The 72089-nt window shown below is 40.7% G+C and overlaps 1 protein-coding gene across 1 annotated transcript; it reads left to right on the top strand.

Annotated features, from left to right (window-relative positions):
• The first annotated feature begins 1421 nt into the window (after window positions 1–1421).
• Window positions 1422–52654, top strand: ccdc102a (coiled-coil domain containing 102A). Its single transcript, XM_061068052.1, has 10 exons — window positions 1422–1543; window positions 23648–24106; window positions 27079–27462; window positions 31530–31786; window positions 34442–34550; window positions 38037–38153; window positions 39785–39994; window positions 45517–45687; window positions 45998–46101; window positions 50100–52654. The coding sequence occupies exons 2-10, from the start codon at window positions 23744–23746 to the stop codon at window positions 50227–50229; spliced, it is 1845 nt and encodes a 614-aa protein (XP_060924035.1). The 5' UTR covers window positions 1422–1543; window positions 23648–23743; the 3' UTR covers window positions 50230–52654.
• The last annotated feature ends 19435 nt before the right edge of the window (window positions 52655–72089 follow it).

Consider the following 72089-nt stretch of genomic DNA (forward strand, 5'->3'; position numbering starts at 1 on the left):
TTTACTTGTGCAACTTCTGAAGATTAGGACAACCCTCATTAAAATTCAACCAGGCCAGTATGTGTAGGGAATATGCTCTTAGTCAGTCATTCTTGAATAATTTATTAATTGTGTATCTAATTTTTTTGGCAACACTGGCGTCCTTTTAAGGATGTACTGTGGCTTTCACCCAATGTGTGCTGGGATTGGCTCCAGCTCCCTATGTGACCCTCAAAGATAAGCGGAGAAGATAATGGATTAATTGATGTTTAAAGCAATGAGGTAATGTGGGACAGCATGCTTTGGGTAATCTGGGACAATCATTTCAGTTCTTTAAATGGGGAAATCTGCACGTAGGGACTTCCTGCAGTGAAAAAACAGACTAAAAAGATGTAGCAAATGATCTGCAGTTGACAGGCGGGAGTTAATGGTAAATAGAGTATGTCCCTGTCTGCTTAGACTGATTGTCTGGTCGGATAAGCAGCAGATAATCAGTTAGCTCTCTAGGACAATGATGATCCAAAAAGCACAGAAGAGTCTGTCCTGTGATCTGTGGAGAGGACGATGGGCTGATCAATAATGATGAGTTTCTCACCTGCAAGGAGTGGATCCAATAGTATGGTGAATTACCAAATGAATAATCTGTTATTGTTGCTTGCTGTTGATTGCATTTTAATAGATAAGAATGTTTCTTTATTTAAATAGGCTTCTTTATGAAAAATAATTTGACTTTAACATGTTAAAATTAATTAATGACAGTTCTATGAATAATATATCTTGTTCATTTTCTTAGTCATTTTTGGTATTATGATAATACAATTTTCATGGTAATATTGAGCTTTGCCTGCACAAAGCAAGGTCCTTCTTTAAATAATACAAGTGTCTCAGATTAGCAAGTTACCTGTCCCAGATTATCAAATTCACATAATACTGAAGAGTTAAGAAGTTGTTTTATGTTAAGTCTGTTTAAGTTGTAAGATCTATTGAATCTGTTTGTTTGAAAAATAGGGATAATAATTTCAGTAGGAGTGCCATTTTATGTTAAATCCGGCTAAAGTAATAAGATAATGTATTAAAGATTGTTCACTAGTAGAAAATTATTTAACTTTAACTTTAATTTACTTCTGTAAATAAAAAAAGAGTATCTGCTAAAGGAGTTTATTGGCTATTTTCTATGTATGATTATATATTTTATTATATATCACGTTACATTCACTCTCGTCCTCTCCCGTAGTAATTTCATCAGGGCGGTCCTTGCTCAACCAGCCAATTATCGCAGAGCTGTGAGTTGGGAGCTGAACCTGATTGGTTTAAAGCAGTACACTGTTGCCGTACAGATAGACTATTGGTCAGACGGCTTGCGCTGACGCTGGAGTCCCGCCTGTTTTCTCCCGTCGGTGAGGACGTCGTCTCCATCCAGAGCAGAGGGGGAACCAGCAGAAAACCAGAAGCCTGGTGGACTGTTGGGAGGAAGAAAAGAGGGGAATCCCTAGCTGCTTCCCCGGGATTAAAACTCATGTTCCAGCGGGAGATCACAGCAGTCATTGCCGGTACTTCACTTACGGTACGTCGTCCCCTACTTGTGTTCCAGTGGCTGATAGTTTGACTGAGCCCTCTGCTCCTAGACTCACTGGTGTCAGATGACACGAAAGCACCATGCTCCCCTCTTTCCCATACGTGCAACATTCATATATATATTTGAGTGATAGTTCACAAATACTAGACCTTTATTGTAGCGATTGCTGTCATAATGTTGTTGTGGTGCTGGAAGGAAGAAGCCTTTTCTTGCTTTTTGAAGACACTGAAGTTTACACATTTTTGCTCCTTTCTTTGTTGAATGATTTAAGTCATTCTTAAAGATTTAAATGGACCTGCAATGTAAGGAACATGATCAGGGAGTTCCAGGGAGTGGCCTGTAGTAGTTGTTAAAGTGGGGGAGCCCAGTGGATCCTGAAAGGGCACAGTTAGCTTGTAACAGCTGCCTTATTCTGAAGAAGAGACAATCTGAAAATCCATTGCCTGAAGGTAGTTGTAGATCAATCATTAGCTAGTTGCATAAATCCTCATGGCTAAGAGTGTAAGAATGTTGACAGCAACGAATGAGGGATTTCCCCGGAGCTGATGGAATTAATTACACTAATAATCCATAAAACAGAATGTCTAAACTGTGGAATGTGAAATGTAACCTGACCACAGGCTCCCAGCTCCTTTACAAAAACAGAGCAAACCACCTTCAATGATTGGAAATATGCTGAGATGCCAGCTTCTCAGTTGTGGTGGTCCTGGATCAGTTCTCAGTGAAGGGGGGTAGGACAGGGTTTGCCCTGCATGTTGTGCCTGTCATGGACATTCAAGATCAATCTCTGAAACAGCGAAGCTGCAATTCCACCACAAGCACTTTCCCCAGGAACTAGGAACCTTTGCAGGAACCAAGATTTTTTTTGCAAAAATCAAAAGACCAAACTAAAGGAAACAAATATCTCAGGATGAAAAAGCAGTGCGATACTCGTAGGAGAAACTAATGCACCATCCCTCACTGAACGTTCCAGAGATTTCTGTGTTGTTGTGAATGTGTCCGAGCGAAGAATCTCCCGCTGCGTTCTTCATATATATATGAAAGGCAAGTCCAGACACAAGCAATCCTGCGAGCCACTTTGCTTTCACTTGTTCTCTTCTTACGTTGTTTAATGCTGTCTCAACTTCCTGCAATTGGATCAAAAGTCCAAACTATGCAAAACAGTGTTTTCACACTGTATATGATCCAAATGATGGTTTGTTTGATCTCGACCAAGACCACCTCTTTTGGTTGGACAAAGTTTTGGTGTGTTGAGCTGGACCATGGTCAAATGCAAATTAGGTGAGAAAGTCCCCTAAAAGTTCAAGGCAATCTTGGACTTATGATCAATGTGATGAAATATTTTGAGTAAATCTATCCTGGTGAGTTAACACAGTTTAAAATGATCTCTGCTCTTTTTTGGTGTCAACGAAACTGCTAGATTTAATTAAAGTGCAAGTTCCTTCCCATTGACGGGCCACCAATTTCTGACTTTCAAAAAGTTCTTACATCATCTCCAAACCACAAAGGAATTAAAGTATTGGAAAATATGCATCAAGAAGAACAACAGAAACAGAATGTATCTTTAGACTTGTTTTAAATCTGAATATTAAATGTAAAGATGTGAGATGGATCATGAGGCTGTGGGGGTTTTCCTCACAGTAAATCCTGCTGCACTGTTCTGAGGTTTCACGCAGCAGACAGCACCATCTGTTCTGCTTCCTGTAGCTACCTGCTGTGTTTGTGTGACTAAGAGGACAGTCTGCACTACTCTGTCTTCGATTTCATCCTCCATCGTTAGCTCTCTCACGATTGTCCTCCACTTCATTTAGTCCCATCTCCCTTATTTATCTGTCTCTCTTGTAAGCACACATACACTAACGCACACGCGCGAGTCAGACTGTTGTGTGAGTTGTGGTTGTCATGGAAACAGTTTCGGAAGGCAAAATACACATACTCCCTCTTCAGACACCATGTCTGATCTATATCTCTTTCTTTACTGTTATAGACTGGTCCCCTGCAGGATAGACCGTTTAACGTGGGCTCAACAATAATACTTTTTATGAACTATAATACTATTTCCTTCTTCTGTCAAACAATGTTGTGATATAGAAGAAGAAGTTTGACCTGTTCTCTGATGTGTGTTGTTCTTGGAATTAAAATACCATTATACTAATAGAAATTACATTGTGGCTTTTGCACAAGGATACATTCATTTTAATAAGGCTGCAACTTATAACAATTTTCACTGTGCTGACTTAAATATCTCAACAACTATTGGATGGATTTCCAGGAATCTTGGTTCAGATTTTCATTGATGATCTTTAGTGGAAGTGCTAGTGCTACAAAAAGGTAGTTGGCATCGACAAAAAGCTGTCGTACCTGCTGCAAAATGTACTTTAGGCAGCAAAGTAAATAGCTAATACTGAAGTAGATTGTGATTACAAAGCAGTAATATTCGGTTGTAGCACGTCAAAGTGGATCTACTTTAATATTCATATACAGTTGGGTAGTTCAGGCCACTGGTTTACAAACTAAGGGCCATTCCAAAAGGTCATGAGATAAATCTGAGGTAATACCAAATCTGTTAAATTCAGGGTCTGTCCTGTCTGATGTACTGTAGTCTATCTCTGCTAAGAGATCTGCTCTGTACCTGTATTATTCCTACAACTCAAGACTCCGTATGCTGGGCACCTGCGCTACCAGCTGTCTGCTTTTAGCTTTAACTGGTCGAACTGTGCTCGACTTGCTGGTGTAGGATACACGTTGTGTTTATATCTTCAAGGTTGCATAAAAAAACACTTACATGCTCCTTTTTTATGTAATGTTTGTATTAGACATCTTCCACCACAAACTAAAAACATACCTCTTCCGACAATACCTTGAATATAATTTTGAAACTAAAAATGTAGTAGCACGTAAATGGCACTTAATTATAGCACTTTGTAGTTTTGCTTTTTTTTTGAAGAAATTTTACTTTCTTAATTCTTGTTGTTCTGGGTTTGTACCCTCATGGTAGAATGCACTTATTGTAAGTCTTTTTTGATAAAAACATCAGCTAAATTAAATGTCATTTAAATGTGATAATGCTTATTTTTCTTAAAATAGCTTTATGTGTGGGACAAAATGTCATTACTGACTGAGAGATGTTTCCACCATGAAAACTACGCAGTGCTAATTTTCGTTTCTGGTCTATGTGTGGCCTTTGTATATCCAACAGACCTTTTGTTTGTCTGTCTTCCTGTGTGGAATATCAACATCCTCTTATGCTTCACCCCACCCAGTGAAATAAAAGTAGCCAAATCTCTCTACTACCTCTGTCTGCTGCAACAACCTCTTTTTCTCATTACTTATCTCTGTCCCTTCAAACTGCATCTTTTATGTCTGTGGAATACAGTCTGTGTGTTTCTCTTACTGTGAAGCAGATTAGCCTCCTCAGGACTGGAGCACCATGGAAAGAATGCTGTCTTATTTGTTCTGGTGTGGTTTGTATGTAGCTGAGAGCTTGTATGCCATGTTGATGGTGTACCCTCAGTCACTGTGCCTGGTTAAACACATTCCAATCCTCTCAAATTGTTTAGATTACTTTCTGCATCTCTTTTCTCTCAAGCTCTTTTCCAACCCTCCAATTTCTCAATCTGTCTCGTCTCCTTGGTTGGTCTGTGCCCTCTCTGCCTATCTCTGTCTGTTTTCTCTCCAGCTCAGTGACTGTCAGGCTTTTGACAGTCTTGGGATTCAAGTTTATGTCAGCATAGGTTCTGTAACTGACTGTTACTTGCAGTCCATCCTGGCCTAAACTAATTCACTCTGTTAGCTTCACCATTAACTCTAAAGGATGCATCCATTATATGTCATCACATCGAACTACCGACCTTCAGGAGGGAGAACGACCGCTCTACCCCTCAGCCACAGTCAGGGTTCAAGTCATTTACATACACAAACCTTCAGTTCTGAGCCAGAGTTATTATTTTAGTTATTATAATTACTAATTATATTATTAAAACACTTGTACGTTTGAAGTTCTTCCGCACTAGCTAAGTCCCCATCCGCCTGCAGATATCGCTATCATCAGCGTATGTTAGGGACATATTCTCAGTTGTGTACTTAAGGGTCACTGGGTGTTTTTCGGCTTTTTAATCACAAGATACCCCCTGCTAAGGCAGGCCCACCACAGGCTGATCAGACCTGGGTGTTTCTAACATTTTGACCTGGGTCTTACCTCTTGACCCGGAGCCATTGGCCATGGCCATTAGATGAATAATGGCGCACCACCAGAGTTCCAGTCCACTCTGATCCTATCCAGCATGCCAAAGAGGTGCTGTAAACTTATGGGCCCCAGTGACATAAGCACCCCGGAAGGACTTGGTCAGTGTTACAGTGATGTCTCTCGATTAAATTTGTCCTTTTTTTGCCTATCCAAATTAGGGATTTTCACCATTAACCAATTGAATATAAACTACCAATACGAATGTTGACTGTTTAATACTATCAACTAAATAAATAATAACTTCTGAACAGGTGTTTCCTCCCTGGGGTCTCCCAGTGAACATACTCTCATCAGAATAACCCTACAACATGTGGAGATTTGGCACTTTCTGAATAAAAAACAGTAGACTAGCTTTCCACTATGCTGACAACTGAGGTAGACCTGGCCTGGATATTAGAGTTGATTAATGTAATTGCCCAATGCCCACTGAAGATGCACACAGTTTATTCTCATGAGCACTGGAGTAACTGCATGCCTGTATTCCAGTACATAGTTTCTCAAATCAAGACTGGAGAATACTTTGTCCTACACTAAGGAGCTGGGCTTTAGATCCTTGAGCCTTTTAGCTGTAAGATGATTCACCCTAACACAGACGTTTATTGCCCAGTGTAAATGTAGATGAAACCCAGAGGTTTTACTGGCTGCATCAAAAAACAAAAACAACAACAAAAGACGCAGAATAGAGAACTGTATTGTAAGTGTAGGCAGTGTCTTATTCTTGAAGGGTGTGGGTTTCCATTTCTGAGTGGAAGTTTGTGTGTGTCTGTCTATGTTGAGATGTGTTTGTTTAGTACTTGATAATTATGGCTTGAAGCAGAGTTTGAGTTAGGGCAAGCAGAGGAATGTCTTTAGTCTGCTCCTGTCACTGAGACTTAACCATGGGCTTTATAAATACTAGATCGTGTGGATGTGTTTAATGATGTATTTTTTTTGGTATGAGTTTGTTCCGTTTGGTTGATTGAGTGACTGACTTTGCACACACACAAACACACACACACACTGCTGTCTTGTTTGGGTGGAACCACCAGATGATGTCAGTGGTTGCCTCTGGTGGCCTCAAGGTGATCTGTCTTCCAGATGTGGTGTATGGAAGCAGCAGATGGCTGTGGTGGGCGGAGTCAGTGGAACGCTCTGATTCCTCTCACTGACAGTTGTGGGTCATAGTCATCCTGTTTTAGGCCTAGTTTTGGTCTTAACTGAAAGGGACAGATTTTTATATCCCAAGGGCTTTTGTTAATGTTGAGTTATATGTATTTGTTTTTTGATATTTCGTGTTGTTAGTATTTAGTGTTTCAAAAAATCCATGTCACAGTTTAAGTGGATAATAGGTGATTTCAAATGTTTTGTTGAACCATCCCTATAAATGTATTATAACAGTACTATGTTGAACTATTTACTAAGTAAAATGGGCTTGGGTCTACACTCTATTATACAAGTTTGGCGCAACATCGTGATAGCAGAAGATGTAAGAGCGTTATATTATCATATGAGGTGGCAACCTGAACTCTAATGCAGGCAACCAGCACTAGTGGATCACGTCCCAAAACCACATCAGTGTCACTCCATCGTTTATCGCTGCCATGCCATATACGACAAGTCTAGAAAGAGATGGGAAACTATTACTGTGACCAACTCCATCTACTGATAGAATGTATGATTATATCCAATAGGATCCAAACCTCCAGAACAGCTCCTGTAGCAATTGTTTTGTCAACAACATAAAGCAAAGAGGGGCCCAGTGATTTTCTCCAAATTAAACATTATTTAGTTGTATCTGATCCCATCTGAACTCTCCTTATCCAGGTACGTAGTGGTATTTGGACGGGGCGGTGTGGTCTAGGGCAGACATGGGCAAAGTATGGCCTGCGGGCCGTATACGGCCCGTTGGGCTTTTTAATCCGGCCCGCCGAACTTGTCCAAATAATAAAAAAAAAAAAAAAATTAATTTTTTTTTTTTTTAAACTAACAATTTTGTAGCATTAAATGGCACGTACTTATAGAACTTTGTAGTTTTGCTCTATTTTTGAAGAAATCGTACTTTCTTGATTCTTGTTGTTCCGGGTTTGAACCCGCGGGGTTGAATGCACTTATTGTAAGTCGCTTTGGATAAAAGCGTCAGCTAAATTAAATTTGCCCGGGAGTGTGGTGTATAGGGCTCGAAAGGGCACATGATCTCCCTTCACTTTTTCCCTTTGCCCTGTGAGCCCTTCTGTAAAATGAGAGGATCAAGGAAACGAAAAGTGGACAATGAGTGCCGAGTGTTTAACACGTGTCGGCAACAAAATACTTTTTCACTGAAGTCCAATCGAAGGCTGTATGCCTGATATGCCGAGAAACTATCGCAGTTTTCATGGAGTACAACATCAGCCATCACTTTGCTATGAAACATGCTAACTACGCTAGCAAGCAGTCAATGCAAGAACGGGCGGCTGCAGCTCAGAGGTTGGCGACTAATTTACAGACTCAGCAACATTTTTTTTCACAGACAAACTGGGATTAAAGAGTCATCTACCAAGGCATGTTTTTTGGGGGGCATTCGAAATAGCAAAGGCTAGCAAGCCTTTCTCTGAAGGCAGGTTTTTGTTAAATGGCCTTGCAAATAAGTGCTTTGCTACTTGGTTAAGGCCAAATTAGGGCTGGGCGATTTTTCGATCCCGATTCGGGATCGCGATAAAATTTTGATCGATTTCGATTATCTCCTCGTGACATGTATTCGATCTCACGTGGCAAAAGTAAGCGCAACAACAGTGTCTGAGTCTGCCGGCTGCAGTCTGCAGGCAGGACACGACACGCCCACTTCCCATCGTGAGAGCTGCTGCAGTTGCGAGAGAGAGAACAAGAGAGAACGAAGTTGGAAAAAGGAGAAAAAATGAGTGAAACTGAAGTCGGGGACAGCGAAAATAATGCCGAATGTGAGAGCGACATCACTACATCACCCGGAACCGAAGACATTGTCGAAAAAAAGCGTAACGCGACGTCAGTTGTGTGGACGTGGTTTGGATACGGCTAAAAGGACGAGGAGCAGACGAAGCCGGCGGTCGGTACCAGCCAGGACGGGAAACACCACAAACCTTTTCAATCACCTGAGACGGCACCATCCCAGTGATTACACAGAGAGTTTGACTCTGCGGGCTCAAGTTTGCACGACACCAAACAAAGAGACAGGCAAGACCACTACGTCTCCTGTTAGCATCGCTAACGTTAGCATCGCTATGTTAGCAAAACAACAGTCCATCCAGTCGTGTTTTGCAGCCATTGCCCCATATGAAAATAATCGAAGCGGGGAAAAAATATAACGAGCGCTATTACTTATTGTTTAGCTACAGATATGATGCCCCTGAGCACAGTGGAGAGGGACGGCTTCAGGAAACTGATCAAAAACTACATATCGTGTTAAGAATCGAGATCGATCAATATGGAAAAACATATCGTGATAACATTTTTTCCCATATCGCCCAGCCCTAGGCCAAATCCTTTCATGTAATGATTTTTCCATGTCATTTATATTAGTTCAGAAAAACACTCCATCCATCTGTTCCTGGCCCGGCCCCTCTGTCAAATTTTAGAACCCATTGATGCCCGCGAGTCAAAAAGTTTGCCCACCCCTGGTCTAGGGGGTAGAGTGAGTGTTCTCCAACAAGAAGGTTGCCAGTTCAATCCCCACTCTTACCCATCTGCATGCTGAGGTGTCCTTGGCAAGATACTGAACCCCTAAATGGCCGATCATAAATGTTGAGTGTACTTAAAATGTTAGTCGCTTTGGACAAAAGCGTCAGCTAAATGGCATGTAATGTAATGTAATGTAAATAGTCGCCGGCAGATGTGGTTGGCTTTAGCGCTGAATTATGTCTATAACAAAGATTACCTACCTATATGGAGAATGCGGTTTACACTGCAACAGAATGAACAGATACGTCAAAGCTTTATTGCTGTCTGTGGAAGTTATTGCTGTCGACCAGCAGTTTTCTCACTCGAGGTAGCTCAGCTCTGGTCCTGTCTCTCTTCATGTGTCTCTCCTCTGAGCTCTGTTGCTGCCTTTTGAATTCAGGGAAAGTGAATTGGCTTACTAATCAGCTGAGCCACCTCTACATACCCCCATCACCGAACTCAGGCCAGGTCAGGCGACTTTGAGACCGGACCAGGCGGCGTGGAGAAGGGACCAGGCGGTTTGGCGGTCACAAAGCTGAATTCATACCTGTGCAACATCATCTTCCACATTGGTGCTGTTCATAACTCACATTAGTTTCAAGGCAAAAAGTTGAAAAAAGCCTTTTAAAGTGCATTTTCTTTCAGAGCTCAAGCTGGCACAGAATGCTGAGGTCTTTGGGATTGTATTGAGTATAGAAATTTGAAAGCCATATAACTTTTAAGCACATTTACAAAAAACTATACCAAACCTAATGAATGAGTATTTTGGAAACCATGCTTAGGTGAACATTTTTTATGGGGAAGTTTTAATGCTTTTCTTTATTTTCTTTCAATGTTTACTGTTTACAATGTCAAATGTCCTCATTAAATACAGTATAATCAGGTAAATATATGTAAAACCAATAAAACTAAAAATGAGACAAAAGTACTGTCTTCTGTTCATTTAAGGTCAGATCATTTTTCTACTCTACCACTGATGTCAACTCATCACAGGCTTGTGTGCAGCCAATCAGAAGAAAGTGGACTCATCATACATTTGTCTGTGCTATGAAAACCAACAGACTGACACATTGAACATCATTAAGGTTGATATAAAAGCTGTGAGACTCATTCAAGTCAGGAGTTGCAATCTGTAAATGAAACACTAAGATAAGAGATGGTAAAACAGTCTGAAGCTGAGCGGAGCTTCACATCCGGTCACTGGTAATATCACGCTAACACAAATATAAAGTGAGTGTTGTTCAATGGAAATCACAGACTTGCTAGTAATCCTTTCAAGGTGATTAGGCAATGACTATGGAAGATGGGAAGTTTTATTATGAGGATGTAAGCTCCTCTATCTTTCATTTCTTTCTATACATTGCTTCACTTTCCATTTCTCTCTTGGAATTTCATCATCTCCTTCACCTCAGAAACTTTTGTATAGAAAAAGAAGATGCTCTACATCCTCCACCTCTTTACCTAATAGTCTGCATTATGCAAATCTCTCTCTGCACTTCTCAGAGTAAGAGAAGCTTTGAAGCTACTGTGCCCTGCAGAAATTAACTATTTTTAGTTGGCCTACTCATCAGCTGAGGCAAGTCTTAGTCCCAGTGTTCATCAAAAACCATTATCAAAGTCTTGGAGAACAGCTAGAGAGTCAAATGTTCGTCTAACCTCTATCAATTATTGGTACTGTTTTTTTATGTAAACTGTGGATATTTAAAATTTCCTCTGTCAAATCAGGATTTTTCCTGGCCTAAAATTAGGCGGGGGGGTACAATGCCCATGGCAGACACCCAGGGAGCCATGCACAGCTCCACTATGTTAGCTTAGATGTTTGACCATAAAAGATGTGTGTTTTACAGTTTTGAGTAATTTATTACTCCTCTCTGTGTCTATATCATTCGTGCTGCACATTGCCAGCCAAATCGAGCCAAACCGAATGCGCCCCCCCACTCCTCCGGCTCTCCATACTTTGTTTAAGTTAACAAATTCAGCTGTTTTTACGCACTCTGAGTTTACATATGTGTCCAATCACACTGTTTGTGTGTGTTTTAGTGTGTCCGGCGGTTTGCGTGTCAGAAAGAGAGAAGTGAGCAGCAGAGTCAGTGTGTGTATTTGTGTGTGCCGTTACCTTTCCCTAAAATTCTGGGACTATCATAGATAAGCTATATGCAATTATTTTATAGCAATCAACTGCTTATAGTGATGAATTTAGCCTTGGTCAAACTCCACTATAAGGTGTCCACTGTTGAGTTATGTCAGGAGTGTAATGTCCACCTCTTTGTTTAAAGTTAAAAATAGTTCCAATAACAAACAGTAATGAATATTGACAGTTTCAGGGACTGCTTCATATTGATGTGGTTGTAAAGTGTCAAATTGAGTATTTGTGTTATAAGAGATTTTAAAGTATCAAGAAATGATTAGTTTTTCCCAATACAGCCTAAAAAAATTTGCAATATTATTTTTGAAAGCTATATTAATTAACCTTAAACATCAGGATCTGATTTTATTTGCTCCATCTGTTCCTAAAGCCTCATAAACCAAAGGGCAGCAAGAGTAGTAAAAGTGGCTTTATGTCTTAGAACCTCACTCACTCACATATATTAAAATAATTTCGACTCTATCCTTGAAGTCAAACACTCTGTCATTTAATATAGTAGATTCGCTTTGTTGTATTACTAAGTTGACCCTGTGTGAAACTGTTAGCTAGTTGCATGGTCTGTGTGTTCAGCGCAGGTTTATTTGAGCTTGTGCACATAGGGCGTATGCTGTGTGGAGCCACGGGAGAGAGTGTGTATTACAGGGGTAGAGGCAGAGAGAGATGAAGGAAGAGTCATCGTTCAGGAATGTACTGTATGAATTGCTATGTGGAGCCGCCTGCTTCAATAACACCTTGGCCCACCATGTTCATATACATGGTATATCAAGTGTAAAGTTCAATTCATCAGTTCATAAGACTAAAATGATCAATCCTTTCCCATTATCGACACCATGGATTGAAACTGTTCTGATCAGTTGTTCATCAGTTCATCTACAGTCATTAAATGGTTCAAACCTTGCCTTTGATTGAGCCTATGGCTGCAAAGAGAAACATCTCTCAGAAGAATCCTAAAAATTACTTGACTTGCTTACTAGCAGACTTTACTCTTTCTTATAGTAGGAGGTATGGAATGGGTCAATAGCATCCCGTGATTGATGGCTGTAATAAAACTTTTGTCCAGGACTCCATACTCTTCATTGTGTTGCTGCTTTGTATGGTTTCTATTGCTGGGCTGCCCTGCTGCCAGGGGTAATAATGAGCAGGAGAGAGCAATCAAAAAATAAAAGAAGACGGTCACCATCTGTGAGCTACGTTATTTTGTTTGCCTGCTTTTTCAAAGGGAAAAGCCTGTTGCTACGTATATGAATTTCCGATTTGAAAGCAAACATTTAGTCTTGTGAGCTTCTATTCTGTGTTTAGGCTCACGGTTTCAAGCTGCCTACAGCTGAAAAGCTGTGTGTGATTATTATTCCTGCCGTACTTATTTGCGATGTATGTGGACTGACAATGGAGTTACATTTACACTTGTGTTGAATGTGGTCACAATATGTCCCTGACCACCTCTGGAGGTGATTTAACCAATCAGATCATTATCTGTCCTCAATGTGTCTTTGGTGCATTGTAATGTAGGAGTAAATGTACCTGTTGCTAACCACAATCAAGACCACAATCCGTGTTCAGCAATCCATTTCTCCCTAGCTGCATGTGGCCCCTTTGTAGTGGCTGCCTGGCTTTGTAAAAAATATGTAGCCTTTAGAGTACTTTGAATTAAAAATAAATCACTCACAAACCCAAAGAAGAAACCTCACAGGGGTCAACATAAGTTAATAGTGCATGGACAGACTGGTTTGCTTTCATCGCCACCTTGTCTGGGTTTACCAGATTGATCTACTGCTGGGAAAAGTTGACAAACAACAAAAAATGTCATGTTGAAAGACATTTGAAAAACATCCCACTCCATTTGTTAACATTGTTGTTTAAAAAATAACCTTTTGACTTTACTTATTGAGATGATAAATAGGGACGGGAATCGGCAGGGACCTCCCGATACGATACTATCACGATACTTAGGTGGCGATACGATATGTATTGCGATTCTGTGGGTATTGCGATTTTGTAAGTATTGCGATTCGATATTACGATTTCCTGGGATTTCTTTTGGTTATTTTTTTTTTTAAGTACTGGACCATGGAAAAATGTTGAATCATACCTTCAAATACAACACAGTCAAATTCACTTAGAGCTTTACAAGTTTTATTTCAAATATTAACATTAACTTAATGACTGCTGGGCAACCAATAGAGAAAATAAATAAAAATGTGCCCTATTATTGTATAGCCCCTGTCAACTGCACACAAACTGACAGATTAAGAAATGTAAGCTACCTAGGCTACTTTTAAACAATAAATAAAAGGTAAATTAAATAGAATGAATAAAAGTTTACTTAAAATATAAAATTTGAAATAATCAAAAAGAAGGCTACTGTTGTTTGCATGTAGGCGATACAAAGCTAGTGTTTGGGTATGTTTAGATTCTTGTGCAAAAACAAGAGCTGGTCAACATGCTCTGGGGTGATGTTCCTCCCCCCATATATCCCCCCCCGTATAAACCAATAAATATGTTTTAAAAAAAATATATTTTTAAATCGATTTGGGAGGCAGCATGGCGATTTAAAATCGTCATTCACAAGAATCGCGATTTGTAACTGTATCGATTTTTTCCCCCATCCCTAATGATAAACCTTGCATCACAATAGTTGAGGCCTTGGGACATTTAGGTGTAGTCCTTTGTGGGTTAAGTTTGTTATTAGTAAGTATGTTATTTTTCACCACATTGTTGTAGCTCTAAAATCTCAGATCTTTTGCTTTGATATTATTAAGGAAATTATGCCTGAATAGTTATCTCACTGAATAGACTGTGTACAAGCCTGGACATATTGAGTTATTCCTGTGGAAACCTTTTTAGTCTGGGTGGGGGGAGAAAAAAAAATCTCCAGCTCTGCTTTTATGTTTGGAAATCTCCCACTGGCTCTGTTTCAAGAACTCTAAGTAAGAAAAGGAAGAGGTTTGAAGTAGAAGTTTGGAACTAAAACTGATATGATTAGGCTTACATTAGAGCTGGAGGCTTGCTCTGTCGGCCATTTTTAAAATAATGGGAAGGCTTTGTTTCATCAAAAGAAATATCAGTTAAATAATACTGTTTGTGAAAATGGCAATTCAGCTCTGTACTTTCTAATCTACTCTTATGTACTTGTGAGTTGATTGAATGAGTGAGGACTTACTGACCAGACCACATCTTTATGAGTCACTTATTTCGGTCATTTTGTGGACTGCCTGGAACCCATGTCACTCACATAATTGTACTTTTCATACAGTGTTTCTAACTGAATTAGTTTCTGTTTGTAATAGGAGACAGACATTGTTTTATTAGGGGTATAAGCCTGTGGTTGGCAGGGTGCCAAGCATGCAAAGCAGTGTGGCCAATTGGAAAAACTTGCACACCAAGTCCAGTTCATGAATGTCTTTTTTGTAGGCCATCTCACATATGCTATGCATATTTCTTCAGTGCTTCATGTTAGTGTTGACAGTCTCAGATTAATCCATCATGCTTGGTCCAAAATTCAGTGGGAAAAGACATGTAGTTGTGACAGACTGGACATCTGTTGAAAGGCCAACTTTAACTACAGAATGTTGGGAAAATGAAGATGCCAGATAAGTGTATCTGTGTGGAGTTAAAGCTGCTCAATAGTGGATTTCTCATGTTTAGAACAACTGCCACCTCAGGTACACACTTGATGTTCTTGAACAGATGTCAAGTTAAATGTGATTTTTTTTTTAGTGTCTTTTTTCTTCAGATATGGCACAAATGTTCAAATGAACACAAACATGACCTGGTTAGATTTTGGTGATCGAATGTCATTGTCACACTTGTCTGTCTCCTTCTCATGAACGCGATCTCTCAGGAACGCCTCTCAGGGAATTTCTTCACATTTGGCAAAAACATTCACTTGGATATGGATTTAGATGGATCTCCTCACTAGAGAAAACTTCAATGGATTGCCAAGATAAGTTCAATTTATCCTGTGGGGAACATGAATAATTAGTAAATTATTATTGTTAATGTTATTGATGTTGATATATTTCTTTCAAAAGCTGTTTTCAGACATGACCTGCAAAGGAACTCCGGAGAATTGGTTCCGGACATTCTCTGCAGTTTGTCTTTCACACATGAACAACACAGAAGGGGGTTCTCTCTTAAGACTCGTTCTCAACAGCAAACAAATCTTCTCAGGATTGAGATGAGGGATGGTGCAACAGGCAGAGGCAGGATGTAACGTTTAAGTGCATGTCTGAAAAGCAGCTATTATCACAAATATCAACATCATGCACACAAACTGAGGTGGAGGCCATGTTGAGCTTCAGGGTCAACCAAAGTGAAAACAGTTTGTACAACTTACTCATTTTACCTGCTGAAGTTGTTGAGATATTCCAGCCCATGCAGGGAGTGAAACAACAAACCTTCTCCTGTCACTACATTACTTACACTCCTGCACTCATCCCGCTGTCCCTATAGATCAGTGGTTCTCAAAGTGGGGGGCGCGAACACTCTCCAGGGGGGGCGCGATGTCACAGATGGAGAGGAAAAGAAAAAAAAAGTTATTTTTTTTATTCATTGCTTTATAAACAGTCTTTTTAAAGACTCACTACTTACTTAGTAAAACCTTACTGCACGTGCAGTAGGCCTATTCTTAGGAGTAATAAGGAGTCATTTGCTCCACAGTCTTTTTAGAAAGCTCGTAGCCCCAAGAGCTAGCCTTCTAGCTAGCTAACTTCTTCCAACTGCAGCTAGCCCTTTTCTCCTTATCACCTACCTTTACATCTTCAATCATCCACCGTGTTGCAACAAATAAAACACCAGCACTTGAATACTATTCTGTGCTATCCCTGTCTACATTGTGTACTGTTTGTTTTGTTAGGGACCATTGCCTAGCACAACCTTATTCATTATTTGTAAGTCACTCACAGCCACACAAGTCGCTCACAGCCACACAAACAAACACACTCACAAGACCACGACGTTGCAATTAAAACTTTATTAACTTCACACACACTGTACTATGGACAAGTTTCTGATTCATAAAAGTCAGGCAACCGATGCGCCAGTTGCAAAGAAGCCAAAGCTTCGCAAAGAAGACGAGAGCTATTTGCAGTTTGGTTTCACCGTCACTGGCACGACTGAGCAACGTCCTCAGTGTGTTTTGTGTGCCGAGGTGCTGGCAAATGACAGCATGAAGCAGTGCAAATTTAAAAGCACCTCGACACCAAACACTCTGACTTGAAAGAGAAGCCTGTGGACTTCTTTAAACGTAAACGTGATGGCCTCCAGCAACAACAAACCACCATCTCCAAGCACAGCACTGTCTCCAAGCAGTGTCTGGAGGCATCGTATGTAGTTGCTAATACAATTGCTGAGCTTGGCAAACCCCATACAATTGCCGAAACACTGATTTTGCCGGCCGCGCAAGACATGTAGAATAATGATAGGAGAGAGTGCAGCTGCTAAACTCAACGCAATGCCTATGTCAAATGACACTCTGTCATGCCGAATATCAGAAATGCCTTGTGATAAAATAGTAATAATAATTGTCTGTATGGGCCTAACAATAACAATAGCCTTACCTTGACATGTAAGTCCTATCAATAACAATATGCTATCTATCTATCTATCTATCTATCTATCTATCTATCTATCTATCTATCTATCTATCTATCTATCTATCTATCTATCTATCTATCTATCTATCTATCTATCTATCTATCTATCTATCTATCTATCTATCTATCTATCTATCTATCTATCTATCGATATATAGTGGTGTAGTTGAGGGCGGGGGGGTGGGGGGCCCCAACTACCCCTAACCAGCTTTGGGGGGGCCCAGCTTGCAAAAGTTTGAGAACCCCTGCTATAGAGAGATGAATTCTCCTCTTCTTGTATCATCTGCACTGATACAACTCAACCACCTTCAGACCTAGTCACCTGAGGGAGCAAGGGGGGGAAGGATTTGATTCATGTTTTGGACATGCTCCACATGGAATTCATGTTGCTGCAGTATAATAAAACCTTTCATCTGCATGAAATAAGCTGGAATACAGAGCCATGTTTACAATGACACAGCCATTTAGGTAGGGTCATGGCAGTACATACCAAGCTTCTAGTAAATAGAGAAATGATGGACAGGGAAAGGTTGACATATTTCACATATTTCTCTGTTTACTCGAGGGGAGTTTGTCACAACACAAGACACGATATAGACTGACAATTGACGGAAGTCTGCAAGTCAGCTAGAGTCTGATTCCCTACCAGAGATAATTTGTTCTCATTTAGAGAAAAGAGTCACTCACCTCACCACACACACACAATTTGGCTAGCACTGGGGGAAATCCTTTGTAGCAGCATGCTGTTTCCCCCTTCATGGTCCCAGTGACATAAATCAGTGCTGTGAGCACACTAACAGTCTGTCGTTTATGGTGCATGTGTGTGTTTTGTGTTGGCCATGACCACTCTGCTCAGACATGACTGCTGCTCATTCCAGCAACAGACGACAAAGAAGCCATTTCGATTTCAAGTGAAATGAAACTGTGATGTGTGTGATTGTTGTTGGCCACAATGCCTTTTTCCAATACAGGGTCAACTATGATCTGATGATTTGTTTGTAATGTAGAATAGTGAGTTGAAGTTGAACATTAAATCAATGTTTGGACTGTATAACATATGGTCAAAGAGTTTATTACCCCACAGCCTGATCCACTGGTTGGCTGTGCATTTATTAGGCCCATGTGAGGGTGGGGTTCAAATGGAGGTTGGGCAAATAAAGGGGAGAAATAGCAAAGCGTGAGACAGAGGAACAGTGACAGAGTTAAAGTATAGTTCATGAAAAATTCTGTTTTGATGAACAGCAAAAGCTGTGTTTTGTAATTCATCTCAAGCTGTGATAACTGAAGTCACAGAGGCATCAAGGTAAGAATGATTGAAAATAACTTCAAAATTAGACTTGAGTCTCCATTCAGCTCTCATATGGAAAGAGTTTAACCCCTAGTCTGATAGATTTTAATTTTAGTTGTCTTTAACAGCAGCTACGAAAATAAGTTGTATTGTAAATGTGTTGCATTTAAATGTCCCGGGTAGAGATGTCACGAGAACCGATACCTACCATACCTTTCGATACTAACATAACAAAACTATGCCGATGCCCAAGTTTTTGAAGTACCGTAGGCACCGTCAGCTTCGATGCCAGCAGCTGTTAGCAACTTAGCATTAGCATGGTGCTGCGCCAGTCGACGTTTACATTCTGAAAACCAAGACGGCAACTGCGACTGCAGCGTTCGCCCCACCTCGACTTGTTTATTAAAAAGGCACAAAGAGTCGTGTATGGAAGTATTTTGCGTTTGACGCCGGGTTTACACCGGACACGGAAGCAACGCCGCCGCTCCGCGCTAATCCTTAGCGCGCCGGCACATGGTTGTTTACACCGGAAGCTGAAGCGGCGCATGGGAGTGGATGGGAGCCAGCTGTTATTTAAGGCTTGGTGCTGCGCTTACGAGTCGCTTTGGCGTCGCTTCAGCGTCCGGTGTAAACCCGGCGTGAGGCAGATGTATCATTTAATGCATAACGTGTATCACAACAAAGCGTCACTCACATGCGACCGCAACTACCGTATAACCCTCAGTATATGCGCAGCGCAAGCACATTGAATTACCGTATATGACATTAACAACATCCAAATAATGCACTTTTTTTTACCGTGGTATCGAAATTGGCATCGAGAATCGTGTTATTTTACTAGTATTGGCACCGACTACTGAATTTTTAGTATCGTGACACCCCTAGTCCCGGGTTACAGTACGGAGTTACACAACGGAGTTTCAGTCCCGAGTAACGTCTACACTACTCAGTACCGAGCACAGCGACACGGCACATCAGGAGAAATATAGCATAACTGCTGGTCTCCAACAGTAACGTTCTCAGAAGGAATCTTCACAGACACATATTCTTTCTAGCATTCCTCCACGCTGCAGTGTTTCTTCTGTGTTGTTTGTTGTGGTTAGCCTGTGATAGTTAACAAGCTGTTAGCTCAGCAACACGTCTGCTTGGTGTCGCGTTCGGTGTGGAGGGGTGTAGGTGGTGGTGGGGAGCGGGCATGGTGGGTTTGGAGGCTGGACTTATACCGGCTGGGTGGGACTGGGAGATGTGTGAGAAACCAAATGACTCATACAGGGGAGGAACTACAAAACAAAATGTTTCGATAACCTATTTCTTAGAATGGACTGAGTGAAAAAGTCAGCGGAGTGACTGATTCCATACTTTGAGGGTCCCTAGTGACCCCCTTCAAGTCATTATGGAGAGTAATAGCCCAGACAATGTATTTTACACGATATGGGTCCTTTAATTTTTCAGTTATTTCTGTCACAAAGTCGGGGTGTGTCTGTCTCTATATAATGGCAGTGTTTCGTACTGAAACCTCCTTTGGCTGAACTCTGGAATGCATTTTTGCACAGAGCAAGGACTGTGGATATTGTTCCCCATCTCCTGAATTAGAGAGGCTTTAGGAAAGGAGCTCTGCAGGGTCAGCAACCAATAACTCTTTCAACTCACTTATGGTCACGTGAATACCATTATCATTTTGGAGGGGTCTGTGATTTAGATTTAAACTTATAATTATACCATATAGTTTGAGTATACACACACAAGACCATTAAAAGGATGACTCCCAAATTGCTAAATCCTCTGCTGTATAACCTACATATACATATATATTTTGTGACCAGCATTCAGATATTTACAATTGAAAAATACATGTTCACTCCTCTCTGTCATGTCACTGTTTTTATATTTTACCAGATACATTCCTAATTTTGCAAAACACATAATATCTTTGGCATTTGGATCTTAAAAGAAAAGCTATGATAATGGTAGAATAATAGTAGTAAATGAAAAAATTTAAGCAAAGCACATTTACTTGGATTTCTTAGTTGTTTTCCTTTTTTCCAAAACTATGTTGCATTTGGGGATGCATATAGGAAGAATAAAGATGTCTTGCTTGGAATTAGTGGGTCATTACCAAAACTGAGTAGATGTTAATCAGTGCTTACTGAGACACAGTTGGATAAAAAGTTGAAGTTGTTAATTTGCAAAAACTAAACAAATATGCTTATGATACAATATGGCTGAGAGTTTCAATATACTGTAGTTAATGGTGGTGTTACAGTACACAAACAAATTAACCACTTAAACTACACCGTTATTGTATGGTTTTCATTATTATATACTGTATATATGTATATTTCTTGCTTCTTTTTTTTTTAAATTGACTTGTCCACATTGTTTGCAGAGTGTTGTAATGCCCTGCTGGGAGCAACAATGTTTCCCACTGTGGAGAACACTCACTCTAGGGACAGAGGTTTATGAAGGGCAGATCTGACTCTTTAGCTGAAATGTGGACAAGAGTGATATTTGTAATGGGGCTTGATTACTTTCAGTGTGTGTTTGAACCCTGCGTTCTCAACAACAGAACAGTTGTATGTCCGCTGCTGTAAAAACACTGATGTTCGTTATTGCTTTGACGTGTAGTAGTTTAAATGAATTATCCACAAGTCATGTGTACATAATGTACACAAGAGACACATTCTTGTTTTTTTATTGTGATTGGGAGATATTTTTAGGAAAGGAACAGATCTCTCAAAATACATATTGTTTGCCTGGGCATAAAAACAGGCTATTCACACTATAGCCAGTATGACGTCAAGTTCAACTCCTTAATGTCTGCTTATCAGCTCTGTCCTGGAAGCACAATACAGACTCATAATTACCAATAACTGGACTGTTATGGCACATTGGACTATGGTATATAATTGGAAACATTAAAGTTATTGATACTACTTTACAGTGTACATCAAGTTCTGTTTAGTTGTGCTGCAAGTTTTTTATTTTATTTAGAATGTTACCTTAATGTACATCATGTTAGTTTGTGTGGAGGAACATTGGCAAAAAGTTCTTAATTGTGCCCTCTCCTGAGCCGCCAAAATGCCAAACCTTTATTTCCTCTCTTTCCTTCTGGTTCCCTGTGAGTTCCCGCAGTTCCAGAGCTCCCCTGCCTCCTCTGGAGGGGAGGGAGGAAGCCACAGGAGGAGGGGAACAGGAAGAACAAAAGCTTTTCTTGGCCCAGAGAGTCTGAGGCCAAACTTCACCACAGCCAGAAATGGGATATCTTTCTAGAAATCCTCAACCAGAAGCTGGTAGTGTATGTGGACTTATAAACAAAGTCCACTAAAAGAGCATGCAAACAGACACAGGTTATTTGGCAAGTGATTTTGAGTATTGGGAAAATAAAAATAAATATGTGAAAGAAAAGTGAAAAACAACATTGGTGGGTTATTATAAGATAAAAGGAAAATAACGGATATAAAATCAGTACAATTTCTAATAAATACATCTAACCACATGAAAAATACATTTATGATATTAAATCTTTAGTGCCTCAGTGTTTTGCTGTGTATGAACGTTTTAATGGCAGGTATTGAAAGAGAAAAGGGAGATGAGCTCAGAATAGTTCATCAGTGTCTGGTATCGTTCATTTTAAGCCTCCAGATAAATTAAATTAATTCACTGTATTCATCTTAGGAAAATCACAATGTATTACAAGGGGAGACACCAAGTTTATTTTTTGTGAATTAAGATGCATGATTCTTAAAGATGCATTAATAGATTTGTGGCAGCTTGGGGGCAGCGCAACAACCTGATAATGCATTGATTAGAAGGTCGTCTACTTACACTTCCAGGAGACACAAAGTAACATTGGTATTCAGAGTCCAATAATCAATTCCCTTTTAATTTAATTTTATCCTCCTATGAAAAATATCTGGCTCTTAAGCTGCTCAGGGCTCCACTGTGTTCAGCAGCTAGTTGTCAAGACAAATCATAATATCCCAAAGCATGAAGTCAGGTTCATTCTGCATGATATTCCAAACTTCAAATGATTGGATTTACTACTTTATTTATTATTTATAACCCAGAGAAGCTTTATTGTACATGGAGCTGCTTAGAATTCAGCAATAGAAGTAGTTTGAGCCACCTGTGAAGCAGCTGTCCAGCCTGTCTATCAGGGTTGGAGAGCAGACCAGGGGCCTCATTTATAACCATTGAGTACACACAGGGCCTGAAAGACACGTATGCCATTTCTCACGCAAACGTTGGGATTTATAAAAACAAACGTGACACATTCTCCCAAGAATGTGCCCACTTCCCCCCTAACTCTGACCCATGCGTACGGACATTTTGGAGACGGGAAAAGTACGCTGCAGATGTGAGGTTGTGAATTGAAGCAGATTATTGATCCACTTCATCATTAACTTTATAATGAGCTGCGTTATTTGTGTTCACGTAACATAACTGTTCCATAAGAACCTTCAATTGAAAAAGATATTATGCAACTTACAGCAAATAATGCCCATTAATTGTCTATTAACTATTAATTGTCTTATTGACAATTAATAGTTTTTGATAATATCTTCTAACACTGTGCGTGTATCATCCAGGACGAGTGTGTGTAAAATCGCTGCAGTGAATGTGATTGTGTACTTTATTATTAACATCACTGCTGTCCCATAAAAAATCGCTCTTCACCCCCACCTCACTAACAAACACTTCCATGTCAGTGTCAGAAAGTTCCACTTCCTCCTCTCATCGCTTGATGTCGTGACTTATGGTGGAAACCCATTGATCAGCAGGATCATTTAATATTCATGAGGTGCTTTGCATTGACAGTTGGACCGGGGTTTGAGGCAGATCCAAGTACAAACGTTTCCAGGTGGACTGTGATTTATAAACTGAACATTGCCTGTAGGTGTGCGTACACTTTTAGCATAAATCCTATGCAGTGCATTATAAATGATGCCCCAGGACTGTCTCTGCTCAAAAGCAGCTCACTGTGTCTGTCAGTGGTTTTCCTGGGTGTCTTTCTGTGTTTTAAAAGTAGTCTATATTTCTTCGGATCATGTTTGAATTGTTTTATGCTCGAACTTGGCTTATCTCCAAGGCACATGAGGGTTACATTTGTACATGCATGTGTTACTATTTTGTTCTGATTGCATTTCTTCCTGATGTTGTTTTTCCCTAGGTTGACTGAAGAGGATGAGGATGTTCTGCTGAATCCACCCAACTCTCACAACCCTTCCTTCTCCTCACTGCCCTCATTCTAACCACTGCCTTCATCATGAACCACACTCCCAGCCCCCACCTCTCAGATGGTGGTAGGTCAGCTGGAGGCGGGCTGCTATGTAGCCTGGGTCTGGGATCTGACAGGGGGATCTGCTCCCCGGACAGCCTAACCCATACCCCCAGCCCCACAGGGGAAACCCCTAGCTCCAGTCCCCCACTGCTGCTGTCACCCGGGTTCGGAGGCCTTGGGCTGGGATCCCTCTGCGCAATGGGTGAAGGAGCTGGGGCCGACTGGGAGAGCAGGGAGGAGCTGCGGCTCAGGGAGTTGGAGGAGGCTCGGGCCCGTGCGGCACAGATGGAGAAGACCATGAGATGGTGGTCGGACTGCACTGCCAACTGGAGAGAGAAGTGGAGCAAGGTGGGCTGCTGGTTACTGAACAAAAGTTGTGCATGTATTTATCAAGGGATATATACGTTTAAGTCACAGCTTTTATCTTAATCGTTTTTGTGATTCATTTGATAAAATAGATGGAATACAATTAACTTAATAACGTTATGATTCCATTCATTGGTAAACCCACCGCTCCAGCTTATTAGTCAGTAAATTCTTACATACAATACTCTTATTGACAACTCTTCAACCATCATGCTGTTCCTGAGTCCTCCTTAGTAACTAAATATTTTGTTCACTGTATTAAAAATATTACCATTCATATCCATTTCATTTGCATTAGTACAAATATGTTTTACAGTGTAAAAACATTCTCCAGTGATTATAATTAACATGATTGTTTTGAAGGCACATCACAGGAAAATATATAATGGACATATCTGCAATCTCAAAATGTTAGTTGTGGAACATATCTGCTCATTTTCTTCAGAGTTTAAATATGTCATTTCATTTCTTTCAATTTACATTTGTGGGACCTGAAGTATGATGAACATATATATGGTTATGTTCAGTTAGTCTTTCTCCACATTCATTTAAGTTCCCTTTGACTTCTGACAACTGAAACATAATCACTAAATCTTTGAGTCCAAGTGAGAACTGATCAATAGATGAAGAAATGTCCTGAAACCGTATTGAGATATCACATACAATAATAGGCCAACAACATGTTTTTTGAGCTTACCATGACCTTTGACCACCAAAATCGAATCAATTAATCAGCAAGTCCAAGTGAATCGTAACAGATGTAATGAAATTCTTTACGGGTAGACAAATATATCACATTAACAAGGTCGAGGTCAACCTGTAAAAATCTGTGCCATACCTCTAGAGGACACCAAGAGTAATGTCAAGGGAGGTTTTGATGTAAACAAAAACACATGACCTCTAAATTACAAAGTAAAGTCATGCCTCTGCCACCTGCACCATCCCTCACATGAAAGCTCTGAAATTCGTGTTCTTGTGAATGAGTCTGAACTTCTTTGTTCATGTGTGAAGGACAAACGTCGGAACCAATTAGGCGGACATCCTCTCGAGGTCATGTCTGGAAATGGCTGTAGTGTACTGTGCCCCGCTGCCGGAAATACTTACAAGAGCATAAAATGTGAAAATAGTCCTGTTGTGCAATAGGAGTAGACTTGACGTTGGCTAATTATTAATAACCATGAAATATGATTATTAAAATAATAAAAGATTATTTATTAAAAATAATTAAAAATGATAAGGCTATCGTTACTTATCGTAGAGGGGCACCACCCTGGTTACAGGGACCAACGAGTCAAACTATAAATATCAGTCTCATATGATACTTGTTAAATTAATAATCCTAATAGTTAATATTAATGATTATTTAATAAACAATGAAGGGTTTTCAAGTTCAAGCACAGGCTATCATAATCCAGCTGTATTCACACACATATGCACAAATAATCACAGCCTACAGATGCTTTAATTACAAAAGCATTTATTAAAAAGGGGAAATACCGTTAATGTTATTTAATGATTCATCATTTTAACAAACTCCAATATTTCAAAGATAAACACAGCAGCAGCTCTTATCACAATTCAGAAAATACATGTAAAACCTGCAGTCTACCTATGTATTTCTGTCTGTGTGTGTGTGTGTGTCAATGTGTCTCTCTGTGTGTGTGTGTGTGTGTGTGTGAGAGAGAGAGAGAAGAGGGGAAGTGACACATCCAAGATGGCGGCCGACAATGATTCAAGGAATCATTAGGCCTAAAAACTCTCAAAATGGTGGTTTGACTACAAACAAGATGGCGGAGCCGCTTTGGAAGTTAGAGCCAAAATGGGAGGAGAGAGAGAGAGGAGGCGTGGCAATAATAGACTCTCAAAATGGTGGTTTAACTTAACGTTATCCAAAATGGAGACTATGTAAATGACCATGTGGCGGTCGCCACATGAATTACACAAAGGAAATTTCAGCGCGAATGTGCCGGGGGCCAGTGAATCACGTGGTCTCTCTCGAGCGGAGCTCCGGGGCTCAGCCGCTGGACCGGAAAAGAGAGCGAATTCCTCGTGCTCCTTGACGGCATGAAACTTCGTCTTTCTTCTGTAACAGCGGAGATCGTGATGCTTTACAGGAACGGAGTGGATTTTCTCATACTCCTCAGCGGGATGAACGTTGCGCTTCTGCAGGGGACGGCCGTGGAACCGTTAGTATATTTTTGGAAAAAGAAAGTCTGTGGAAAGTGTCGGAGTCCGTCCCGCGGTTGCACTTCCTGTTTCGGTCTTTCAAGTTAAAACAGCCAAAAGTCCTATCAAAATAAAACTTCGACTGAGATAAAAGAAAGAAATAAAATGAATTCACATAAACTGAATTAAACAAACGTCTAATCGCCTCATTAGTTACTGAGTCGTGTGGTCGGCCTCGGAAGGTCTGATACAACTTGAGCAGTGGAGTTAAAAGAGAAAGATTTCTGTGAGTTCAGCCCTTTTGTACCACCTGAGAGGTCCAGCCTCTTCAGGAAGTGGTAATGGGCTTCAGTTGGCTCTCAGCCAATGAGAATGTCAGGGTTCCGACCTTAGTGGGCCGGGATTCGACCTCAGTGGGCGTTTCAGGATCCCCGTGGGGGTTCCTGAAGGACACCCGAGATGCCCCCCCCTGCTGGGCGAGGCTCCACGTTGTCTGAGTAAGGTGTGATTTCAGAGTGAAGACTGGTTGAACTGGTTTCAGCTTGGCCTGGCAGGCCTCAAGTATTTACAACCCATTGTTTGATGGTCAGCACTCAGGACTTCACCCCCAACAGTCCATACCAAATGCAGTTTCTCCGGTTCCAGCAATATTTTGTGATATATAATAATGTTCAGCTGAGAATGGAGAACCTTACATAACAATAAACTACATATTTATATCTTCACGGAAAGCAGCAGAGTCTGGGACTGATCATTGCATCCTGTATCAATTGCTGTTTGTTTCGCAGGTTCGTGCAGAGCGTAACCGAGCACGTGACGAGGTTCGTCAGCTGAGACAGCGGCTGGACACACTCACCAAAGAGTTGACAAGTGTTCGGCGGGAGAGGCAGGAACTGGCCTCTGAGAATGAAGGGTTACGGCAGCAGACACTGCATCTCCGTGGCGACCACACGGCTCCTCCTCCAACCGCCACCTCGCCCTCTTGCTCCCCTGCACACCCCTGTGGTGCTTCCTCATCTCCATCCATTCCTCCCTCCTCCCCTGCTTCCTCTTCCTCTCAGGTTCACGGTGACAGCAAGCTGGACAGGATGGGGGACGCCCCCTCAGGGTATCCAGAGCCAGAACCAGTAAGGGACGTGGACTTGGACAGAGATAAACTTGGTCCGCAACAGGTGAGTCTGCAATGTACATTTAGATGATCATTTATCATTTAATTTGATCAACTAGTATCAGTGTGAGGATTTTTTTTGTCCGCACAGACAACAGAAACATAAGTAAATTAAAAGATATGAAGCAGACTGATTGTAATGGGATGGACGATGTATTTACCTTACCTCTGGGTAGATCTCTTGCAACTGTGAATATCCAGACATGCTAAACTAAGATGGTGAACATGCTTAATAACATTCACAATGATAATAAAATTCACACTGTCACCAGGGGTATGTTAACATGCTGACCTTAGCATTTAAGCAGAGCTGCTATTGGCTGTAGACTTCAAGCTTTGTTAAGATTGATAATTTGTGTAATTCACCATGCAGTGCATTTCTTTAGACAATTACCAAAACTAAATTTAAAAAGATTAAAATTGTTGTCAAATTAATAAATTGAAAAGCCTGCAGCTCGAGATCCTGTTTCAGTATCAGTGAGCTCATGTCCTCTTCTGTTACATGGACACTGGACAGTAGTAATGGCTGCAGTGTTTGTACAGCTTTTCAGAAAACATTGTTGCGGACGGATGTGAAAAGGTAACAAAGCAGCTCTTAGACTATGTTAGAAATAATTTACAGCAATAGGATTTGCAGTGCTGAAGATGCCTGATTTGTTGGGTACTGCAGCGATTTATTTCAGATGGTTAGCCTCTGCTAAAGTAGTGCAAATTTCTCAGCAGCACAAATTGAGTCTCCATCCTTGTATTTGTTGTTATAGTTCTGCTCTATTTATATATGAGGTCATCATTGTTGTATAGTCTCTTGCACTGCCGCTACCTGGTGGACTGGGGTAAAACAGCTTGTTGTAGACATTATTAGTTCACACATCAGCAGGCTAAACTCCCCATTGTGGGTGGGTAGCTGGTTACATGATGTTGATAATAAAAAACCTTGAGCCGTGCATCACTAATGGGGAGCGTGACCTGAGTCTCAGTGAATGAAGGCCAGCCATGTTACTGTGTCTTCCCATGTGAGGTCACTCATGAAGAATATGTATGAGTTGGGGGCTGTCCTATTTAAGAGACAATATGGCTACCCAGGTACACACACACACACATACACACACTCATCATGCTGGAATATCCCTGAGGCCTCAGTGATACTGCAGTACTTCTTCTCTGTCAGCCCCCTATGTGCAGGCCATCCTAAACCTAAAGCAGATATGATTCTTCACAAACAATGACCTGCTGCTTTGCTAAGCTATATTGGTTCGGACATACAAGATGATTAGAAGAATTCGCTCTTGTATGGGTTGTTAGCAGTTAGCGAAATACCAAATGGCAATTGGGGGATCCCACCTAACTAGTGCTTCAGTGTTATAAAAATAGATCAATGAGTAAATGAAAAGACTAAAATAATAACATTCAACATTTTGATTTTGATTATTTTGACGCTCTACACATGAATGTACTAAGGCTTCTCCTTACAGGAGCAGGTAACATAACATAACAGTGCAAACCAAATCAAACAGGCTTTGGTAAATTCCGTCCATCAGGTGTGTCCACCTACCAAAGCTCATCAAATATATATATTTAATGAGCACTAGTTGGACCCTTTGTTCTTTGGCTGTTGCATATTGTCTCTCACACATAGAAAAAACACTACATGCATGTGTACATGAGCTCTGACCTCATAATGAAGGTGTCTGTGTAAAAATGGCAGAGAATAAAGATTCCCATCATTGCCTGTCAGACTTGACCTTCAGCTACCTCGGGCAGTGTTACCATGGTAACACATGCACAAACATACCAATGCACTGGCTGAGTTATACACATTTAGGCTGTGGTGCTCCAAATGAACCATGATTATATGTGTTAGTGGCAGCAGAGGTGGTCTTAGAGCAGAAGCTGACTGTTGCTGACACACAGTACAGCCATGTTTCCTGTCTCCCTCAATTGTTCTTGTTCCCACACATACTGAGTACTTCCACATGTGGCATATTGTGATTTGTTACCAGCATCTGTTACACACTGGGTCCCTCTGTTGGGGGTTACCTGTAACGACAGCAGAAGCATTACATGTCGGATATAAGTTTGTCAGTAATGCAAATGAAAAGCTTGTAAAGTTGTAATAAAGGTTGTCAAATTGGTCATATATATGTCCTAAACGTTTTCTGCTAAGAAACTGAAAAAACAATAACTTTGTAGTCTGACCTCAGTATATTACTCAAACACACCATGATATTTCTCTGGCTGTCCACTGATCCATGACCTTTGACCACTTCCAGCTTGATGTCTGTGTGGTTTTGGTGTGGTGTTCACGGGCAGCTGATATTGGGTCATTGCTGTTTAATTTAATTTATTGGTTCTGGAATATCTGAAGTTCACCACACAACAAATCCTAATAACTTTGATGATCCTCTGACATTTCCCCCCGTGCCACCAGCCCATCAAAATATATAGGGAGGACTTTATCCCTGCTTATGTTTTGTAAGAAGCTATAAAGGTGTATGAGATAACAATGGTAAATGTTTCCTAAAGGAGATGATGAACAGCAGTGAGAAGTTTACTTCATACACCACAAATGCTTCAAAAGCTTATATGAAACTTTGGAATGGTAATGCAAATAAATGATCAGTTATACCAGCTTTTAAAACAGAATTAATGACAAATAACCAGTTTATAAGCTAATATATCACTGTTTCCCTTTATTCTCTGTTTGGCTTAAAGTATGTTTTGGGTTTCTTAAAATCTTGGCTCTCATTCGTTTTGATGGCATACGTATTCACAAAAACCTTGTGTATTCACAAATCTCTTGTAACAATTCTCCAGCCCTGAGTGGCTGGCAGTAGTGACGTCTGTTTCAGGGTCCCGCACCTTAAATGCGCCTGACGCAGCGTCACATGTCATTCACACACATTACTTCTCACTTCACGAACAAGCTAGACTGATCCTCCGCGTCGATGCTAACTAGCTACTGTCCAGAGACCGGAGCGGACCACCTCCATAGGTAAAGTTTTATTAAAACTAGCTTGCGCATTAACCTCCTAGCAGGCTAACTGCACCGGGAGCCTGGGTTCAACACACTGCCTGCCACCGGAGCTAGCTAACAGAGTTATCATTCCAGATAATTCGCCTGTCCTTAGAACACCAAACTAAATGGACCAAGTTGCCAAGCTTCCCTCCACTGTCCACTGACAGCCAAAGCATCATCCCCTAGGTCTCTCTATGACTTTAAGTGGAGAGTGTTTGAGGATTTGTGTGCTTAGGCACAGGAAATCCCTTTTTCACTGTCCATTTGGTACAATCTTGTCCTTCCTGCAGTACTTGATTGATGAAAGGTTTTGATTGGCAACTATTTCCACTTGCCATGTTGGATTTGATGGAAAACCGGCGGGCCAACACCCCCTGGTTTGTCGTTTTATGAAAGGTGCACAGAGATTGCTGTCCATCTCCAAGCCTATGTCACCCTATTGGGATCTAGCAGTGGTGCTGGGAGCCCTCACTAGTCATCCCTTTGAACCATTGGATCACGTACACATGAGAACGTTATCCCTGAAGGTGGCCCTGTTATTGGCTTTGGCTACAGCCAAATATGTGAGATATATTCACGCTATATCTGTACATTTGGCGTGTATGCGGTTCACTCCAGGGAACCTTGGGGTGATGCTGAGGCAGAATCATGCTCCCAAGTGGAATTGCCAGCTTTTCAGCCACAGCCCTATAGCTCTGCAGAACAGCAGCGTATCCCATAGTGAGACATCTCACTCATGCTACTCAGTGAAACGGGGTTACGACCGTAACCTAAAGTTATTGTTACTCCCCATTCCCAAAACTTCACACAGAATTCACTGATGAAATTCTCACTGATGACTGTCAGCAGTGTGTGACTGTAATGTGTGATAGAGAAATTCTTAAAGTTAGAAGCGTATTAATGTGTATGAGAATGGGTGAATGTGACCTGTAATGTAAAGCACTTTGATTATTCATTAACACTGGAAAATCAACGGCGCAGTGTATAGTATGCACCTCATATCAGCAAACTAGTATTTTCATCCCATTTTTATTCTCTCTCTTTGTCTCTGTCAGGATTTGGAGCTGCTAGATTCCGTTCTGCGTTCCAGGACCCCAGGCACTGACAGTCAGGAGGCCTGGGACAGTCAGGGTGGTGGTGGCAGCGACGGTGTTAATCCCGCTAGCTCACGTTTATCCTGCGGTATGAGCCGGCAGGAGCGCAGCAGGCAGCTGTGGGAGGACATGAGCACAGTGGAGGAAGACTCCAGCAAACTCAACGCACTTCAGCTTCGCCTGGATGAGTCCCAGAAAGTCCTGCTGAAAGAAAGAGAGTAAGAGAGAACTCTGAGTAACTATATGAAATCAGAAATAATTGAATAATTGGATATTTGGATAATTAGAATATCTCCACTACTTGATTAGAATTTTATGTAATACGACACTGAAAGAGGCTAATCTTTGCAATGAGTAGTTTTATTTTGAGGGACATTTTACTCATCAAGGTCATGGTTACTCATTGTTGGGAGTAAGGAATTCAGATTTCTTTCCCACTGATAGCCAACACTCAGTGGAGTACATAGGCAAAAAGTTATTTATTATCCCTGACTACAGGCCTGAGGCAATGTGGCAGCAACGTGAATTCAGTGAGAAGGTGGAGCACAGATAAAACACAAGGGCCAGTTCAACCTTTTCAATACACCAGGGGAAGTAATGTCATTTCTGAAAACTGATTGAAAAAAGGCCTCCTAAAAACTTTGATGCCACTCTTTGTTATTATTCAGATAACTAACCATATGATACACATTTTTATATTGAAATGACTTATTTTGCCTTTCGAGAGACTGTCAAGTTGTTCAACAATTTTCACCCTGAGCTAGCTTGGTTTATTGCTACTCACCGGATATGTATAAGTGCTCCCGGGCTGAGAGGAATATTTGTGCTCCATTTGGGGATTCTCCTTGGATGGGTAGGGAATATGTTTGTGGGATTGTTTGAGACAAAGATGTTTTTAGTTGTTTTTTTATGCCTCAGTGTCAGCAACAGCCATTAGCCAGAGGCATTTTCGGGTTGTCCGTCTGTTCGTCCCATTCTCCTGAATGCAATATGTCAAGAATGCCTTGAGAAAATGTTTACAAATTTAGTACAAATATTCACTTAGACTGCTTGGGATTAACTGATTACTTTTCGTTGGTCAAAGGTCAAGGTCACAGTGGCTTCATAAACATGTTTTTGGCCTCTCTAATGTGTGATCTCAAGACTGCTTGGGGGAATTGTCACTAGGACTCAAAGATAGTGATTATGTAACAGTGGTCAAAGGTCAAAGTGACCTTATATGAATCTAGGGAAAAAAGAACGTAGACATATTTACATGGAAACTGCTTGAGGATCAGGGCAGTCGCTCATTAAAGTTTGCGTCGTCTTTTACCATGCTTTAGTCTCATGTATGTGTGTCCTCTCTCCACACTCCCCCGCTGACCTGCACTCACTTTTCACTTTAACACTATACACCAACAGTAGTCAGAATTTATTAGGACCTGAACAGTACTTGGAAGTTTATTTTGTGTTTGTTTGATTTGCTCTCTTAAAATGTTTAAGGCACGTATTTAAACACGTTGAAATAAAGTCAGTTGGGCACAATTTTCCCCTGTCACACTCAACACGAATCAGTTATTCCTCAGTTTAAGGGTTAGGTTCAGCACACAAGTACAAACTATATGAATGTCAAATCAATGTGGAGAGCACTGACAACTGCTGTAAACATAATTTAATTGAATAACTTATTTAGTAAATTACCTCACTCTTCTAGGCACAGTAACAGTCTATAATTCTTTTTAAAGCAAGTGAGTTGAGATTTATCTGACTGATTATATAAGTTGATGAATAAGCAGCCATGTGCAGTTATATACAAAATTAAGAATTTGGAAGGCTAAGATGCCATCAAACAGGTAAGCCCTCTGCGTCGTCAGGCTGCCACCTTGCCTACTACAATGGATCTCTGTGGATTACTGAAAATAAACAGAAGACATTCACTCACTCTTGTTGCATATACTCTAGTTTTTACTTTCTTTTTAGGCAGAAGGTCACCGACTGGTGGTCCCACAAACAAATGAGTCGGTTGATTTTGATCAAACCAAGCAACTTATTCAAGGCTTTGTGCTTTTATGTGCAGTAATATAGAAAATTGAGAATTTGGAACACCAAGATGCATCATGATACATCAATGCATTGTTATGTTATCGAAACATTGACTGCTGAATTGTAATCTTATTGTGATGCTAATGACGATGCACACCTAAGGATTTGACTCTACTACTAATATCATGATATGTTATCATAATCCAGACTCACTGCTATTCAGAAATAGCCTGTCTAAACAAAAGTACAGCTGGCGCTTCAACCCAATCGTTCCTGATGACTGCTCATTCATTTGGCATATGACTGCATGTATAGATGAGTTTCTTAGATTGATATTTTCGAAATTGTCTTGGGAGTTGTGTGAATCTCTGGTCTTTACTTTTATCACCTACAATGATTTATTTTTTAATATACCATTCTTCATTCAACAATAGCTCTTTTAGCATTTACTTCAAGGAAATTGAGTCTGAGGCCCTGTTCAGACCTGGTTATAGCATCCATGCTGACTGATCACATGCAGTGTTGCGCTTGGATGCAGGTGGAAACATACTTTTTGCAGTGTGAACACAAATGAATCCTGTTCCACATTTAAGGACAACATGCTCAGATAACATCCTCTGACCTGTCATAGCTTCATAATGGACCAGAGTATTTTCACACTGTATTTTTACAGTATTTCACATACGTTAATTATTTGTGGACAATATAAACACTGATGATAACAAAGTTTATAATAAAAATTTACAAATTGAAAAAGTGAATTTCCTCTCGCAGACATCTGCTGACACAGTTAAACCACACAGACACTATAGCAGTCTGACTGAAATATTAATGTGTTTTGTCTTCCCCAGAGACAAACTTGCCCTGAGTAAGAGCATTGAGAGGCTGGAGGCTGAACTCAGTCAGTGGAAACTTAAATATGAGGAGCTCAGCAAGAACAAGCAGGAGGCCCTAAAACAGGTAAGCCCTTGGTGTCGTCAGGCTGCCACATTGCCTACTACAATGGATCTCTGTGGATTACTGAAAAAAAAAAAAAAAAAAACTTCACTCACTCTTGTTGCATATACTCTAGTTTTTACTTTCTTTTTAGGCAGAGGGTCACCTACTGTAGAGGGTGGTCCCACAAACAAATTAGTTTGTTGATTTTGATCAAACCAAGCAACTTATTCAAGGTTCTGTGCTTTTATGTTACCACTAACTGCAGGATTAATATTTTAGTTACTTGCATTGAAATTTGTCCAAGGCTTATGACCAGGAAACTGCAAATATAATGACGTCCCCATTAGCCTTATAGTAGTTGTACTTGTGTTTATGTAACTAATGTAGCACTGTTAATGCTGTATTACCTGCAGGTCCCACTATCAGTGAAATAAAGAAAAAATGGTTAAATATTAAAATAGCTTAGAAAATGTCTCGCCACAGCGAGGAGATTGATGACTGAAACAGGAGGAAGTCAAGGTAAAGTCTCTGTGACTGATATGAATGAAAAAATACATGCCATAACAGGTGATGTTTCTACTGGTGATGGATCAGTACACCTTGGTCCAATGTAATGTACATTATGCAGCAAGCCAAAATACTCTGTCCTCTGGCAAGCAGTTTGCCACCAGTGGTGTCAAGGCACTTTCACCTGACCTTCACAACAGCAACAGTTTGCCCCAACTTGGTGCATTTGAGGCTCATTAACTAAACAATATGATGCCGAATGTTAAATCATGACATCAACCAATTGGAGAAAATAGTAAATTTTAGGGACATTATCTGAGAATACCTTCATGGTGTAAATCAACTCCAGCCAGTCATCTTTGTGTGCTCCTTGTGCAAGAAGCATGCTGCACTATATTGCAGCACAAAGACGTTATGTGCTCCACTGGGCCTCGCAACATTTTGCATGTTTGTTAATAAATTTAGGATTATTACATGATAATTTGAATTGCACAGTTAAACAGAATAATTTCAACATAATTACGATGTGATATTTATTATTTATGAAAAATTGCTCCAAACTATGGAATATACAATTAATTAGGGCTGGGCAACAATTAAAAGTTTTAATCGCGATTAATCGCATGATTTCCCTGATTAATCACGATTAATCGCATTTGTATACGCTCGCTGTTTCGTTGAGTGATTTGCTAATATCAACTGTGTGTTTTGCATTTAGGTGATATTTTAGACTGGAAGTACTCCGGTGATAAGAAAATTCACCTTGGCAGTGGCTACAAATTACTTTGGTTCTGTCGACTCCGCCGTCTGGAAGAACTTTAAAATGAAAATGGCCATGTAAAAGCTCGGTACCCTTATCCATGGTTGTTTATCCGCCAATTATTTTCTTTTTTCCGGTTCCGCAGCAGTCAGCAACAGACTTTCACAAAATAAAAGCCTGACTTTCACAATAAAACAATAAATAATCAAACCTGAGTTAATGCGAGATAAAATAATTAATCGAGTTAACTCATCACTTGAGTTAACTCGATTAAAACGAGTTAACTTGCCCAGCCCTACAATTAATTAATGGAAAACTTTTTTATTGTCTTAGAATCTTAGATTCTGTGTAGATTGGGCATTTATCTATGCCTAATATAAAACAAACATTTCTTCTTATTAACAAATATGAACAAAACCTAAAACTTAAGTTTTACCTGGCAGTAGGGATGAATAAAGGTGCATCTTATGCTGATGGCATCTTATCTTTCAGTCAAAAGTACATTTTTATTCTAGAGTTATCAGAAAATCAAATCTTCTATGAAGGATGTGGACTTCCCAAAAGAAAGATGATACAAATTTTCTGTATCATCCTTGAATCCAGACCAATGTTATGAACCAGTTCAGGATCCGATTTAATTACAATCAGCTGCTGCTTACAGCATTTTCGTGTTTCAAGTTTTCAGCTTGTTTCAGTTGTTAGTTAACTCCCAGCTGATTGTGGTCTTAGGTGGCAGTGTACAGTATGTTGGTAACTTTATGATGTGGCTTGATATCCCAAAATGTATGAGGGACCCATCTGTTGGATTTGTATTAATGTGGATCAAGACATGAATTTATAGACTGGTATTTGTTTTATAACCCTATATTCATGTCTTTGTTTGTATCATACCAGCTCTTACTAAATAACCATTTTCAGTTAAACAGGAAATATACATCATCCAGGAGTTTTTATTTAATATATCCTGGATGACTGTAGTCAGAGCAGCTTGAGGGAAATGAAATATACTTCAGCAACGGCAACTTCCATCAAAGCACTGTTAGGAAGCCAGTAAGGGACTTTTTTGCAATTCCTACTTTCTGGATGAGGCTCCTACACAGATGGGTTGCTATCTTGCAGACTTGCGAGAATCATTCTAGTGGCTAGTGACGTCATATACATCAGTCATAAGACTGTGTACTCTCCAACAACCCCCACTAACAAGAAGCTGGTGACCGACAGAGTGACTGTTCAGTTCAGCCAAGACAGGGATTACATGTTAATGATTGCCAGGAGTGAAAGCTTCACGGTAACATAAGAAGAAGACCAGAGATAGGTTGGAATAGGATATAGACGAGTAGGAAAAACCAAACCAATTAAGAAGGGACGTCAGAATGTTACCTCAGACTGGTGTGCAGAATAAATAAATGTGAGTGGGGAACCAAATATGCTGTTTTCTGATAAGAAAAATAAAAAAAATAAAAGTTCACCTCATTAGTCTAGGGATGTCAATAGAAATTATCCAAACTAAGGATAATTGTAGAAAGCCACTTTCCAGACGCGTTCACAACAGTAATATATATCGGCACACACATTTTATACAGTGGGAAGGTACAGTACATTCTGCTATATTCTAGTAAAATATTGCAAACAATGCCCGCTATCTTTTACTGTTACTGTGGTTCTGCTTATCTTTGGTTTCTACAACCAAGGAATAATTCATAGACTGTAGGGTTGCTCGCGGCCTAAGGCCATAAACGTGGTTAATGTTATGGCAGAGGTAATCCACTTGAGGGCAGTCCAGTCCTGCAGAGAGGAGAGAGGCAGGCTGGTGGTACAACAAACACAAAATGACAGATTCAGTCTGATAAAACCAACAAAGGCAAATAATGGAATGGGGTGGGTCAGAGGATTTTAGAGATGCAGTGAGGATAGGTGTTTTGAAGATAAGCAGCATAGAGGAGATAAAGATGAAAGCAGGATAGGGTGAAATGCCAAAGGTGCAGACGAGGCAGATGTAGAGATGAAGTGATCAGAAGGAGGGATGAATAATGATGGGAGAGGAGATTGGCTCAAACTTATCTACACTCTGGTCCCAGATATTCAAGATCACAGTGAATGTTTTGTTCTAGAAGTGACCAGATATCTCTTCTTACTGATCAAAAGATAAAACTGTCAAGCAATTACAAAGTTTTGTTTGCTGTCATGCATCCCAATTTAATAAGATTATAATATTTCCTCCTCTTCTTAACACCATCTAGTTGAATCTGCTGAAGGAAATACACGAGGATGAACTCGGCCGCATATCTGAAGACCTGGAGGACGAGCTGGGCGCTAGGACCAGTATGGACAAGAAACTAGCTGAACTACGAGCTGAGGTGAGGAGACAGGCGAGCAGAGTGGCAACATAAGAAAGAACGTGGTGGATGGGCAGGTACAGGCAAAATATCAGCCCTTCACAAATGAAAACCCCCTGTTTCCCTACATTAGCATCGTCGTCTTTAACTTAATTTAGTGCCATTTGTTGCAATTAATTTGTCAAATCACTTGAAATCATTTCAATTATCTGGTTTATTTACTCTTATTTGAAGAAACTATATTGCATCTCCTGCTTTACATTGCATAGAGATTTCTACACTCATTCTTAATTGCTTAGGTTGTCATCTATTAGTTATTTTATGATCCATCCTCACCCTGTGCAGTGAAGCTCTATTGTAAAATCACACCACAGCTGGGTATACAAGTAAAACTGACGTCTAGTTTTTAGTGGTTGCACCTGAACAGTGTTCTGGATGTCACCTGAGTTCTATCAATCTATGTTGGCCTTTTTGATCCTTAACCCCAATACATAATACAATACACATACACTTTCTTTGGGGAAAGCAAATAGATTTACAAAGAAAGAAGTCAAATGTTTGTGAGTTAGCGTTGCTAAAGTGTTATTTCCTCTGGGTTTTTCATAATGGTCTGGTCTCCTCTGCTTTGATATTAAAATGTATTTCTTGTGGAACACCCAGAGGAAATTAAGACAGGAATTGTTTTGTTAGTATCCCAAAGAGCTTCACAGATTAGATGCAGTTATTTCAACAACTGAATGGAGCAGGACAGCAATGAACTGAACTGCTGCTGTGACAGTACAAGGGCACTGTCGGGGCACAACTACTGTAAATATATACAGTTAAATATGGTCCTAGTTTTTTATATGATAACTAATGTAGATCCATGAATATTCCACTAGTAGTTTTCATAGTCGGTCAGGTCAGGTGAATAGAGTAGTTGGAGGGAAACGACTGCATTAAAATGGGTTTTTGTTGATCAGAATACAATCAGCTAGAAGAGTCAGGTGCAAATCACATTGAGGACAGATTGTGATGTGATCACATTTTGACCATGTTGAACACAAGTTTAAATTATATTGTGTTGTCAGCCCACACACAACAACTGCATGGGTGAAGATAATAATCACACACAACTATTCTAGCTCTTGGCCAGTAGACCCAGGATCCAGTCCTCTCTTCAGTCACGACGTCTGTGGATGGAGTAAAGATGAGACCGATTGAAAAGCAGAAAAACACAACGCTACATCACGGATGGTTACCATCTTATGCTATTCTTCCTCTTCTTTCCTCTGCTTGTTGTTGTTTTTTTATGCCTGCGCAATTTAGAGGAGGATGTTACATGAACATGGACAGAGTGATCAGATCTCAGTCCGAACTAAAAACTTATCTGAGTTCGGACAGTGGGGACTCATATTAACACCAGTGGTAAATGTAATCTTGATACAATCAGGGTGTGATGTTTGATGTCGGGCATAAACACAATGACCTTAGCCTGAGTGTCATTTCAAACATTCACACCAGAAGTTGCGCTGTATAGCTACACTGCTGAAGTAGTCACTGAGCAGCTCCACTGGAGATGATGCTTGAGGTAACACAACCCCCCCTGTAACATTTAGTCTACCACCAGAAAACATTTCATCAAGTCAGCCTCTTCCTCTCACTGTCTTTAGATGGAGAGGCTGCAGGTGGAGAACGCTGCAGAGTGGGGGCGCAGGGAGTGTTTGGAAACCGAGAAACTGGCCTTGGAGAGGGACAACAAGAAACTGCGTGCTCAAGCTGAAGACCTAGAGGAGCAACTGGCCAAGAAACGCAGACAGGCCGCCTCTGCACTCGACACAGACCTGAAGGCCATCCAGAGCGAGCTGTTCGAAAGAAACAAGGTGGGCAGGACTTCTTTTACACATCCGTGTGCTTTCATCATGCTAAGAAACCTTTTCCAGCAGCTGCCCTCTGGTCATGTTTCCTTCAATCCAGTTTAACCAACTATTAATACAAAATGTCATTGTATTACAACTTTAGTGTTTGAGAAAATACAGAGAGAGATTGATTGTACTATGAGAGTAATGTTGAAACCATGGTATTGATCCGGACAGAGAATGAGAAACAAGACAAGCGATTAAGACACTGGATGCACACTTGGTTGATTGATAGTAGAATCATCTTCATCCACAGCCACGGATTTGGCCATCGCTGCTTCTGAACAGATTAATGCTCGCTGTCACACTGCGATACACAGTCAGTGTGAAACTAGCATCCAATTTCCTCACTATAGCTCTTTCTGTGTAACTGTCTGTCTGCACATCTCACCAACAATTACAGTAGAACCATTTGTTTTTGCAATTTTTCCATATTCTCCATTTTTACTTTTCCAAAAGCCAAGACTGAATAGTGTTGAATAATTTCACCCAGAAGTTTCATTGGATATTGTGTTTGTGGCAGTGGTTATTATCATGTTTTGAACACAGATCATGTAAAGGAGACAATGAGACAAGTGAAGCGTGAGTGAAGTCTCGTGTTTGCTTTTACAAGACAGGAGCAAGTTTGATTGAATTGATGGTTTACAACAGGCAAAGAAATACACAAAAATTGAATTTGAAAAAACAATGACATTGGAAATAAAGGAATATAATTTATGAAATTATAATATTCATAATTCATATATATCTTAGAACAATGCAATACCTAGAATATCAAATGTAAGTAGATGTGTTGTTATGACACCTATAGTCACCAGGTGGGGTTGTTTATCCAAAATGCAGAATATGTTGATTGTAGTCATATTTCATGCAAGATTCAAGGTGTGTGTGTGTGTGTGTGTGTGTGTCTGCGTGTGCGTGAGATGATCTCTTGTTTCTTTAAATGGCCCTATTACCCACAGCCAGGGTGGGTGGCACAGTCATACACTCGCAACTATAATGGGGTTATTTATGAAGCACTCAGGTTTATTTAATGCTACAATTAGCAGTGCACACACACTAGAATGAATCAAAGAGAGAGGGGCAGTGATTACTCTATACATTATGTTGAGAGAAAAGTGCTATGAGCTCTGATGATTAAATATATCTGAGAAAAATATTCTCAGTCTCATTTTCCCCCTTTCATCATGTCTTTGCATTTACTGCATTGTGTTACTGGTCTGCTGGGGATGAAAAAAATTACAGATAAATAACTTTCAATGTTTACATAATTAAAATAGAGCTCATACTTTGACCATTGAAAGTGCAGTGCTGGAAGAGAAGGGGCAGGACCAGATCATGGCCAGATGAATTAGAATTTTGTTAATTGCTAACTTGTTTATTTGTATCTATGTTATTTCATATCTTTGATTTAATTGTAAAACACTTGCTTAATCTTGTGTATGAAATAAAGATCTCATACCACATTTTAATTCACTAGATCAAGATTTTATTTCAATCTTCACCAAATCACACACACTCTCATAATCACTAACACATGTCCATAGGTTTACACTGGCACATTGCTCACAGATCATTCATGTTTAATAGAATCAGGTACTCCCAGCTTCTCCCCCATATCCTCAGTGCTCCATTACTGTCTCTTCCTTCTCAATCTGCCCTCTTCATTACAGTGAGTGTTTCAGGTGATGAAACTGCTGAGAATACAGAGGTTTCTGGTGTACAGTAGAACGCTGCTCTATTTATCACACCTTCTGTCTGACAGATTACACACCATACAAAGAAGTCAGGACTTTGAACTAAAATAAAAAGCAGGCAGACAGACAGACAGACAGACAGACAGACAGACAGACAGACAGACAGACAGACAGACAGACAGACAGACAGACAGACAGACAGACAGACAGACAGACAGACAGACAGACAGACAGACAGACAGACAGACTATCTGACCATCAGATAGACAGGTAGACAGGTAGACAGGTAGACATAAGCCAACTTCCGATATGACCTGCGGGTAAGACCTGGAGAATTGGCTACAGAGTTTACCTGCAGTCTAACTTTCACAAATGCACAATGCAGCCAGAGCAACAAATTCTCCTCTATTAAGGCTAGGTGTGGAGCAGCCGGATGCAGCAGACAGAGGCAGGAAGTCACGTATGTACTCTGCTGTGTAGATCACATGAGTTTCTTGAAAACACACAGATACTGACGTCAGCTCATTTCACCATAAACTCTCTTGACATCTTTTCTTTAGGTGTGTGGCACCGCTTTCTCCTGGAGATATTTGTTTATTTTTCATGTTTGCACCTGTTGTGTGTTAGAAATGTCATTGCCATCATGTCAGCGTGTGATTGTGTGTGGATTAAAAATTGTAAAACTAGTAATTTGTTGCAACGGCCGTGGCTGAGGGGTAGAGCGGTCGTCCTCCAACCTGAAGGTCGGCAGTTCGATCCCCAGTCTTCCCCATCTGCATGCCGAAGTGTCCTTGGGCAAGATGCTGAACACTGAATTGCCCCTCATAGAATAACAAAGTGCTGCTAATAGATGCACTGTATGAATGTGTGTGTGGGTGAATGTAAAACTGTACTGTAACCTTGCGATATAGGGTATTTTATACCATTTTTATGTTTCATGAAGATGTTAAATCAAAGAGAATCCATCAGCGGATTTTAGGGACATTTGAGTTGTGCACCATCAAGAGTTTTGGGCTTTTAATCAACGATACAGAACTTGAGGGGACGCTGAGGCTAAAGGTAAATCTGAGTGGCTACTGGCTTACTTGGCAGCACTATGGAAGCCATGTGGTCGCTCAGTAGATCAGACATCATTACCTCTATGCCTTTTGAACTAAATACTTTCCCATTTTTATTATAGGACAAGATGGAGATTACACAATGTACGTTCTGCTGCACTAATAAATGCCTACCGCCAGTTGATGTAAGCAGATGTTAGTGACCAACAGCGGATGTTTGGGACATGTGCCTTAGGGTAGCTGGAGTTGAGATTAGGGGCCATAATGGATCTTCATTCAACCACTGCTGTAGGTTTTAAGGTGAGGGAAGGACGTTGCTCTAAGCAGGAAGCTAATCCTGCATGCTTCCATTTCCCCCAGGTCCTTCCAGCTGATCTTTCTTTTCTCTACGCTTTCCCATGTCGTCCTCTACCCCCCTCTGGCTTGAGTGACATCCTTTGCACATCTTGCTGCCTCGTCCAGACGCCGGATTTCCAGGACTACCAATTTTCGCTGCTCTGAAGGAGTTGCTTTGTTCCACAGGGGTCTACTCTGACCTAGGCCCAAACCTCCTCTTCCCTGTTGAACACGACCCATTGATTTTGATGGATTGATCCTCATTCTGGCCCATGTGGTGTTGTATTCACGTTTCCCTAGCAACCATATGGTGCATGGTGCTGTTGTGGTCAGGGTTGTCATGTTGTCCGTGTAGGCCATGATTGTTGTTAATCGGACCCCTGACTTTTGTTGTTAGCCACCTACTACCCATTTTGAAGCTCTAATAATCACCTCCATTGCCATAGTGTACGCTACTGGGGAGATGGTGCAGCCAGTCATGATGCCCACTTCGAGACGCTGCCATATGGTGGTAAAATCTGGTGTTTTGAAGCAGAATTGCAGAATTGCCTATAAGTATCTTAAAAGAAAAGGTGATTGATATCCCAGATATGTGTTTTAATTCATAGCTGAAAATCTGTCCAATAAATCCACTACTTCCTCCTTATAGACATTTGTCAAAAAGTGCTTCTTTTTTTTATCAGTAGAACCAATGAGCTTGAATTTGAGTGACAGACAGGGTAGGTAAGTCTGAAAAAACTGAGAAACAGACAAACGTATTGTTAGAAATACTTTTGTCACAGAATTTCCTGACAGTAAAACAAACACAGAATAACACCAAACTCTCCCTGCATAGCACATCTTTCTGCCTTTACTGAACCGTCATAACCAACATATAATGTCAGACAGGCTGGAGATCTGAATTTCTTCCTGGATTCCCTGTCTCCTGCTCTTATGAAGGCTGCATTTTGTCAATTTCCTACTTGCTTCACCTTTATCACACCGTGAAATAACCCCCCCCCCCCCCATTTGCTGTTATTATCATGGAAATATGTGATGGGGGCGGTGTTTTTGTTCATTCGTAAAGCAAAAATAATACATTATCTAATACAAAACAAAGATGAGAAAATAAAAATATAAATAGATAAGTACGGGGATAAGCCCTTTACCTACATGGGTTTGGCTTTTATTGTTCCTGTAGATATGCTGCTATTGGTGTATAAATTCAGAAGAGCTTCTTGGAAGCTGCTCTGTCTGGGGAGCCATTAAGTGCGAGGAAGCTGAGAGGGAGGCTGAATCTATGCTATCAAAGTACTATACATGAAAGTGCAATGAGTGACAATGGTGCATTATTGATAATGCCATTAGCTCCAAGTGCAACCTTCCTATAGTTATTCCAAGGCAAACCTGTGGAAAATATATTTTTGTTGTTTCAAACATGACCAGCAACACAATTACCCGAAATGACAGATGTGAATAAAACCTTGTTCAAATAGTTTGGAAGACAACCAAATGTTTCCATTAAGACATGTCCATCCAGAGACCATTAGTCACTTTTTAGTGTTATTTTACTTTGAGTGCTTCCTTCCTTATTAAAAGCCTCATCATTTCCTCTGGATACATGAAGCATTTCTCATAGCTTTTCATCCAGGCTGAACCATTAGAAAACACACACATACACACATCAAGGTCTCTACAAAAAATTCATCTCACATAGCCTGAGACAATGATTTGCCTTCCATTGTAAATTACCTTGTAACTGTATTTAGAAAGGTACTGTACTGTATAAACAAAGTTTATCAATATCATTATTATTATTGTTTATGTTATTATGAAAGATGTATCACAACAATTGGCATGTAATCACAGCATCTGAATATATCAGACAGGAAAAGTAGCCCAAGTCAATCCCCAGACTTCACTTTCTCAAATATTTGTCAAAGGTGTGTCTGTCAACTGATACCAACAGGTAACAACAAATGCTAATGAGGCACTACAAATTGTTATATATATTGTTTGTATATATCTCACGCATCATTGTTAGTGTGAATACAGCCGTCTTTTTAAATTAGGGGTTTTTTTTGGGGGGGACATAACAGAAAATCTGTCAACACCCTAAACATTCTGATTTGCCCCGTAAAGCATCGTCTTTGTGGCTTTATAAAAAGTTTTGTGTCAGCCTTATCAGTGTCAGTATCAGTCCGGCTCTATTTGACATATTACAGTTGGTATAATTTGACATGTTTGTATCCGTGGAAAAGTTCCATGTGTGGTGGATGATGTAAATAACATTTTAATACTAACTACATAACTGATGGATGAACTGATTAATCAACTGATATTAATCAGCGCTAATAGGATGTGAATATGGATGTTATATAAGCCTGCGTCTGTCCTCTGTCTGCTTTGTCCTCAGGAGCTGGCCGACCTTCGCCACATTCATGCTAAGCTGAAGAAGCAGTTCCAAGAGAAGACGGCGGAGCTCGTCCATGCCAACCGGAGAGTCGAGAGTCATGAGACAGAAGTCAAAAAGCTACGTCTGAGGGTGGAGGAGCTTAAGAAAGAGTTAGGACAAGCTGAGGATGAGGTAGGAAACATGTGCTTGTGTCTGATCGAAATGTATAACGGACGCCTTCAAATAGTTTGATTGCTCTTTGTAGAGCTGAATATCACTGTTGCTTACTGTGTAGAGTTTCCCGTGTGCAACACACTGGCCACATCAAGTAGTGTTACACAAAACACCCTAGACTCTCTTATCTTCTTATCTTGTGATCCAACTTTTTTTTTTCTACAAGATCAACATGCATCAAAACTTTTAAAGAAATACGTGTGTGTGTGTGTGTGCGTGTGCGCGCGTGCGTGTGTGTGCATGCTTGTCTGTGTGTCTGTGTGTGCAGTTAGATGAGTCCCATAACCAGACCAGGAAGCTGCAAAGGTCTCTGGATGAGCAGGTGGAGCAGACTGAGAACCTGCAGGTACAATTGGAACACTTACAGTCAAGGTAAGACCCACACACACACTCTCAAATACACTTTAATTATGATTTAAGTTTCCCCACTGAATATCAGAAATAGTCGCATTTTAAGATTATTGAGGGTTCAGCATCTTGCCCAAGGACACTTCGGCATGCAGATGGTTCAGACTGGGGATCAAACCGCCGACCTTCAGGTTGGAGGACGACCACTCTACCCCTCAGCCACAGCCGCCCCATTATGTCATGTCCTCACAACTATAGAAGGACATGCATTTGTGTTTCTGTGTGTGTCTGTGTATGTGTTAGTAATGTGATGTGATGTGAAGCTGACAGCCTGCTTGTAGCAGACAGGCTTGCTGTGAGCCTAAGTACTTACTTGTCCTACTATTTAGAGATTAGCTTCTTCTGCTCTGTATGTGTGTGTATCGCTTGTCACTCACTTTAGCTCTAACACTCTATCAGCTTTGAACAGTCCTCAGCTCGTTGCTCTCTGCCCCTCCCTTTGCTTTCTCTCCATACTCTCCACATTGCTGCTCCCGACAGCCAATTGCTGAGCACCCACTTGCAGGTCACCATAGTAACAGGGAGCCCTGTTGTTGCTTGGCTATCTGGAGGAGAGACAGCTTCAGAGACTGACACAAATCTGTTGAATCTTGTTGAATTCCTTAGCCTAAAGGAACTGTGATGCTAAATAAATGGAGTAGTGGAAGTAGATGGTGCGACATTTGTTCAAAGCCTTTCTACATTTTGGACTTTGCAGCACCCTGTTCCGTTGCAGACCAACACAGTCAAGATGGTATAATACAGGTCAACACTGCATACTCACATGTCAAAGTTCACCAACGTAACATGTATATTCAAGTGACAAGCACCTACTAATTCCACAAACATGAATCTATGTCTGTCTGTATGTGGAATGCATATCTTGCAAACCATTCACCCATGTGGTTTCACACTTGGCATGTGTATGGTAAATTGCATTGTGTGTTTGTTGTGATTTGGACACAAGATAGGTTCAATCTCAATAAAAAGTGAACAAGCAGGCAACCAGTGCTGTGTAGCAGTCAGTTGGTAGCAGGCAGTATTCCTTCAGCCTGTGGACAGATTTGAACATCTACTTCTATGTCCTCCGATACACTACAGCAGTGGTCAGCAACTGTGCCAAACCTCGGGTAAAATTGAGAAAATCTGAAACAGTCATTCTCAGATTGAATGTTGCAGGTCCCGATCTCAAGCATGGCAGCAACATTCGTAGGATCTCTAACTACATTGCAATTTCTTTTCAAAGTAAAAGCACATTTTGTTGTAGCAATGCTTAATATAGAGCTGAATTACAGAGCTTTGATTTTATAAGGTTGAAGATTGTTTGATTGCTTAACAGACCTCTGATTAAGTCGACATGCAATGCAAAATACACATGTAAGAAAGCAAATCCAGTTTTATTTTATGATAAACATTGACTTTGAAATCTTTATTACAGATAAGCCAGGTAAAATGAACACTAGGTTGTCTAACTTCCGTCTGCACCAATAACAGTATTTAAAAAGCTCTGCACACAATGTCAAAAAAAAAAATTGTGACAATATATTGTAGAACTGTTTGAGGAAGACTAATGACAAGGAATACTGTAATACTGAAGGAGACTCCAGAGCGTATCAGAGAAGCTGTTATTTTTAAAAACATTTTCTAATAGATAATCATTAATCCCAATATGGAATGGGTAGATAAATCAGGAGCATTTCATCTGTCTATTTACATGATAATCTGTCTTTGTGGCATGTTTAAAAATGCTTGGATACACTCAGAACAGAACTCAACATGTAAGGCGTATCAGCAACTGCTTATGTTTCCATCTGTGGTGTAGGAAACATGATCTGGTGCATCGTGGCTGAACTGTGGCAGGGTTTTTCGATAAAGCCATTAATTCTCCTCATTGCTCATTGAAAAAGTAACCACAACACAGTTGGATGGCAGCACCTCTGTCTCTCCATTCTCCCTCTGGACTCACTCACTTCCTGCGCAGTTGAAAAGCTTTTAGGAAGTAAGCTTGTTTTGTGGGCTAAATGTTATGATGGTTAATATCAGTTGTTGGCTCTGACCTTGACTGCTGATTTCTAAGGATAGAAATGGTGAAAAGATCAGAAGGAGCAGTGTTTGGGGAAATGTTGCATTGGAGGAAAGCCAAAGACCCAGGTTGGTGATGTGGATATGGTTTGCAGAGTTGTCATGATAATGGCTCAGTAGTGACATAGAACATGGTGTTAAGTGATAACATGTCAATCAATCACATCGATCCTGGTCCTCTACCACTATCCACAATCATCTGCCAACAGGATCTCGATCCACCAATACGATCAAGATCTCTGATTCGCGATCCACCATCATGATCCACTGTGTGGCCGCAGCAGTGACCCTGGATCTGCAAACAATAATTGAAGAGACATTAATGTGATAAAAAGGGTGGACGAGGAGGTTGTCAGTAACATAGACTGACATGTAAGTTATTGATGGGACAGTTTTGGCATCTGTTAATCTGCATCATCAGTTAAACACAGACCATCATTTACTGGCATGTTTCCACCAGTACTTTGAATTAATCAGAAGCAGTTCACCATCAGGAGGCGGATTTAACTGTAGTTTAGCTATTTAGTTGATGAACTCATTAATCTGATACTGTGACAAAAAGTAACGTCTTAAAAGAGCTATCTAATAGTGCAAGATGTAAGTTGAAATGGAAAAACTAGTTTTATTACTCAGGTTCAAACTATGTTTATTAATTAACTATGCTTGTCTCTGTTGAAACATTTTGTGATTTAATTTACCTCTTCAGGTCTTATTAAGTATTCAGGAAAAATCACTGCTGCTGTCAGAAACCAGAAAGTTTGGGAGCCTTCTTCCTATTGACCCATAGTGTCACTGAACTGACTTGACATTTGACTCATTTGACAGTTAATGTGATTGTCATCCTGCATCACAGTTTCGATTTGACCTCCAAGTCTCCAGACTCCAGTCCTACCTACTCATCAGTGGTTTACTGGTTCTATCCTTTATTGATGTTGTGTCAGTCATCACTGTAGAGGCAGCTTCACACAAACAAAATGTTTAAACATAAGTTGTCCCTTGAATAAAGAGCAGTTCAGAATTCTACTGATAAAGCAACTGAAGGTTTGTTTGCAGCATTGAGGTTTTATCTTCACTTCTTGATGTTCTTATTCTTTTTGACATTCTATCCATTTGTTTAAAATTATAAACTGCGTACAAAGACGGCTGTTTCACTCCATCTATGGGTAGGTTGAAGTCACATGAATCATGGTCAGCTCAACACCTTTTTCACACAGCGACAAAGCAGAAGTATGGAAATAGGGTATAACTGATGTCATTGAGGACAAAAAGCTATTAGGTGGACCACAAAGAGGTTGATTGTCAAAGGAATAGACATTGAGTAAAATCCATGAAAACATAGTTGGATTTTCATTCACCCTCTTTTGTTGACGGTTTTTAGCCATGCTTGTGCTCTCTGGTCTTTAGTTGGATTGGTCCATAGTGAAAATGTTCAGTTATATTGGGTGAATGCCATGAAATTGATAAAGCTTTCATGGTTCCAGTTATTCAAGTAATTAGCTAGCACAGTGCCCTCCATGCATCTTTAAGGAAGAAGTGTGAAACAACCAGGACTCTTCCTAGAGCTGGCAGCTTGGCCAAAATGAGCCATCTGGTGAGGAGGGCCTTTGTATGGAAGGGGACCAAGAACCGGATGGTCACTGGCTGAGCTCCAACGATCCTGTGTGGAGATGGGAGAAACGTCCAGAAGGACAACCATCACTGCAGCCCTCCACTGATCTGGGTTTTATGGCAGAGGGACCATCAGGTTCTTGGTCAACTCCTTTACAGAAACCAGCAATACTTGTGTTAAAGTGATATTTCAGTTTTTCCTTATGGTTGACTTTGCAAAAAAGCTAATATCTAATCATTCTCAGGAGACATTGTGATGCAGCACTTTCTGACCCCCCCTTTCTGACCCCTAGACTGCGGCGGCAGCAGCAAAGTCCTGGGCTCTTTGGGAAGATGCGATCGGCTCGGTTCACTCCTGAAAACCCGGACAGTCCCACCAGCGATATGGATGAGGAGGAGGAGGAACAGCTCCAGATCCCATGACACAGACAAACACACACACACACACACACACACACACATATACTGTGATCCATAATATACTGTTAAGGTGTTGTTACTCCGGAGGAAAAAGTTTTTATACTAAAAAATTCCTAATGGTTTTACAACTGGAAGGAGCTCAGCTTGTGAGTGTTTTAAGGACCAATCCAATATTTTTAAACATTTCACTCGGTGTCAGATCAAATGATCAGTATAAAGTGATTTCGTCAACTGGTTACTGGACAGGATAATGATCACAAATCTGTGGGTTATTAAAAGACCAAACAAAAAAACAATGAACCTTTAAACATGAATACGTTTCCACACAGTAGCAGTAAAACATACCTTACCCTTACAAATAACTAATACTAAGACACACACATGCTTGGATATCTATGGGGGGATTATTTTGTTAAAGCTATTTACAGCTATGAGACTGGAAAATTCTAATCTGTATCTAACAGTATAACTATCTCAATCAATGTATGTGTAATCAGATTTCATTCCACATTTACAAATGCGATTACGCTCTTGTTTTCTGAATATACATTTCAAGATTCCTGTACAAATTTACAGATGTCAATGGACACTTGAGATTCCTTTACATGTTTACATATCTGATTACACACATGTTTTATGAATGTGTACAGGATTCTGCAGACATATTCAGAATAAAGTGTGTAAAATCAGTGATGTGGAGGGAAACAAAACTGTAGATAAATCTAACTACACATGGATTGAGATATAGTAACACTACACTCCACTCACATGGCTGTAAATAGCTTTACTGCTAGAATGTCCCATATACATTATTACACACACACCAGGAGAAAACCCACCAGGATTGTGACACAAATTATGAGGACATCTGAACAGTTACATTCAATAAGAGGATTTTTCTGTGACTTGACAAACGTCCAACAAACCGCACACATCATAGTGTTAACAGTCCTTCTTACTTCATATACCACAAACATTACTGCTGTCTTACCTGCACTGGGCTCCTGTATCCAAACAGGCCCCACATCTCCATATCCAATATAAACGCTTTTAACGCAGTTCTGTATATGTCACCTGATATGTCAGATGATATGTCATTTTAAATTGACCTTACTGAATCGGTTCCCATTTAACCACTATTTGTAAATGTGAGAATTCGTCTTTTTCGGATGTATTTTAAGTTTCCAGTGCTCGGCTTTAGCCTCATTTCAGCTGCGACTTGGATGGAATTATGACCTAAGGATGTATTGAGCAGGAGCTTCCTGTCTACCCAAGTTTTTTTATTTGTCAGTTACCTATCAGATCCCTCAAACACCTGTTTAGACGGCATGTTAGACAGCAGTCACTTCTACACAGTTCCAAGCTGATGCTGATGCTGAGGTAAATCCGGATTTAATAACCACAACCTCATCTGAACAAAATCACAGACGGATAAATTAAAGACCACAGCTTCATCTATATTACTTAAAAAACAAACCATCAGGGAGGGGGTGAGAAGCTCATTCACATCCATGTCAGCTGCCTTGTGGTCAGTAGAAAGAGATGCATAGAGAAGGTAAGGCAATCCTCAAGCTTGTGGGTCAGTACTGATGGCTTAGTCCAGTCACTACATTTTTTGCTCAGTGCTTTAAAAAAACGTCACCCGATAAGTTTGAAAAGTTAGAAAATCTTGTGACAAAGGTGCTAAGTTGGCAAAAGTGCCTGTAAAGTCCTGATAATGTAATATAAATTGTTATGCACCTATTCATTTAGAAAGAGCAGGGAAACTCCGACTGGCCAACCAATTGTGTCACTTCAACACTGAGGCAGTCAGTCACAGACGCTCGCCTTTCTGAGACTGTCCTCATCCTGATCTACACTTTACACACCAGTATTCCAGACGGCAAGACTAGTTATACATCCAGAGTTCAGTTGTTCTCTTCTGAATTTGGGATGTGCAGGGATGATGCTTTATGCACTGTTTAAATGCTGATATTTAGTATTTTACAATATTTAAATTTTCCTGGAGAAAAAAAACCTTCAATCCCAAATATGTGTGTCCATTTAATCCCTCAGGATCAGTCTGGGTGTGAAAGCCTCCTGGGCAGCATTTAGAATATTATGGGATAATGAAACTCACTAAAGCCCAGGCTCTCTCATGACGAGCCTCATATTCAACACTAGGAGGATTTTTGGATTCACTGGGTGCTGGACTGAGGTGTTAATGATGCTGAGGTAAATCTCCTGTGTGTGAAGGAGCTCCAGTGGATGGATGCAGTTGTAAAATCAACAGAACATTCATAAATCCTCCGCCACCACCATTCAACAGCCACTCTGTGATGCTGGAGAGGGACCAATATATTCTGTAGGATTCTGAACTATTTATGTTGTTATGGTTTAGTTTTATAAATGATCTGTACCACAGTGGTTTTGTATTAGCTCTATAAATGTCAACTGTAAATACAAAGAAAATTTGTCAAGAGTCTTTTTTTTCTCCATGCTTTATCATTGTGTGTGTGTGTGTGTCAGTGTTTGCCTGTCTGCCCTTTATTTGTCGGGCACTTTCTTCTCTATACAAACCAAACATTGCCATGTTGTGCTCCATGTTCACAGACAGTCTCAACAGTCAAAGGCGTCTTCCACTGAAAACAGCTGAGAGGAGAGTTAAAAGATGCTAAATCAAAACAATAAGTCAATGTTATGTGATTCAATGTTAGTATAAAAAAAAATTGCTGGTCCAGGAGCAGTAATGAGAAATGTTTTTAAGTTTCTATTTAAATAAATACAGGTAACTTCTATGGTAAAATAGTAGACAGAATGATTACAGTAATTAAGGCGAGGGTAAGAACAATAGAGGAAAAATTTGAGAAAAAGGGTTGGAACAAGTCAGAGTGATAAACCCACACACACTCTTGTGGTGTGCTTGGCAGTGCAGACTAGTGTACTGTAGGGCCAACAGAGTAATGAGACTGAAGCTCAGCCTAACTCCCCACACAGGATGGGGGAGCAGCTCACATCTCCCTCTGAGATCATATTCATTACTGTGTCTGAGAAAGAGGCCAAGACGTATAATGAAGGTTTTATCCTTGTGTAGGCCTTCTGTTTGAGGACTGAGACTTGTCTTTTAGGAGCACGATCATAGATTAGGATCGAGGTTTGACATTTAGCTGAGATGCTTAAGGTTAGGTTTATTTCATATGGCAATAAGTGTCCTCACAAAGATACAATTGCAAAGTAAAGTGTGCTGGCTTTGCATAAAGCAAATAGTTGTGTATTGACACGTCAGACATACAAACTTGTACAAGTATCCTATAGTGCCCTTGGGATAAACACACCCACATACTCAAGCTGCTAGCTGTGGATAATGGTGTTTGTGTGTTAATGTTTAGCTTGATCCCATGAGTACAGTAGAGAAGATAATTCTGAATAATGTTGGCTAAGCATACACTGTAATGTGCTGAGGCTGTGTGGTGTTCAGTGTATGTGCTGGAGGTGGTGTTTTTTTCGACTTTGATTTCCACAGATGTGTGTGTATATCAAGCCTGGGGCCTAGTTCATTATGTTAATTTCCACACTGTCTTTCTCATTAGGCCAGTAATGGTTGGCAGCAGGAAGGCAGAACATTACATTGATCCTTCTATAATTATTCTGCAGCTACCAGAATCCCCTTGTGTGCTTGTACTGTGTGTGTGTGTGTGTGTGTGTGTGTGTGTGTGTGTGTGTGTCTGTGTCTGTGTCTGTGTGTCTGTCCGTACACAAGTATCAATACAATATACACCCAATGTGAAATTAGTCTTTCTTTTGTGAATAGGAATTGAATCATGGACTGTAGCTGTAATGATAGGATCCCTCTTCCTTTCCATTCATTTTATTACACTTAATTGCTCTCTGTCTCTTTTGTAATAAATCAATTTGAGCTTGGCTGCATATGAACAAGGCCAATAAATGATCTTGATGCACACACATAGGTCACTGCCAGTGGTACTGGTTGTCTGTTTGCCAGCTGAGAAACACAAAAGGACAAGATTTATCAGCCTAATTTTTCTTATCATTGTTGGCGGCATATTTTAGCATTTTCAATGTGAAGGTTCCGGGGAAGAGGTTAAGGCAGTAACATGTATTGATGAGACATTAATATGATAAAGAAGGAGAAGAGGAAAGAGAAGCTCCATGTGTCATGTGTCCCCCGACTAGACCTATACAGCATAACTAAGACCAGTTCCAAGACAAACCTGAGCTAGCTCTTACTATGAGCTTCATCAAAAAAAGGAAGGTCTTAAGCCTACTCCTAAACGTACAGATGGTGTCTGCCTCCCGAACTGAAAGTGGGAGATGATTCCACAGGAGATGGGCTTGATGGCTGAATGCTCTGGCTCCTACTCTGCTTGTAGATACTTTAGGGACGACAAGTAAGCCTGAATTTTGGGAACTCAGTGCTCTAGTGTTTTGGACAAGCTGAGTCTTTAACGACCTACTGCACGACTCTTTTGTGTGGTTCTCTCTGACGATGTGGCCTAAAGGGAGCATATGTACAGTTGGAAGCAAAATTATTCAATCCCCATTGCACATTAGGTTTATTGGCAAAATATACAATTTCTCAGCTGTTTGCAATAAACAAATTACACAAGAACTGTTTAAGTAGTTCAATGAAACTAATATTACAATCATTTTTATCCAAATTCAACACAAAATGCTACTTTTAATGACTACCGCAGTCTCAAAATTATTCAACCCCTTAATGACAAGGATCTTCAGTACTTAGTAGAGCACCCTTTTGCTTCATCACAGATAGCATGACGTTTTTTCCTAAGATTTCCTGATACTTGACTGAGTCCATCTTGCCCTCCACACGCTGCAGGTTTCCAGTGCCAGAGGCAGCAAAGCAGCCCCAGAGCATCACTGAGCCATGCTTCAATCTAGGCAGGGTGTTCTTTTCAGCATATGCTTCATTCTTCTTCCTCCAGACATACCACTGATCCATAGGCCCGAAAAGTTCCAGTTTTGTCACATCGCTCCACGGAACAGAATTCCAAAACTTTGGTGGCTTATTAATATGGTTTCCAGCATATTTGAGCCGTCATTTCTTGTGCTTTTGGGTCAGTAGTGGTGTACGACTTGGAGTCCGGGCATGGAACCCTTCAGTGTTTAGTATGTGCCTTACTGTGCAAACTGAAACCTCAGTGCCTGCTGCCACCAAGTCTTGCTGCAGGTGTTTTGCAGATTTTGGATCACTTGCCTCCTCAGGAATCTGGTGGCAGCCGCTGATAGCTTCCTCTTTCTGCCACGTCCAGGTAGTGTAACCACCGTTCCTTCAACTCTGAACTTGTGACCTATGCTTCTAACTGTATCTCTAGGGACATTCAGTGCTTTTGCTATCTTTTTGTATCCTTTTCCTTGTTTGTGCAAGGCAATGATATCTTCTTTGAACTTTTGGGACAATTCTTTTGACTTTTGGATAAAAACCATGGTAATATCAGTATTATTGAACTATTTCAACTGTTTTTGTCTACGTTGTTTATTGCAAACAGCTAAAAAAATTTACAATTTGCCAAAAATGCCTGATACGCAATGCGGGTTGAATAATTTTGTTTGTAACTATAGGTAAAAAGTATCTGCCCAAGGACAGAACCTTTTGGAATTCCATGATTAACTTTTGTGTGAATGGAGGAGTCATTGTTAACATAAAACAAATTGTCTAAACATGTCTATGAAGCCTGATTAATCTAATCACTTAGTTCAACTTCAGGATTGTCTCAAGAACATCAAGGCCTGGATGACCCAGAACTTCTTACTTCTAAATTTAGACTAAACTGAGGTCATTGTAATTGGCGCTCAACATCTCAGAGAAACACTGTCTGACTTGGATGGTGTTAGTTTGGCCCCTAGCTGCCATGTGAGGAACCTCGGAGTTATGTTTGACCAGGACACGTCATTAAAACATTTAAACAAGTCTCTAGGACAGCTTTATTCCACCTACGCAATATCAAGAAAATTGGAAACATCCTGTCTCAGAAGGATGCTGAGAAACTAGCTCCAGGCATTTGTTACCTCTAGACTGGATTACTGTAATTCTTTATTATCAGGATGTCCCAGTACGTCTGTTGAAAGCCTCCATTTGGTCCAAAATGCTGCAGCACGAGTGCTGACAGGAACTTGAAGGAGAGATCATGTTACGCCTGTCTTAGCTTCTCTGCATTGGCTCCATGTAAAATTCAGAATAGAATTCAATATCCTGCTCCTCACATATCAAGCCCTTAACAATCAAGGCCCTTCATATATCAAAGAGCTCATAGCACAATATTTTTCAAATACATCACTTTGCTCTTTTGCTCCAAAACACAGGCTCTCCTGTGGATTCAAGTGTCTGTAAGAGCAGAATGGGAGGTAGAGCATACAGCTACCAGGCTCCTCTCCTATGGAACCAGCTCCCACTCTGGGTTTGGGAAGCAGACACCATCTCTACATTTAAGGTTAAACTTAAAACCTTCCTTTTTGATAAAGCCTAAAGTTAGGGTTAGATCAGGTGAGTCCTGAACTATCCCTTAGTTATACTGCTGTAGGTGTGACTGCTGGGGGAACTCCCATCATGCACTGAGCACTTATCCCCTTCTTTCTGTCCCACATTTATTTATTTTACTACATGTCACTATCTTTGTGTTGTTTCCCTCTCGCATAGCTGCTATCATTAATAGCATCTTTCCATCCCTATTATTGTTTTCATTATAACTAGTCAGAGCTGAAACCTGATGCTGTTCCTCTTCTCTCTCTCTCCTCAACCTCCCCCCTATTTCTCTCTCTTCTCTCTCTTCTTTTCCACCCATCTCCCCTCTCCTCCACATTTTCCCATTCACCCCAACCGGTCGTGGCAGATGGCCGCACACATTGAGTCTGGTTCTGTTAGAGGTGTCTTCAGGTTAATGAAGGAGTGGTTTTCTCTCCACAGTCGCCAAAGTGCTGCTCATTGTGAGAACTGTTGGGTTTCTAAAATGTTTAAGTTCTTGACCATCTATGCAAAGTGCTTTGAGATAATGTATATTATGATTTGGCGCTATACAAATAAATGTAATTAATATTGAATTTAGTTGTACTACAAATAGGTTCCACAGAAATGTCTCCACCATGAAAAACAGCAAAAGCAGTCTTTGAGGGACATTTCTTTCTATTTCACACTCCACACATGAGAAAAAAAAGGAAGAATTGGAGGATACATTGAAACAATTTCACTTCCAGCATTCCCACTCTAACAATAAGCAAACTCGAAACTGAATTGATAAAGAAAAAGATAACTGAAAAATACCATTCATCAAGAGACCCAATTTCTCATGCAATGGACAGGATTGAACTATTCCAAATACATGGATAGCTCTGGAGAAGAAACAAAAAATTATGAAATAAACTGTTGTTTGTGACTGCTATAAAAGTATCTATAGCTCAGACAATATCACAAATATTCAAACATCCACTCTGTCCTCGATAACATTAAACTTCTCCAAAGAGCAAGATCTTATTGGATTCAAGCCACAACCTCAGTAGAAAAAGCCATTTTCACCATACCCAACAATCAGCCGCCCAACTGTGTAATATGGTATAAAGAACCATAGCCATTCAAATGAATACTGCCCTTATCTAAGTTCTGCACAAAACCAACATAGACCAAACCCTCACCTGCATAGGATTCATAAAGGGATTAACTCATCCACAACTGATGCACAACCTGTTCAACTTCATTGGTTCATCTCAGAGAAACCACCATAACACCAAACGTGGTAATTTGGTCTGTATTTATATAGCGCTTTTTTAGTTTTGATGACCACTCAAAGTGCTTACATTAACACACACATTTATACAGTGCATCTATGGGCAGCACATTTTCTCTATGAGAAGGGGCAATTTGGGATTGAAACCACCGGCCTTCTGGTTAAAGGACGACCGCTCTAACCCCTGAGCCACAGCCTGATCATTGAATGAAAAAAACATCATCAAATTACTGGTCATCTGTTTGCTACCATCAAGACATTTGGTTTTGGGCAGTTCACTTAAATCTTTCCACACTTCCCCAGTTATCACCAACAATCACCCGTTGTTCATATCAACACCCTGCTGAAGCAAGTTAATGGTCGTTATTGAGTCCTGATGGGTTTACCATGTTTTAACTCAACTTGAGTTCATAGCGAATAACTGTAGGTTTCAAAATTAGCAACATCATGGAGTTGAATAATTGTGTCATTGCAGTATAAGCAAAATATTGGTCTTCTTTGTTCGTTTACTCTATTGTTTATCTGAAAAATTACTTAACTTAAAATCTATAGCGCTGCACAAAAGTACGAATGTGGATGAAAATAAATGGGGTCGAAACTGTAGTCGGGTGTAGTTCTTTTCCAGAAGAGGTAAACAAGTTACAACAGTAGGGGATGTGATGTCTTGAGAGCATGGAACACTTATGGCACGTGCAGTGAATGCATTAAGATCCAATCCATCTGCTTATTCCTGAGGAATCAGAAACTGGTCCAGATTTCCTCTGTTTCAAAATGACATGAGACATGACATAATACCTGTGGGATTATGTGAGTGGTTGAGGTATTAAACATGAAGTCGACAAGTCAAGGTAGTCCAGATCCCTAGTGCTGAAGAAAGGAAAGACCACCAACAAGCTCCGCTTCGCACTTGGCAGCACCCTGACAAAATCCACAACCGAGAAACCGTTGAAGAGCTTGGGAAAGGTGTTTGACTGCAGCCTGAGAGACACAGCATTCATCAGCTACCAGGACCACCTTCTCCGGCCTGCTAGCAACGGCACAATACTGAAAGTTGACCTGGGGAAGCAACTGAAGTTCCCAGCAACTGTTGCCACAACAGCGTAAAGGCCAGACATGTCTCCGATCTCGGAAGCCTGCAAGCAGGTAATTCTCCTAGAACTCACCATTCCCTGGGAGGACAGTTTCTAGGAGACCAACAAGAGAAAGAGGGCAAGGTATGCTGAGCTAGTCGATGAGTGCCAAAGCAATGAGTGGCGAATGAGGTGCGAGCCCATCGAAGTGGGTTGCAGAGGGTTTGCAGGCCAATCTCTCTTCAGTGCCTGCCCTACAGCATGCTGGGCATCACAGGAGCCAGTAGACGAAGGGCCATGAAGGTGACCACCGTGGCAGAAGAAATTGCCCCAAGGTGGCTGGGGATCAGGAGAGGACAGCCGTGGGTGGGGTAGCGCTACCTGGACAAAAGCCGAGGCTTGATCAACCCAAGTTGGGTCGAATGGGTGAAGGTGTCTGATTGTTGAAAGACCCGAAACACCCAATGACCCCAGTTAACATCACTTAAGATGTGTCCAGGTGCATCACAAGGTCATGTGTTTCACAAGTCTATATGTCCCAAACTAGCAAACCAGACATAATTCCTATTATCAAAACTGAATGATGATGATGATGACACGTTCAGATAAATCATGACAGCATATGTTTTATATATAATAAGTTTAACAATTCAGTCACTTTCAATCTATCTATCTAATGGCACCATAATTTAATTAAATCATCTAGTTAATCCTTACAAACAAATGACTAAGATCAACCATTTATATTTTCATACTAGATAAGCATCAGAATAGCATGGTCTATGCAGTCAATGTCCAACTCCTGTAAATGATATTAGCAGCTGAGGAATGCTGATAGCATAAGAGAAGAGCTCCTCATATGGAAATCTCTGGAGGGGGGTGGAGCAGTAGGATACCTTACCCTGTATTAATTCCACGGAGGAGGTGTCCGTGTTTACAGCGCATCGACACTGGGGTCGGCCCTTATCACAAAAGCTCTCTCAGGGTCTTTGTCTGTTTCTTCTATGTGCATGGCACTCTTGCTCACGGTAAATTCTGCGGAGAAGCTCCAAAGAGAAAGTGTGTGTGTGTGTGTGTGTGTGTGTGTGTGTGTGTGTGTGTGTGTGTGTGTGTGTGTGTGTGTGTGTATCTATTGCACTTCTGTCCGTCCTGGGAGAGGGATCCCTCACATGTGGCTCTCTCTGAGGTTTCTACATATTTGTACCTGTTAAAATGGTTTTTAGTAGTTTTTCCTTACTCTTGTTGAGGGTTTAGGACAGAGGATGTCACACAATGTTATAGCCCTATGAGACGAATTGTTATTTGTGAATGTGGGCTATACAAATAAAATAAATTTGATTGATTGATGTGTGTGTGTGTGTGTGTGTGTGTGTGTGTGTGTGTGTGTGTGTGTGTAGAGTGGACCTCAGTCCCAGCCCATTAGAGCAGTTATCACCCTCAACAGTAACAGATGGTGCTGATAGCCCCGTTCAGCTCATTTGTAACTGACAGAAAAAGGAGATGAATAAAAACATTACTACACTGATGCCTCTGAGACCCAAACAATGTTTAAAGGTGCTCTGAGGGTGCTTGGAGGTGTGTGTGATATTGTTTGAGTGACTGTGGGCAGCAAAATAATGGGTAGATGGAGCATCCAAAGCTCAGAGCAGATATCCAAAGTGTAGCCTGGTGATGGTAGTTAACGGAGCAGCAGAGTGGCTATAATGGTCATATATGAGATTTATCTCCTTCTTTTTAAAGTGATGACATTTTTTACAACCCTTGAGCATGTGGGAAACATGGTAGATAACTGCTCTCTGCTGTGACCTCCTCAAAGCTTGTTGTTGTCGTCAGAATTTCCTATGTGCAAATGGCTTGATGTTTTGGATCAGAATAACCTAACTCAGAATCATTGCTGGTTGCATTTTAGCAGTGGGCTACCATTTACACTTGTCCAGTATCCAACACAGTCATATCAACGCTTACATTGAGTTAGCATTCCCATGCTAACCTGCTGCTTGATTGAACATAGGGCAATTAGCCAGTAAGGAAGGAAAGAACCAGACTCCTGAGCTGAACACAAACAAACCAACAAGCACTCTCCCATTCTCATTTGTTTGAGGACTGCATTACCAACACAAGGCAAACACTTTGCTTTTTAGTCTAAATACACCTTTACACATGGACATTATTAAACAGTAGGAGGAATGGGTCTTCTCTGCTATCAACCCAACCAGTTGGTCCTGAATGAAATATCTCAACAATTAATGCAGGAATTGTTGAGAATTGCTTAACTGTCCTTGTCGCACAGGATAAATCTTACTGTATTTGGTCAACTCTTGGATTTTCCTATAGTTTCTGTTGTGAAAATATTCAGGAAATGGCAATCAATATAGAAAATGACCCACAAAAGATGAATCCCTTTGACTCTAGTGTCTGACCTTCATTTTCTTTAACAACATTCTTGTTTTCAAATGTTTAATTTAGTCCCTGTGGCTATATCAGCATACTGGCATTAGCATTTACTTTAAAGCACTGAACCAAACTGTTTTTAGACTGTTTCAGTCTAAGGAATTGTGAATGTGGAAAAAATAAAATGGATATCTTGAGCGACAAATTAAAATAAACTAACCATAACCTGCAGCATAGTTGATTATTTAAATATGAGAGGAAGAGAGTGTAGAGAAATCTAAACAAGGTTAAAGAAAGCTGTAGTGTTACAGAAAGTTGGGCTGTTTATTCTTGAGCAATGCTGACTCTGAAGGTTAATTACAACTCTAACCTTTCCACCATCCTCCTCCGCCTCTCCTTATTTCCTCCTCATCTTCCCTCTGCTCACTTCATTTAATTTTGCTGACTCAGAAGCCACGCAGGAACAGCAGGACTCCAGCTAAATAGGATAAACAACCTTCCTCTTCACATCCTCCATCAAATGACTCTCTTTGTCCCAACTTCCTCTGATTTTCAGTTTCTGTCCCCTCCCCATCCCCAACTCCACCTCCTGTTGTGCTTCCTCCATCCCAGTTCTTGCAATCCCTCCATCTCGATTTGTTTACCTTCTCTCTTTTCTCTCCTTGCCAGACGGAGTCATTCTCCAAGAGAGCAATATTCTGTGTATACGTGTGCATGAATGTATTAGTCACAGTGCTCTTTATTACTCCATCTCAGTGCAGCTCTTAAGTGCTGCAATTACTGCTCTCTCCATAGGAATTTCACCCTCATCTACCTCCCTCCTATTGTTCTTTGTTACATAAAGTAGCCTATTGCCAATGTTGAAGAATAAATACCTTTATTTATCTTTTGTTTTCTGGATGGCGACCAACAACTGGAAGATTGCATCCATTTGAAACAAACACCTTAAAGTCTGAGCCAAAGCTAATGTTGATTGAAACTGATTCATAGGTTCACAGGAATGGACAGAAAACGGTGTATGTCAAAACAGGCACTTTTAGTGGACACACCTTTAAGGAGAAAAATACCCCACTTTACATGACAGCAACAGATTGCATGTTTTTGCCATTCAAATGTTCAGAGTGTTATTTTATAACACTGATAAAATTGTTGACAAACTTTATATTTAAAGATGGATTTTGTTTAATGTTATATCAATCAAAGACACCAAACTGCATTTACAACAACTGTAATTTCACCCTGCAGGACACAGCACTACAGACAACAGAGCAGCAAGTAAGTGCTCGCGCTGCAGAGATAACATTTACCTACCAATACGACAGAGTACACTGACTGACCAGTAACATTAGAAGCTGGACTATGAGCGGCTGAGATGCACTGGTCTCATCTGACAGGACCTTGAAAGAAATTTCCTGAAATGATTTGATAAAGTGGGGACATATTGTTAATATAAATGGCTCTTGATTGAACATGTCTGTGTGCCTGCTATCCAGCCCAACCACCTCCTGGCCCTCTGCTCCTGTTACGAAATGAAGCACATCCATTAAAGATGTTGCCTCTGAACAAAATCCAGTAAATAAATACTTTGACAGCAATACCTTGTTTGTTGTTTTGGCCCTTTGCTCTCTTTACTTTTGATGGGTAAATTAGGCGTCTCGACATGTGCACAAGTGGCTTTATTTTTTGTCTTGCCAACTCTTTTGGCACCACAGAATTGTTTTTAGGACATATTGAACAATTGTTTATTCATTGTTGAGCCAATGTTGTTGAAGTCCCCCAAATTTAAAATGAATGCACAAAGCTGTGTAAAGCTTTAAGTAAAGTGGAGCCATAACATCACACAATAATATGCAATGTACTAGTGTGATTGAAGTAATAGGAAAGTAAGAACATGTGAAATTTTGCTGGGATGAAGGTAGTTTTCTGGAAGTCATGGATTTCCAGCTGCATACTCATGCGGTCTGTGACAGAAAAATGGTGGCCTCAAAACCAGAAAAGGATACATCTCACACGTCTTGTGTTAAGGTCACACAGTTAAAAGCAAATATGTAAACGTGTGTTTCAAGTGGTTTCATAATTTTCAGATAACATCAAACTTGTTTTTCATTCTGTGTGGGTTGTCAACCATACTTTGGTGTGTACATTTGTGACCTACACATTCCGAACACATTTTCAATTATCCATGTGTTCATTATGTTCGCACAGATATCAATGAGATGTCTCATTCATGCATATCACAGATTTCCCAGGAGCCGTTGCAGTAATAGATGACATGCACATATATGACTGCCTTGAGCTCCAATGGTCCTTTAGCTTTATCAAATGCATAATCATGGCACTCGTGGTTATGGATGGGAACTACATGATCCTTGATGTTGTTGCCAAATGTCCTGGATCCAGACATGACTCAGATCCTCAGTGAGAGGAGGCTCAACGATTTATATGGACATCACATATCATGTATGTTGTTATTAAAGTGATTTACTCATAGCAGGACTGTGGCTCCACAATTATACCGTTAAAGACTATGGTACATTTCTTCCGACTGACTCAAATCACAGAGGCAACCAATTTGAATCCCCCAGAATTGCAAGACACTTAAAATAAAAAGAGTAGGGACTGAAAGAAGATCTGCACCACACTTAAAAGATAGTTGTAACATTATTGTTTCATGTGTCTCACTGCCAAAAGTGCTGCATTTCTGTTTCCAATTTTCCTTTTAGGTATGAACACATTGAGCTTCCGGTGTTGCAGCTAATGGAGTAGGACGTGTTTCTCAGAGCTCCTGCAACAACTTTTTAAAAAACTATTTTAGGTACACCTTTTCCATCTTTCTTCGATGTGTGTTTTCTCCACCTCCATAATCTAAATTTAACGCCGTTTTTTTGCCGACCAAAATGCCTCAAAAAGCCAAACCACATGTACAACTTCCGCGGCCTGCTTCGCACAATGCATCCCCGCCTCGTAGTGATCCCCCCTCCTGCCTGCTCGAGGCCACAGGTGGGGCTCCTGCACACGACTTCAAGGCCGAGCTGCTCTCGTCACTCCGTATTGAGATGCAGGCATGTGCACAGACATTTTGGGGGGCAGGTGCTCAAACCAAAAAAAAAGGGCAACCATCGCCAAAATTATTTATGAAATTAAAAACAATAATAACTAGGGCTACGTTGTAGCACTAACGGGCCCGAGCACACCGCCATTTCAAGTCTGTTGCGGTCGGGGAAGAGAGAGCGTTCGATGACCAGGCGCTCGTCTCTGCCTTGCATGCGTTTGCGCACTTGGGCAAGGATAAACTCTTTATCCTTGCCCATAAACTCTCTAACCCACTTCCTGTAGCCAGTAGGTGGCGCTGCGATTTTAAGTCATGGTGTCTCTGCAGATGTCTTCAGGTCGCGACTCTTGTCTTACATGCCTAGTTTGGACTCGATTGAGCCAAATATGCCTGAGATACAGAAGCTCGTGTTTCGATGGCGTGTTATCGAACTTTGACGCCAGGCCACGGTCACATGGAATGACGAAATGTTGATCTTTTGATAACTGTAGTACTCCATCTTGTTGTGATGACACTCGTCTAAATTTTAAGTTGATCCGATAAAAGCTCTACGACAAGTACATCAAAGTAAAAATATGGAATATGGGCAAAATGGCCACTAAATCCAAAATGGCGGGCTTCCTGTTTTGTTTATCATATGTATCCAAGAGACTTATTTCTTTGTCATGACAAGGCACATGTCCCTGTCGATTTTTGTAGAAGTAGGCCAATCGTAGTGCCGGGGCTACCCTTGAGGGGGCGCTAGTCATTTATCTTGCCACGCCCATTCCTTAAAACCATCTAAATGTCTTCAGGGGGGGGCTGTTGATACACACATGTAGTTTGAGGGAAGTTGAACCTGGAACACCGAAGTTATAGCAATTTAGTGTGTCATGGCGTGTGTATAAACTTTGATGCGACGCCATTAATATGGCGTTTGACGAAAAGTCACAATAATCTCATATCTTCATTATCAATGTCTTGAGACCCATTCGCCACAGTTTGACATGGTTGCGTGAAGTGGATGAGGAGAAATACTTCCAAGTGTAAGACGTACCAAAAACAAGACATTTTCAGCTGCCACCAGGGGGCACTGTGATTTTAAGTCACCATTTCTGTGTTGATGTCTTCAGGTCGCGACTCTTGTCTTATGTGTCTAGTTTGGACTCGATTGGACCAAATATGTCCGAGATACAGACGCCCGTGTTTTAATGGCGTTTAATCAAACTTTGATGCCACGCCACGGTCACACGCTCTGACGAAAAGTTGATCTTTTGATAACTTTAGTACTCCATATTGTTGTGATGACACTCGTCTAAATTTTAAATTGATCCGATGAAAGCTCTCTGACAAGTACATCAAAATAAAAATGTGGAATCCAAAATGGCGGGCTTCCTGTTGCGTTTTTCATAATGCTCCAAGAGGCTTTCTTGTGCGTCTGGTCATGATACACAATTGTCTTTATTTTCGTGAGGATCGATTAAAGCTAACTGAGGGGGCTTTCCGTAGGTGGCGCTGTTGAGCTATTTTGCCACGCCCATTTCAAATTACTCCAGATAAGTCAATTTCCACCATTCTCTAATTTACTGCAAACTTTAGAAAGTTTTTGAGCATGGGAAAGCCCTCAAAAAGCCCTTTCACTACGCTCAGAATACTCCTTTCAATTTCAATAGGGCCTCCCACCGGAGGTGCTTGGGCCCTAATAAATAAATAAAACTTACTGATTCTCCCTCATTTGCTTTACTAGTTGATGTCCTGTTCCAATATAAAAGAGAGCTGCTACCCTGAGCTGCTTGTTGCAGTTCCCTGTCCTTCTGCTTTTGGAGTCTCTCTTTTCTTGGCATTATGCTAAAAAATTTTAAATGAGATAAATCAATGTTGTGCATAATAATCAAGAGTGACTTACATAATCTCTATAAAGCTGACAACACAGTACACACACACATTTTTGTTTACTGTTTTCTGACAGAGTGGAAGTATAAGCAGCATTACACTAATAATATACCACAATATACCTCACCAGACTGTCATGTAGCTCAACTTAAGACCTACCTTTCATTTCAATAATTACGATTTTAAATTAAACAAAACTAGTTAACTTGTCTAATTTGTAGAACAGTAAAACTGCCTTTAAATTATCTGCCTGCCTGTCTGTCTGCCTGTCTGTCTGTCTGTCTGCCTGTCTGTCTGTCTGTCTGTCTGTCTGTCTGCCTGCCTGTCTGTCTGTCTGTCTGTCTGTCTGTCTGTCTGTCTGTCTGTCTGTCTGTCTGCCTGCCTGTCTGTCTGTCTGTCTGTCTGCCTGTATCTCTCTCCCTCTCTCTCTCTTCATTCAACATGACAAACGTCAGTAAACAGCTGGAAAAGGCTTTGAAATCACGGATTTAGTGAGTTTTTTGTTAGTTTACTTTTTTAGGAAACGTCGGACCAGTTGCGACATAATGTTTTCAGCGGCGCTAATGTTGTGGTTCATTTATCCCCAAACACCGTCGGGGGATTGCACACACAGCGTCATTACCTGTTTGTCTGATGCTGCGGGTCAGAGGAGAAGTGGCTGCAGCCGTTTGGCCCTCAGCTGTATGAGGAGGAGGAGGAGGAGGAAGGAGGGGGAGGGAGGGGCCAGCGGGGGCTTCTCAGCGCCGCGGAGCATGTCGCAATGCCCAGTCAGACATCAGAACACATTGGGGGGAATTGATGACAGAGAGAGTAACTTTTATTCTTAATAATTGATGAATGAAGAAAAAATTGGGCTCCACCAGAAGGGCACTTTTCTCCTCCAGGGCAAAAGGGCTGGTGCTTGAGCACCACTAGGGGTCTATCTGTGCACGTGCCTGTTGAGATGGCAGCTATTTTCAGAGCTAAACTTCAGGCCGCCTCGACCGAGACCTTATCCAGCATCAAGACTGAACTACAGGCAGTGAAATCGGAGTTATCCAGCAACATTACAAACATCCAGTCTGAGGTGCATGCTCTGAAGAACACCGTAGGTGAAATGGAAACATCGCTTTCCTGCTGCACCGATGACATTGGTACCATTCAGGCTAAAGTGGAGCACCTGACAACTGAGCTGGCAAAACTGAACAATAAATGCGAAGATCTGGAGGCGAGATCGCGGCACAATAACATACGGTTAGTGGGAATTCCTGAAGATTTTTCCACCTTCTCTGCTGCTGCGGATGTTTCCTCTCTGCTCAAGGAGGCTTTTGATCTGGAGAAAGAGCCGCTCGTGGACCGCGCACATCGTACTCTCCAGCCGAAGCCGAAGCCCGGAGAGCGCCCTCGCCCCATAATCGCTCGTCTTCACTATCATACAGACTGTGTGGACATATTGCACCGAGCCAGAACCCAGCAGCGGATCAAGGTTGGAGAGTTGAGTTTCTCCGTCTTCATACCCCGAAGACGGCTCGTGCCCGAGCCGCCTTTAATGATGTTCGTCGCCGGCTCCGGGAGATACCAGGGATCCGCTACGGTCTGCTCTACCCGGCGCGGCTCCGGATCACACACAACGGCGCGGAGAAGAGGTTTGACTCGGCGGAGGAGGCCGGCGCATTCATCAGGTCGCTCAACTTGTAAGAGAACCGTGAGGTGATACACACCGGTGAGGAAGCAGTGACAGTTAATATTGACATTTATTACTTTTTTCAGTTAATCTGTTTCCTCTTATTTTCATAAACACACAGTATGTGGTTTTCAGTTTAACTTGGTCTTGATTGGCTGTACCTTCCTGTCAAATGTTGCTAGACTTGCAGGAGCTTAACCCGAAGCTTGATAGTTATGCAAAAAGCCGAAAGTGTTCGCTTTAGGGATCTGACTCCTTGTGGAGTTAGCACTGGGTTCTCCATTGTTTGGGGATGGGGACGTTGTAAGTGCAATTGGGGGGTGGGGGGGTGGTTCAATGTGTGTGTTTGGTTTTTTTTGTGTTTTTTCTTTTCTTTTCTTTTCTTCTTTTTTTTTTTTCTCTCTTTCTTTCTTTTTTTTCTTTCTCTTCTTCTCCCCTTTTTCTTCTTCTTCCTTCCTTGGGGATCCGCATTCAGTCTATTTCTATCTCTAGGGATTTAACATATGGCCACCAATACTAATACTTCTGATGTCCCACTCACTGGATCCTCTGTGAGACTCTTGAGCTGGAATATTAAAGGTATGGGGAGTCCAATTAAGAAATCAAAGATATTTGCTCATTTGAAACGTCTTAAAGCGGACTTAGTGTTCCTGCAGGAAACCCACATGCGTACTAAAGATCAGGTCAGACTTAAATGTCCCTGGGTTTCTGAGGTGTTTCACTCTAACTTCAACTCTAAGGCCAGAGGGGTCGCTATTTTAATTGGTAAGTCAATTCAGTTTTCAGCTTCTAAGGTGATATCAGACAAAAACGGCAGATACTTAATTGTTGCAGGTACGTTATTCCATATTCCCATTTTATTAGTTAACATATATGCCCCCAATTTCGATGATCCACACTTTATGAATAAGCTATTTGAACGTCTTCCCTCATTGAACAACAGCCTCCTCATAATTGGCGGGGACATGAACTGTGTAATTGATCCCAACTTAGACCGCTCCAACCCACGAACTCTGACTCCTTCTTCAATGGCGAGGTCTCTTTCAGATTTTGTGTCCAGGAACAGTTGCACTGATCCCTGGAGATTTAATAACCCTCATAACAAGGAATATTCATTCTTTTCTCAGATGCATCAATCTTTCTCTCGGTTGATTATTATTTTATTGATGCTAAACTAATTCCCAAAGTACTGTCTGTTAATCTCAACCTGACACCACTGAATTGAATTTATTCCTAGATAGCCTCTTCTTCCCTGTGATAAGCTCAGATGCTGCTAAAGAACTTGAATCACCATTAACAGTAGAAGAAATCACTTTCGCTGCGAGAGGTATGCAAAATAACAAGGCTCCTGGCCATGATGGATTTCAGGATAAATTGTCCCCTTTGTTACATGCTGTTTATAAGGAATCACTTGAACATTGCACTCTCCCTCCCACTTTAAGGCAAGCCTCCATAAGTCTCCTCTTACAAAAAAGATAAGGATCCGAATCTCTGCGGCTCATACAGACCTCTTTCATTGATAAATGTAGATGCTAAGATCCTTGCTAAAGCTTTGGTCTATCGCCTGGAGAACATTGTACCAACTATTGTCTAACATGAGCAAACTGGATTTGTTAAGGGGCGACAGTTATTCTTTAACGTCCGAACACTCCTAAATATTATTTACTCTAAAACTGCCACAACAACACCTGAGGTAGTGATCTCGGTCGATGCTGAAAAAGCATTGGATAGGGTTGAATGGGACTATTTATTTACTGTACTAAAGAAGTTTGGACTGGGTAATGGGTTCATTTCGTGGATACGTCTCCTTTACACATCACCACAAGTAAACATTTCCACTAATGGCATTCAGTCCAATTTTTTTACTCTAACCCGTGGCACCAGACAGGGGTGTCCCCTATCTCCTCTATTGTTCGCGCTAGCTATAGAGCCCCTGTCGATCTTTCTGAGGTCCTCCTCCACTTTTCCTGGGATCTCACGATTGGGCACAGAATTTCAATTGTCACTTTATGCTGACACTATGATGACTTATTGTTGTATATCTCAGATCCTGTCCTTTCGATTACCATAATCTTATCTGCTTTCCAGAGATTTGGTTCTTTCTCAGGCTATAAAGTGAATACTTCTAAAAGCGAATGTTATCCTGTCAATGCTTCAGCATCACAGCTCACACAATCAGATGTCCCTTTCAAAATGAGCCCTTCTGGCTTTAAGTATCTCGGGATCAACGTAACCAGAATGTTAAACTCTCTTTTTTCTGCTAATTTCTCACTTTTAATGTCTTAAATTAAGTCTGACCTCCAAAGATGGAAGAGCTTCCCTATCTCGTTAATTGGAAGAATTAACGCGGTTAAAATAAACATTCTGCCCAAATTTCTTTTTTTGTTCCATTGTCTCCCACTTTTCCTGCCAAAGCAGTTTTTTAAAACAATCGATCAGACTATTTCTGACTTCTTGTGGTGTGGAAAGGCTCCTAGGATCCGCAAATCCACACTTCAGAGATGTAAATTCAATGGCGGATTAGCACTTCCGAATTTTCAACTGTGTTATTGGGCGACACACATTCAAAAAATTTCATTTTGGTTCAAGTCAGTGAATCTGCCATGGTGCCACCTAGAGGCACAGTCATGTGTTTCATCCTCCTTACCTGCTCTACTTACCTCTTCTATTCCATCCAACCTCTCAGGCTTCACAAATAATCAAGTGGTTCACTCCACACTTAAAATTTGGTATCAGTTTAGGAAACACTTCAAATTTAAATCAACATCTACTTTAGCTCCTTTACTGAACAATCATTTATTTCGACCTCCACTTACAGATTCAACCTTTCTCACATGGCATAATAGAGGCCTGAAATGTTTTAAAGATCTTTACAAAGATGGTATTTTTCGCAGCTTTACAAATCTCTCAGGAGAATTTCATCTCCCAACTTCTCATCTCTTTCGTTACTTTCAAATTAGACACTGCGCCAAAGCTTTGTTTCCAGTTTTTCCCTCCTCGCCGCCGACCCTACAATGGGAGATGCTTTTAAACCAAGATCCACTTCAAAAATCACTCATCTCTAAAGTTTATAACGAACTTCTGTCTTTTGATTGCTCTCCAGTTACTAAAGTTAGGGCTGCCTGGGAAGATGAACTGGATCTAAATTTGGAGGATGACTGGTGGGACACTGCTCTTAAGAAAATTCATACAAGTTCATCCTGCGCTCGTCTCACACTTATACAGTTTAAAGTTCTGTTTAGAGTCCACTTTTCTCAAGCGCGACTGTCGCAAATCTACCCCAGTATCACTGACAAATGCGACAAATGTCATGCCTCATCCTGCAATTTAACCCATATGTTCTACTCTTGGCCGCTACTCTCTTGCTTTTGGCTGAACTATTTTGACACCATGTCAAAAATACTTTCAGTGATTATAAAAGTCTCCCCCCATGTTGCCATATTCGGGCTCCCAGAGAACCATAACCGGTTTACCTCTGATCAATTAGACATTTTAGCTTTCACTTCTTTACTGGCAAGACGCCACCTTCTTCTTCACTGGAAGTCAACTAAAGCTCCCTCCAGCACTCAGTGGCTCAACGACACCATGTCATTACTAAAGCTGGAAAAGATTAGATATTCTGTGAAAGGTAGCTCTAACAAATTTTATAGTAAGTGGCTTCCCTTTCTTACATTCTTTCACTCTCTCCAGTCCCTGCCCCCTGATTGACGGACCCCCCCCCCTCTCTCTTTTCTCTCTTTCTTCTTCCTTTTTATTCATTCATTTACTTATTATTTTTTTTGTCTTTCCTTTTGTTTTTTGTTTTTTGTTTTCCTTTTAACTTGTTTATATTGTACAGCTTTAATACTTAATTGTTACTTAATAGAATTTTCGGTTATCTATCTATCATTATTGTTGTTGTTTTCATTGAGTTGTATAATGTGTCGTTCACTGGACCACGTTCATGTGGTCCAAAAAATAAGAAAAACATCCCAAGAGGAAGAATGTATATATTATTCTTGATCCATCAAGATGCGCAGTGTTTTTGTGGTGTTTATGTCTGTGTATTGCTGATTGCCGTGCTGAGATTGTGATACCCA

The sequence above is a fragment of the Limanda limanda genome, chromosome 3, assembly GCF_963576545.1.
Source record: "Limanda limanda chromosome 3, fLimLim1.1, whole genome shotgun sequence".
Taxonomy (NCBI): domain Eukaryota; kingdom Metazoa; phylum Chordata; class Actinopteri; order Pleuronectiformes; family Pleuronectidae; genus Limanda; species Limanda limanda.

What these genes read in the sequence shown, in the direction of transcription:
- ccdc102a (XM_061068052.1), top strand. Translation starts at nt 23,744, where the DNA reads ATGAACCACACTCCCAGCCCCCACCTCTCAGATGGTGGTAGGTCAGCT. An exon ending in GGAGAGAGAAGTGGAGCAAG is followed by an intron (nt 24,107 to 27,078) that starts GTGGGCTGCTGG and finishes TTTGTTTCGCAG; the next exon opens with GTTCGTGCAGAGCGTAACCG. An exon ending in AGCTGTTCGAAAGAAACAAG is followed by an intron (nt 39,995 to 45,516) that starts GTGGGCAGGACT and finishes CTTTGTCCTCAG; the next exon opens with GAGCTGGCCGACCTTCGCCA.